The sequence below is a fragment of the Hippocampus bargibanti genome, linkage group LG03 (genome assembly GCF_051943395.1).
Source record: "Hippocampus bargibanti isolate YZ-2025 linkage group LG03, ASM5194339v1, whole genome shotgun sequence".
NCBI classification, from domain to species: Eukaryota; Metazoa; Chordata; class Actinopteri; order Syngnathiformes; family Syngnathidae; genus Hippocampus; species Hippocampus bargibanti.
In genome coordinates this window covers 18013214-18085302 of record NC_142736.1, presented here as the reverse complement: position 1 = coordinate 18085302, position 72089 = coordinate 18013214, and the positions used below count along the sequence as shown (strand labels likewise).

The following is a 72089-nucleotide window of genomic DNA, read 5'->3' as shown; positions in this document are numbered from 1 at the left end:
CAATGGTGCATGTGCATGCACCAGTCCACAAAGTCGTTGGTCAGTCCCCTGTACTCCCGATCGTCTCCCTCTGTAATGAGGCCGACAATAGCTGAGTCGTCAGAGAACTTCTGAAGGTGGCAGTTTGGGGTGTTGTAGTTTAAGTCAGAGGTGTCTTCATCAGGTGAGACATCAGCGCCACTGGTCTGTCGCTGTTGAGCACCTTTGGGTTGGTAATCTTGGGCACTGGGACCAGGCACAACGTTTTCCACAGCTGTGGAACTCTGCCCACCTTCAGGCTCAGGTTGAACATGTGCTGGACAATGACACACAGCTAGTCGGAGCATGTCTTAAGGAGTCGGGTACTGATGTTGTCCGGACTTGCTGCCTTCCTCACTTCCATCCTCCTCAGTTGGTTCCTTACCTGCACAGTTGTGACAGACAGGCAGGAACCAGAAAGCAGAGTGGCAGCTGAAGGTGTGGCAATGGTTGGGAGGGCAGTTGTTGGTTGCGGGAAGCTGGTCGTGAGAGGGGGCAGGGAGGGGAAGTCCACTGAGAGTTGCGGCAGGTGCAGCTACAGGTGGAGTTGACGGTGGGCCGGGGGCGACAAGCTTCTTGTCAAACCGACTGAAAAAGCGGTTGAGTTCACCTGGCCAGTCTTTGTCTTTTTCGTTCAATGTCACTGGGCTTTTGTGGCCTGAGATGTTTTTCAGGCTCTTCCAGACACCAGCGACATTGCTGGCTTGCAGCTGCTCCTCCATTTTCATCCTGTAGGCCTTCTTCCCCTCTCTGAATTTTCTCCTCAGTTGGATCTGTACGGCCTTCAGTTCCTCTCTGTTGCCCGACACAAAAGCCCTTTTCTTTTCCTTCAGGAGGGCTTTTATGTTGGGATTAATCCACGGTTTGTTGTTGGAAAAACACCGCACAGCCCTGGTGGGTACGCTGTTTTTTTCACAAAAGTTTATGTAGTCGGTGATGGGGTCGGTGAGTGAATCAATGTCCTCCCCATGAATCTCAGTGAAGACCTCCCACCTGGTTGTGTCAAAGCAGTCCCACAGAGCTTCTTCAGCTTCTGTGGACCATCTTCTGACCATGCGGGTCACAGCTGGTTGCCTCTGGACAAGGGGTTTGTACACAGGCTGGAGATACACCATATTGTGGTCTGCTCTTCCGAGAGAGGGGAGAGGGGATGTTTGTACGCATCCTTGGCAGTTGAATAGAATAATCTTATTAGTTAACATTATGCTAAAATACAAGAAAATGAACAATTCATTTTTGTCATTTCTTAACTTACTAATCATTTTGACTTGCAGACTTGAAGTCTTTCAAGCGGTCACGGCAGGTTGTAAATACTAAAAACCGAAATTTGCAAAACAATAAAGATTAGTTATGAGTGAAAATGACCAGGAAAATGAATGAATGTTTATCAAAGCAATTGTAGCAGTGATATTCTGTATTGATTTACTCACCTACGAGTGTTTGGGATGTTTTAAGATGCGCATTAATTTACAGGATGTACTTTTCATCAATGAAAAAAAACTTGATTTAAGATTATTTCTGGTGGATACAAATTTCTTCCATTATATTGTGTTTGTGATTTGTTATTTTAGAAAGAGCAAGCATGTTATTGTTTTAATGAATTTGATACTGTTGGGCATCTTTTTGACGTCCATTCTCAAATTCCATTAGACAAATCCAAAGTTATTTGCCAGTTATTTGAGAATTAAAGTTATTGTTTGTTTGTTTTGTTTTATTGAATACCAATTGACACGTGGTCAGGTATTTATTTGCAGTTTTACTTTTATTCGAATTATATTAACCCCAAATAATCCCTAAGTATGATTCATGTATTTTCTGCCCATCACACAGTTATCCAAAAATGTGTACGGCCACCATATAAAATACTTCATTTTTATTTCCTTTTGTTTTCTTTTCAAATTCCAGGGCACCCCCCCACCCCCGCCCAGAACCCCCTCCCCCAATCAATTTACAAGTAATTAAAGTGCATTAAACATTAACTGCCAACGAGCCTGATATCACACAACATTAAAATAAAAATAAACAAGTGCCCTGCATGTCACAACCTACTAGAAGCAGATACATGTATGTTTTTGGGTCGATTTTATCATTCCACGTTGTGAAAGTGTTTCTAATGTTGTTGCATAGCAGTTTGCAAGAATGCATCAGCACTTTGATATTGGCCCGAGAGAAGTGGGCGGAATCTGGCTGTATTCTTATCAACAAAAACAATTCAGTAATAATTAACTGTGGGCGTGGTTGCTCTTTGTCAAGGGCTTGCACCAGACACTTTAGACAGAAGGTGGCAGTGTTACTTGAGAAAACACTTGTTCGTTTGAATTCGCCTCATTCATAATGTCCTCACGTGAAAAGAAAATCACTTTACAGCATGCTATTTGTCCGCATGTCACGCTGATATGCATCAAGTGTATTCTCTGGTTCCAAAGCCCAAGTCATGAGAGAGCTGCTACCCCAACGATGAACATGTACAATATCCATATTCATTCACTATTATGGATTCAGTGGATGGGGGATGGTGCACTGAAAACATTATTTGTTGACTGATAAGAATGAATGTTGTCTCCCAGCCGTTCAAAGGTGACTATTTCAGGAATTCACTGGTCACAACTTCCCAATTGTTCTTGTTCGCAAGAAATGTCAGAAATGATATACTGACACATATTGACTTAAATCTGGCCTTTGGATAAAAGATTTAACAGTGTTCTATTGAGGTTGGTGTGATCCAGTTTAGTGATTGCGACTTGCAGAATACTTGGTCTCCATCTTGTCATTGGAAGCGTCTCTTATTCTGTGTGTGTGTGTGTGTGTGTGTGTGTGTGTGTGTGTGTGTGTGTGTGTGTGTGTGTGTGTGTGTGTGTGTGTGTGTGTGTGTGTGTGTGTGTGTGTGTGTGTGCGTACGTGCGTGCGTGTGTGTGCGTGTGTGCGTGCGTGCGTGCGTGCGTGCGTGCGTGTGTGTGTGTGTGTGTGTGTGCGTGCGTGTCTGTGCTTTCACTTGTGTGTAAGCAGATCCACTGGAAATGTTTGACATTACTGTACTCAGTCCCTCCCCTTTGTGTCAGGCATTGCAGCCCTATAGGAAGTATAGGGCTGCTTTATAAAATATACTTGAGTAGATAAAATGTACTTTGTGTCCACTTTGCATGCTAAAATTGGAACTGATTAAGACTGTCAGTATGATATCTTTTGTGAAGTATACTTGTGTGAAGTTTATAAAATGTACTCATTAAAAAGTATACTTAAAGTATACTGTCTCTTGAATAAACATTTATTTTTGTTCAGGGAGAGCTTTTAGTTCAGTATCTATAGCTATTTAAACAGTCATGTTTACTCTCCTTTAGTGACTTTTACAACATGTTGAAGTTATGTATTCCGGCCTGAGACAATTTACTCAAAACACCGTAAACAAATTCTACCTCTTTTTACAGAACTCACCTCCACCACAAAAACAGGGAAGGAAACAGGCCAAACCAGAATAACCAGTTGAGTTGCTTTGCTCACAGTTACACAAGCAAAAGTCAGCCGCTTTTATGACTCAAACGCAACAGCGTTGCGCTTCGGACCCAGGTCCTTAAAATTGTCCTTATCGCACGCTTATCTCTTGGTGTAATTGCTATCTTGGCAGTAGGAACTGTGTAGATGAGTGCTTTTGGTGTACTTCAACTTGTTGAATAGCAGGATCCTATACGCTGTGCGAAAAGTGTGCAGCGTTCAAGGTTCAGGAAGATAAGGAGAGGTGAACGGCTGACGCGTAGCTCGTGTTATGTTACCCAAAAGGCTCGTATCAGATTACTGTTGGCAGCAGGTAGGGTGAAACCAGAGCTGTATTTTGATCGCCGTGCCTCCAGCAAGCAGGAACCGGCGACTGGAAAAAAGAAGCTAGAGAGCCTAGCCCTGCGCTTCTTTTGTTTTGAACTGGAAGAAGAGCGTTACCATGGGTAAGAAGACACAACGCAGCCTGTGGCTTCTGCTGTGTTTGTCTGGACTCGTTCACCGTTCGGCTGCTCTGGTTTTTTGGACCGCTGTGGTGGAAATCAACTATGTCATCAGCCCCAACAAGACTGTGGACAAAGACTGTGAGTGTGGAGTGTTTGGACGCAACTCTCCGCTGGGCCAAGCCGCGGGTGTCGTCGTGATTCCCAGGGGGGACCCCAAAGGCTGTGGCCCAGATCCCGTGTACAACGTCAGCAGCTTCCCCTGGATTGCGCTCACAAAAAGGGGAAACTGCACTTTCAGCCAAAAGATCAATGCCGCCAAACGTCAAGGAGCGGCCGCCGTGGTGGTGTACAACGTGGATGGCAGCGGCAACGGCACGGCTCACATGGCGCACTCAGACGCTCTGGAAATTATCTCCATCATGATCGGCAACATTCAAGGCATGGAGATCGCCGGCTTGGTGCAGAACGGAACCCAAGTGCGGATGATCATCGACGCGGGCAGCCCCCACGGCCCCTGGATGGACACCTACTGGCTTTACTTCATGTCCATCGCCTTCTTCATCGTGACAGCTGCCTCGGTGGCCTACTTCTTGTTTATCTCGGCCAACCGCCTCTATAACATGCGCATGCACCGGCGAGCGGAGAGGAGGCTAAAATCTGAGGCCAGGAAGGCCATTGGGCGCCTGCAAGTGCGCACACTGAAGCGAGACGACGAAGAGACAATGAGCGAATCTCACATGTGCGCCGTGTGCATTGAGTCGTACAAGGCGGGTGAGGTGGTGACTGTGCTGACGTGTGACCACATTTTCCATAAAACCTGCATCGAACCATGGCTGCTGGAGAAAAGGACCTGTCCCATGTGCAAATGTGACATCCTCAAGGCTCTGGGAGTGGAGGCGGACGAGAAGGACAGCATTTCTCAAGCTTTGCCACAAGAGATCACCGTCGTCACAGTGACGGGTGGGGAAGCCATGTACGAGGTCCCGCTCACTGACCCACTGAACTTTGACCCCGAGGGACAGCAGACTCACTACGACAACGGGGCCTTTGAGGGCGAAGCTGCTCGAGGACAATGACATCACCGCGACAAAGGGAAAATTCAGTAAAATGATCGGGTTAAAAATCAATACGCTTTGTTATTGGATGAATGCACGTGATCATTGGAATGCAGTGAACCCCCTGCAAATCTGCAAATAAGTGACTTCCTCACTATAAAAGGTTTGTAAATATCGATAGCTGCCACAAGATGGTGGCAAAGCTCTATTAATGTCGAATGGAAATTCCTCAGACATCAACTCACTTCAACACACGTCCTTGACACTGTTACTGCTATGGCCTGACCACCTTTTCAGCGAGCAATGGAGGGTCACTCCCCTAATAATTGGTACATTCGCAAATATGCAGGGCTTCACTGTAACCTCGCAGATTCACTTAACACTGCTGCACCTTGTGTAATTAGCTGGGATGCCGATTCAGGGTGTGCTCACAAAGTCCAGGAAAAATGAGTAAGCTGAGTCATGTCGAGGCGAGCGCAGGTTCAGTTTCGCCTCGATCACATCACAAGCGAGTCACGATTGTCAAACAAGGAAGTATGACACAAAACTGGCTCTCTTTGCTGGCCAAAATCTGCCTTCCAAATGTAACCTTTTGAAGAATAAGAACAAGAAATATACGGCATGTGTGACGCTTATTCTTGTTCTTATTTACTATTAACATGGCAACCACACGTTGGGTTGTCAAGCTGGATTTGCCACCGCAAGCCGGTGAACACACCCTTGGCTACGTGACACATTGCACCGTGTTGAGTGGGCCACATCACCCCAGGGGCTTCGTTCTGGGCCTCCTTATGAATACGAACCACAGATAACGTTTTCATGTTAGCGCATATCAACTACATGTTCTTCCTTGTTGATTCTGTTCAGCTTGGATTTAGAAGTGGGCAGTCCCACTGTAATAAACGCCAGCAATAAATGTCCAAAGTAGATTTGACATCTGTGATAATGGTTATTGTGTATTTGCTTGTTGGGGAGGGGTTATCCTTTAAGTGTACTTCTTTTGAAAAATACACTGCACACACTGAGATTTGTTATCATGTCGGTGACACTTGTTTATATTGCAATTCATTCCAAAGTGCGTTTGTGAATATACACAAACGCACTTTGGAATGAATTGAATCCCCGACTGTATCTTTCAACAATTTCTCATCTGGCTACTTTTTGGGACAGGGTAGAGATAAATGCAACAAATGTGATTAAAGGCATCCTCCCACGGTGGAAAGAAAGCTGATATCAGTTTACCCTTGGGTTTGTGTTGTGAGCATCGTGCTCTTTCCATATTTTTGTATTCTGAATCACGTTGTTAGAGATTTTAGAAGTCTTAAATCATTCTGTAACAATGACTGTCATTTCTTGTATGAAATCACATTGATGCGTATCGTAATGCAATAAATCCCTCAAAATGAGGCTGATGAATAAATGAGTTGGAGAATTTGTGTGTGTGTGTGTGTGTGTGTGTGTGTGTGTGTGTGTGTGTGTGTGTGTGTGTGTGTGTGTGTGCGTGCGTGTGTGTGTGTGTGTGTGAGCGCTTGTGTGTTTGCCGTATGTTTAAGCAGCCCCACAACATTAGGTACACTATGACAACATGGAATGATAAAATCGACCAAATAAGAAAAAACATACACATCTATCACCGCTTATATTATTTTGGGTTGTTCGTTTGTTTTTCGGCAGGTGAAGTACTGTATTTGTAAATTAATTGGGGAGTGATGTGGGGGGCTGCCCTGGAATCTAAAAAGAAAACAATATGAAATAAAAATGAAGTACTTTATATGATGGCCGTACACGTTTTGGATAACCGTGTGATGGGTAGAAAATACATATATCATACATACTTATTGTTATTTGGGGTTAATATGATTCAAGTAAAAGTAAAAGTGCAAATAAATACCCGAACACGTGCCAATTGGCATTAAGTAAAACAAAACAAGGAATAAAAAACTAACTCTCAAATAACTGCCAAATAACATCTGATTTGTCTCGTGGAATGTGAGAGTGAACATCAAACAAATGCCCAAAAGTATCAGATTCATTAAAACAATGAAACGTTTGCTCTTTCTAAAATAACAAAGCAAAGCACAATATCATGGAAGAAATATGTAGCCACTACAAATGATATTACATCAACTTTTTTTTGTTTTCATTCATGAAAAGTAGATCCTGTAAATTACAATGACTCTTTCACTGCCATTTCCAAATTTATTCGAGAATTTAAAATTATGATGTGGAGCGCCATTCCAGAATGTGTTCGGGTTTTGGTTTTTCGTGCCGGTAAAGCGGTGTTCAGACCTCTGGCAATATTTTCCCTCCCAAGATGGGGCAGCATTTGCCTCTTGTACAGACGCCTCCATTTCAAGCTGAGATAACTCCAGACCCATATGTGACGGGTGTCACAACAGTGACTGTCTTCATCTCCACGATGCTGCTGTATTAATGAAGACGAGACGCGTGGATGTGTCTTTTTATTTCTTTTATTTCTGCAACACAGTATGGCAGAAGGGATGGGTGAAGTCGCATGGGTTTCGTCTTGTGATTAACCTGAATCTCCTCGAGATTGTTCTCAAATGCAAAACATTGTAGATAACAAAACAGAATTAACAACGTGTGATCGTATAGTGGTTATTTACAGAAAAAGAGAATACAACACAAGTTCACTGTTATTTACAAGATGTCCCTGAACGCATCATGGGCGGAGACTCAGCAGAACACGCGGTGCGCTTGTAATGGCTGGCGCACAGTTCAACCAGCCACGGACACTCACGGGCAAATGAGACACGACACAAGAAACTAAATATTGTTCAATAAAAACGAAATGAAACAATTATTACCTGCAACACAGTATGGCAGAAGGGATGGGTGAAGTCGCATGGGTTTCGTCTTGTGATTAACTGCGATAGAAAAGCGCATATTCCTAAATTCCACTCGACAAAACGTGAAGTAAATAATGACACAAAAAGTAATCTGAACTCGAAATGAATAAGGGAACTAATTAGATAACACTAGACAGTAAAAAAGGGGAAACAAAATAAGATATTGTCATGAAAATGCGCGTTAATCAAGACCAACAGAAAATTGCGACTCACCCTGAATCTCCTCGAGATTGTTCTGGAAACTATGGGCGGGACATAGTGCCACACTGTGCGCCGTTGCGTCACTTCCTTCATAATTTAATAATCTAAGTGCACAACTCCGTTACATACACCCCCCTTAAATTATGCAGAAGTGAGGCAACATACACACGGAAGACAACAGAAAGACCAACAGGCACAATAGACAAGGTTATCGGGCAAGGATGTACGAGGAAGTCAATCATAGGAATTCTTCTTTCAGAAGTGTGAAGGAATAGGGTGGTTCAAAACCCATCCTATCACAGACTAGTAGAAATGCCATTTACATTTCACAAAACAGCACATAACTACACCCGTTACTGAGAAGCCATAAAGATAATGGCGACAATTGGCACACAGCACAAACCCCCAAAAAAAAAATCAAATGGTCATATTAAACCCACATTAATGTTGGCATCCCGACTCTCTGATAGGACATTTCACATATCAGCCTGTCAGGGGGTTTAACTGTCCTACCACATCTCGTGAAATTGATGGGGCCCTGTGTGTCTTGTGGTTGTGTGCAAATTACCGCCTCAAGTTCAGTCTCATCTGGGGGTGAGTTAGGGGTCGAACGTGCTATGTCAAACACCGGGTCTGTGGAAAGTTCAGTCTGTGTGTGGATATCATGGCCTGCTGACAGACTTCTCTCACTGACATCCCCTCGACATGCATCGGCGGAATCATGCTCTGAAGAGAAGTGCTCATGTTCCTCTGTCTGAGCTGGAGAATGCATGACCCAGTTCTCAGTGCGCAGCTGAGTGTCCTCCTGATCATCAGGGACTGAGCTTTTGTCACTCCCACAATGTGCGTCCATCTCTGACCCCTCTGAACACGAACCAGGCTCCACCGGCCCAGAGAATGTCAAGAAGTCAACCGGGAGCAGTAAGTTCCTGTGTACGACCTTCTCTCTGCCTGTGGCATCATCTCGGATCCTGTACACATTGATCAACGGCTTCACAGACACCACGTCATAAGGGGTTGACTCCCAACGATCCGCAACCTTCCGCTTGCCCTTCTCGCCTCGATTGGCTAGTAGCACCTTGTCACCAACAGCCAATGGCGACCCCTTGACTTTGCGGTTGTAGATCTGGGCGTGGCGGGTCTGTTCCTTGGCTGCATGCTGTTGAGCAATTTGCACGGCTTCAGAAAGGTCTCTCTTCAAGGTGCTCACAAACTCATTGTGACTGACAACATTGGCGTTCTCCAAGACATGATGGAACATGATGTCAATGGGCAAGCGAGGGACACGTCCAAACATCAAATAGAATGGCGCAAAGCCCGTCGTCTCATGTACTGTGCAGTTGTAGCAGAAAGTCAACATATTCAACATTTGTGGCCATTTGGACCTAGACTTTGGGGGAAGTGTTCTGATCATCCCTCCAAGGGTCCGGTTGAATCTTTCTGCGATGCCATTACCCATGGGATGATACGGTGTTGTGTGGGACTTATGCACCCCTGCCATCTCAAGAAGATCCTTGATGAGTCTACTCTCAAAGTTGGCTCCCTGATCCGAATGGATCCTTTTGGGGAACCCATAAATGCAGAAGAACTTGTCCCACAGGCAGCGGGCAACTTGCTTTGCTGATTGGTTCCTGCAGGGGAAGGCGAGAGCCAACTTTGAGAAGTGGTCGGTGACGACGAGGACATCGGTGGTTTTCTTGTCGCCAGACTCTGCTGTCCAAAAATCAATGCATACCAGTTCCATTGGAGCCGAAGTGCGGATGTTCTCCAGGGGTGCCCGGGCGTCTGGCTCGGGGGTCTTACCCAAGATGCACCTCTGGCACTGCCTTACATGTTTTGTAATGTCTTTCTCCATCCCTGTCCAAAAGAACCGTTCACTAGCCAAGGAGAGTGTCCGAGAACAGCCCTGATGACCAGCCGCGTCATGCACACCATGTAGGACTTGGTGTTTCAGAGACCCAGGTATGACGAACTGAAAGACTCTTCTGTTCATGTGGCGATCTTTCCTTACTCTGTAAAGAGTCCCGTCACGAACTTTCAGCTTCTTCCAGTGCCTCAGCAACAAAAGAACACAGCTCGTCTCAGCTGCTCTTTCATGTTTGGTAGGTCTCATATGTCGCTGCACATAGAACATGACTCGGCTGACTGTTGAATCTTGGTGCTGCAGGTCACGTAACTGACTATGGGGAATGACAATGGAAGGGTCTTCTTCAGGTAGCTGTAGTGACAATGGGGTTGCTCCAGGGAGTCGAGAGGTCCCGCCAGTCTGATGGACGTCTAAAACTGCAGACACCTCCTGCGCATCAATTGCACTTCCAGAAGACTGATCAGGAGCTTCTCCCTGGGAAACTTCTCCATCATGATCACCAGCCATGTGGACAGCCTGACAGTTGGTGGTGAAACGGAAAGCATCCTGTACAGTCTCATTCACGACCCCTTGGACTCCATTGAGTAGGTATTGGTAGGGTTCTTTCACCAGGCGATGGCTCACGCAAGACTGAACGAAGGGTTCTCGACTCAGTGCATCAGCCACTATGTTCTTGGGCCCTGGGACGTACTTCAAGTCAAAGTCATATGCTGCCAGCTTCGACACCCACCTCTGCTCGCAGGCATCTAGTTTGGGCTTCGTCAGGATATATGTCAAGGGGTTGTTGTCAGACCATGCAGTAAAATGTCTGCCTTTTAGCCAGTGGGAAAACTTGTCACATACGGCCCACTTTAAAGCAAGAAATTCGAGCCGATGTGCAGGGTAGTTCAATTGGGCTCGTGACAGCGTTTTACTCGCAAATGCCACTGGTCTCGCAACCTTGTCATCAGGCTGAAGCTGGGAGAGGACAGCTCCAATGCCGTCAAACGATGCATCGACTGCCAGGATGAAAGGTTTCTCAAAGTCAGGGTGGGCCAACGTTACACTGTTTGACAGATCGTGCTTCAGAGTCTCGAAGGCAGTTTGACATTCAGTGGTCCAGTCCGCCGGTGTCAACTTCACATGACTTGATGCATCCGATGTGGGTTTCGACCTGCGTCTGGCCTTACCACGGGTTTTCTGGCCTGAAAGGAGCTTGAAAAGGGGCTTGGCCTTGATGGAGCAGTCCTCAATGAAGTGCTGATAATACAACACCATTCCCAAGAAAGATCTAATTTTCTTCTGCGAGGGAGTGAGGCCATCACTGTCCATTAGGTCTGGTACCTGTACACTGTTTATCGCTTCCACCTTTTCAGGGTCTGTCCGTACCCCTGACTCTGAGACAACATGGCCAAGGAACTTCACAGATCTCCGAAGAAAGTGACACTTCTTCGGAGCAAGCCTCAGATTATGGTTCTTCAAGCGGGAGAAAACCATCTCCAATCGCTCAAGCGCAATCTCTTCTGTCGGACCAAAGACCATGAGATCGTCAAGATAGCACAGGAGGCTGGTGAAGTTCTTGTCCCCGAAAATGGAAAGCATCATCCGCATGAATGTAGCCGGGCTGTTCGAAAGGCCTTGTGGCATCCGGTTATATTCATGTAGGCCAAATGGGGACGAGAAGGCGGTGTACTTCTTATGGTCCTCAAACAGGGGCACATTATAAAATCCCGAGGTGAGGTCCATGGTGGAGAAGAAGACATTTCCTCCAAGTGCGGCAAGAGCGTCAGCCTGATGGGGCAATGGGTGAGCATCGCGCTGTGTCCTCGCATTTAGCCATCTGAAATCCGTGCAGATGCGCAACTCCCCATTCTTCTTCCACACTAAGACCAATGGAGATGCATATTCACTCGTGGATTTCCGAATAATGCCTTTTTCTTCCATCTCATTGAGAGTCATTCTCAGCTTTTCATATTGACTTGGTGGCACTCTTCGATAAGGCAGGCGGAATGGTCTCTCATCCACGAGGTGTATCTTGTGCACAAATTCAGAGGCCTCTCCACAGTCCATCCTGTTCCGTGAAAATACTGCTTCATATCTCTCAATGAGTTGGAAAAGTCTGTCCCTCCACGTATCGGAGACAGCACATGCATCCAAGTCCAGATCATGTAGTCCAAGCTTGTCCAGTGCTATTTTGATGTCTTCTTTGGACCTTGGCCTTGCGGTGGCATTCTGAACAGATTGGGACATAATTTGGATGTTGTCAGGTTCAGACAAGTCTTCTGTCGCAATGCAGGGAAATACATCTGCCAGCTTTGTGTTTCTTCTCAACACCACTTTTTCAGTCGAGGGGTTGATGACCCTCACTGGGAGCCATCCATCGCCCCACATCGGTGTGATAATCCGGCCAACCAGAATCTTCCTGGATCTGCACCTTGCTTGAGTTGGTTCAACTATGACCGTGCTGCCAACTGACATTGGTGCGCAGGCGGGAAGCTTAGCCCAAACAAGATGTTCACTCTCTGGTTGCAACATCACACATTGCTGCAACTTCAGCGTGCCAACTTTGTCAGGAATCGTTCCACCCCTCCATTTCTCTGTGTTGGAAAGCAGTGAGAAAAAGTGGTGGGAGTCATCATCAATCGAACTACCGGGCTCTGACATGAGCCGCCAATAGCCTTCAGTCTTCCGCATCAGGTGAAGGATTTTCTTAATGGCATTGCTGCCAAGAATTATGTCGTCGGTTTGTCCAGGCACCACAAACATGGGCACAGCTAGCTTGCAATTGTACACGACTATTTCCAAATCACATATGGCCGAAGGCGTCACCTGATGACCACCACATCCTACAATGACAACGTCATCTGCAGAGTAACGTTTGATGTTAGGGTTGCACACTAACAATCGTGCCATAGCCGACTCACTCAATGTGCAACCAGTAGAGCCGCTGTCAATCATTGCGGTCAGGGAAATGCCTGCGACAGTGGCAGTGGTGTAGAACAAGCTATCTGACTTCAGGACCTTGTGTGTGCCTTGGAAGATAACAGTCTTCTCCGTGGGGACACTGGAAGTGAGGGACTCTAATATCGAATCAAGATCATCTGTCGAACTGTTGGGAGGGTCATGAACTTCATCCGCATCATACTCCCTTGGATGCGGAGACATTAGTTTCCCGACAGTAGTGATCTTGTGGGCTGCACTTGTGTGGGGCAGTTGCGTCTGGAGTGATCAGGTGAAAAGCACAGAAAACAAAGTCTTTTTTTCGCGGCAGTGAATAAGCGCAGAATGGTCAGCGCTAGCACAGACAGCACATGGTAGCTTATTCAAACCGTCCACCATTGGAAGCCTTGACTTGCGTCTACCAGAGGCAGAGGGATTGTTAGCTCCTTGCAGCAAAACTCTTTCCAGCATGGAAATGACACGCTCAAGATTTGCGGAGTCGGGTGGCCTGGCTGAGTGGGATATTTTATCGTTGTCCTGACATGCTGTATTCTGAAGCATTTCACTTTTATTTACATGAATGGGTTGACTGTTCGCCGCAGCTGGAGTGGCAGTCCTGGGACTCATTTCTGTCTGGTACTCATCCAGGATGGCTTGGACCTCAACTGCCGACCATTTATCCACTGTTTTTGACCTAAATGTCATGGAAAGATCTTTGGATGGACAATTTTTAATAAACATCCGTGTTACGTCGAGGGAAGAACAGTCGAAATCTCTGCCCTGTTCTTTGAGACGATTGGTGGCAACTTCAGCTGCGTTGTTAAGCCTCAACCAGTAGTCATATGGGGCCTCCTTATCCCTGGGCAGCGTGGTGTAAAAGTCTGCTAGAGGGAGAGGTGAACAAGGGGCAGTAGAAAAATGCTTGCGAAGAAGGCTATAGATGGCATTTGGGTTCTGGGTTACATCAACTCCACTGTTTCTTGTGCTAACCTTGACAACATCTTTAGCTCTACCGCTGATGTTCATGAGGATTTCCTCTGCCTGATGCTCAGGAGCTACTTTTGCTCTCCTTATGTAGTTCCTCATTAGGTCTTCCCACTCATCTACATTCATTTGATCAGTGTGGTCACCCTTGAAAGTCGGGGGTTCGCGAACTTTCCTGTGCGGTAGTATCAGAACTTGTGATGAGTCAAGACTTTGTGTTGTTGTGTCAATGGGCGTGTCATGTGGGAATGAGGTGTTATGCATGGGGACGTTATGTGTTGGGCTGAGATGTGCAACAATGCTGTCTGCCAGCTGCTGGCCAATGTGTCTAATTATGTCACTCATCTGACCAACTACGTCAGGTGACTGGGGTAAGGGATCTGTCACTGGTGTGTCAGGAGTCTGTGCGCTCGTCTGAGATGTACTACACTGGGTCTGGGAAGGAACTCTGTCCCCACTAACATAAGTGGCCTCAGCTAGAACCTGCCCATTCCCCTCTACTACATCACTCTGGATGGGACTCCACACCTGTAACATGGTCGGGATGCCTCTACCTCTACCAATACACTTATTAAAAGGTGTGCTAAATGTCTCTTGGAAGGAGCTCATTCTCAAACTTCACAAAAAAAACTTACAGGAAAAAAAAAAAACACAACAATTGCAAAACAGCAGCTCAGACAATCAACACACAATTTAAAGAACGGGGTCGACACACCGTCCACCGAGTGATGGGATGAAGACACTGTGCAGCATCGCGGTCCCGGTCCGAAGTGGAGAGTCACTTGTGATCGACGGGTCACGGCACCAATGTGACGGGTGTCACAACAGTGACTGTCTTCATCTCCACGATGCTGCTGTATTAATGAAGACGAGACGCGTGGATGTGTCTTTTTATTTCTTTTATTTCTGCAACACAGTATGGCAGAAGGGATGGGTGAAGTCGCATGGGTTTCGTCTTGTGATTAACCTGAATCTCCTCGAGATTGTTCTCAAATGCAAAACATTGTAGATAACAAAACAGAATTAACAACGTGTGATCGTATAGTGGTTATTTACAGAAAAAGAGAATACAACACAAGTTCACTGTTATTTACAAGATGTCCCTGAACGCATCATGGGCGGAGACTCAGCAGAACACGCGGTGCGCTTGTAATGGCTGGCGCACAGTTCAACCAGCCACGGACACTCACGGGCAAATGAGACACGACACAAGAAACTAAATATTGTTCAATAAAAACGAAATGAAACAATTATTACCTGCAACACAGTATGGCAGAAGGGATGGGTGAAGTCGCATGGGTTTCGTCTTGTGATTAACTGCGATAGAAAAGCGCATATTCCTAAATTCCACTCGACAAAACGTGAAGTAAATAATGACACAAAAAGTAATCTGAACTCGAAATGAATAAGGGAACTAATTAGATAACACTAGACAGTAAAAAAGGGGAAACAAAATAAGATATTGTCATGAAAATGCGCGTTAATCAAGACCAACAGAAAATTGCGACTCACCCTGAATCTCCTCGAGATTGTTCTGGAAACTATGGGCGGGACATAGTGCCACACTGTGCGCCGTTGCGTCACTTCCTTCATAATTTAATAATCTAAGTGCACAACTCCGTTACACATATAATTTAGGAATTATTATTTTTTCTGATGAAAGAAGGTTTCTTACACTGCATTGAATGTTTATGTTGTCCTAAAACTAAATGTTCTCTGCGTCCTACCATTTGAGTGAAAATAACAAAACCCTGGCACTGCAGTGTACACATTTTTGCACATCGTCTGTCAGTGAATGAGTTAATGCACACTTTAACACATCCAAAGAACTCAAATGTAAGTAAATGAATACAGTATGACTCTGCTACAAGCTTGATAAACATTCATTCATTATCCTGGTCATTTACACTCATAACTAATCTTTATAGTTTTGCAAAGGCCGTTTTTTTATGATTGACAACATGACTGCGATTGATAAGTGTGTTGAGGTGCACCTGATGGGCTGAATTGGTGTGCGTTTAGAGCCCAGGTGAATACTGTATCATATCCTAGCAATAGGAGAAAGCTGCCTTGTAAAAGTCCAGTATGCTGCTGTGATCTCAGCATTCACAGGTCAAATGTTATTGCAGCATCACAGCGAGACAGAGAATAAATACTGATCTAACTAGGCTGGGTGGGAATGGCTGGCAAGCCCGAGTTTAGAGGCACACTCTGCTCACTGGTGGCACTCCTCTGATTTATTGCAGTTGTTACTGTGAAAATTGACTCAGAGGGTTTTCATTTAACAGCATACTATACAGTCGGAGCCTGTACACTCGAAACTGCATTTGACCTTCAATCCCTGATAGGCATCAAAAAATCGAATAAAGCAAAAGTCGTTTGACTTGACTTCAGTCCGATACGCCGCATATTAGAAAATAAGCATGTTTCTGGGGTGGAACTGACTGCAGGAGACGTTATTTCAGTGCTAATCCTGACTGTTTTGTCCTTTACTGCCATCTGCTGGACCATAGCTTCCTTCAGTCAGGCAGACTTAAAAAAAATCTAAAAGAGAGAACATTTACAATACAATCCAATAAATATTGATTGATATCAATATGTATTTATCAACAGCTGAATATGTAACAAAGCGCTTAATATGGACAACTATCATATGCAGCAGAGAATACATTCCCCTCTATTATTGCACGTTGCAGTGATCTTTTTTTTCAATCAAACAAAAACAAAACGATGTTGTCGCGGAGCAATACTTTACTGTCAATTTGTTGTGAGTACACACGCATGATGGAGTCCCTTTTCCAGTCAAAGTCGTTTTACCATCACCTCAGAGAACATTACATCCTCTGACATAATTTTCCTGAAAGGGAACCTCACTTATTACTGAAACGGCTGTTTTTTCTCACCACGACCAACCATCACGTTGTCACTCAAACCCAAGATTGTGTCTGCTGCTGCATTCAGCCTCAGCTCGGGGAAGGAGGTCTTTAGAAGGACATCACAGTGGCCAGTCTTGTTGGAGTCTCTGTTGTTCCAGAATGCCTGAGTAATTATCCTAATGAAGGAGGAAAATTGAATTACGGAAGACCAGCAAGAAACAAATGAATCCATTTAGTGATTATATGCAACATCAAACATTGTTTCCTTTTTTTGGCCTCCACCTCAGATGATTAATTCAAATAGCACAACATACTTGCCCATTGTGACTGTTTCTGGTTTCACTGATGAATCGTAAATATGGAGTGTACTACTGTGATGATTATTACGTACAGTGTTTTTAAGAAATGGAGGCCCAAGTCTGTATATTGTGGCAATTTCTGCAATGCGCAATGTGAGAGGTAGCAGGGGGCGGCATTTCTGCAAGCTAAAAAGGAAAACAAAATGCTTAGGTTTTTTTGCCATGCAAATGATTGCCATTTGAGGGGCGGTTGCAGCCCTTGTGTATCCAAAGGCATTCTCAAAGGCATCTTTATCCATCCATCCATCCATCCATCCATCCATCCATCCATCTATCCATCCATCCATCCATCCATCCATCCATCCATCCATCCATCCATCCATCTATATATCTATCTATTTACTTATTTACGTAGGCATGTATTTATTTATTTATGTGATTGTTTGTTTGTTTTTATTTATTTATTGGTTAAGCCTGCACTGACTAATGAGACCAAATAAAGGTAATGGTCCAACAAAGCATTGTGTTCAAATTTGTCCTTTACGAGTTCAGAAAGGTACGAGATAATTAAATAACGTCAACATCTTGTTTATACAGTATTGTGGTACAGCAAGTGTCAGTGCAAGGATGCAGCTTGTTCATTTAGTGACCTCGTCAGTTTTCAAATTGCATGACAACATGCCAGTGGCTACATGAATCATAAAATTCTGATTACACTGTACAGTATATCCAATGAAAGTTGGAAAAATGAATGATACTCCATTAAGGTCTATGAAGCTATTTAAGGGAAAGAAATATTCTGTCACAGTACAAATTAAAGATCACCTAAACTGTAATGGTCTTTTGTATCTTTGCAAACACATTTTAGAGCAAACAGAATTAAATGCTCCATCGTGATTGATGCTGCTATGCAGAAATTGTAATTTTATTCCAAGGAGTTAACAGCAGCATAAAAATATTTCAAGAATGGGAGTAATAAAACCGTATTCATTGCTCTCTTCACAAAATAATAATACCAGTTATGCTACATAACGGAGTGAAGATGTCTATTCAATATATTGATGACTAAAAGATGGAATGTATTTATGTAAGAGCAGGATGTGGAACTTCTCTGAGTTTAACTGTTTTCTCAGTATTGAGTGAGCAGCATCCTGGAGCAGCCTTGTACCAATCAAATCTAATTTTGCCCAAATAAATCCAGGTTATTGGACTCCTGTGTGGGTTTCCTCTTTAACAAATCTGTTTGTTTCTATTCCATCAAAATGGTATGTCAGCACTCTCCTTTCTTCAAGATTGAGTTTCGTGCAATCATATTGTGGAAAACTACCCAAGTGCCTCGCTTTGAATGTTGATAGCCCGAACCATGGCTGTAACAGAAATGTCCCCCAAGGAAACAAAATACCTCTCAGCACACTTTGACAGCTCCAATCACTGACCATCCCCCTTGCTGTTGCCTGTGATGATATTCATCCAATAGTTCCAAATGGGACCTTTATTTTTGTTTATATCGCTTGTAAGGAAGTGCAGACATTTTTTCGAGATGGCGCGTCCATTTATTTCTTTTTTTTTGTGTTGAGTAGTTAACACAAACTTGGATTATTAAAAAAAAATATCTATGGTACTTTGTGGAAATCTGCTAACTTAATTCTCAAACAAGGCAAAATATCAGCAACGGCAGGCAGAAAATATTGCAAGATTAAAGCATGTATTTTTTTAATCCTCTGTAAAAATAAAAGAATGGATGTTAAATATAATATTATTATGACATAGAAGCCACAGATTTTATGCATGTATGATACTGCTCATTTATTTCGCATAAGTCTGTAGAATAAAATGTGGAAATGTTCCCTTTATGTGTCGTACTGGCCAAACTGGTCATCTTTTGAGCCGTATTGGATTGGATTGAATTGGATTGGATTTGCCTTTATTAGTCTTGCAGTGGAGAAATGTACATTTCACAGCAGCAAAGTTATTAACTCCCGGTGTGTCCCGTTGCCTCCAACCGTCATTAATAAATGACCCATTTGCTTAATTACAAACAGCCTACAGGACAAAGGGCAAGCAGAAAGAACAAAAGAAATACATAGATGAGTATACATCGCAGTAAGTGATAAGAAAGCCCTTCGGCGTTAGCAGCCAAGAGGCTCGGGGGCTCGTGTCACATTGAATTTCCCCCTGACTCGTTTTGCTGGCACGTGGATTGCTGGTTTGCATTTAATATGAGCGTGACATAACAGAAGCTTCGGGTTGTTGTCTCTGCGTCATTGTGCTGAACTAGGGCCCCAAAAGTCACTCAGTTGCAGTGACCATCTGTCATGACTGCCATTTGTCCACAAGCTGTGACGGCCATTTGCTTCCCAATTAATGTCACATGGAGGTTTGTCCTAATTATTGCACTACAACAAGGTTGACTGCTAGGACGTGGCTCTACTATTCTAGTTGAGTGAACGCTGGCACGTGTGGTGCCGCCGCTCACCCACAGAAAAACGTATCGTATGACTGTAAAGTGACCTTCAGTTTTGAAAGGCACTTATAAATGAAATGTGTAATAATAATAATAATAATAATTATTATTATTATTATTACAGTAAAGTCTCATTATATCGATATTCAAGGGAGTCCGAAAAAATATCGATATAACCGGGACTATCGATATATCCGACCCTGTTTGCATGTAATTTTCTCCGTGCGTGCATAGAAATAGTATCGATATAACCGGGACTATCGATATATCCGATATCGATATAACAAGACTTTACTGTATATATATATATATATATATATATATATATATATATATATATATTTTTTTTTTTTATTTTTTTTTCCAACATTATTCATAATGGCAACTTGTGTGGGGGCTTGAGTTTTTTTTTCGTGGTGAGAAAAAAATACCACCAGGAAAAAGTGAAAATGTTTTTGACACACATTTGAAAAAAATTGATTGTTTCTCACTGTCCCAGAGTTGTCAAATTGTCAAATTAAATTTAAACTATGTATTCTCTTTTGTTGGAAATGACAAAATATGTTGTTATCAGAGTAGAATAGGAGGCTTTGTCTCCCCTTTCTAAAATGTGCCGGCCTGACTTACATCCCACTGGAGCTTCCTTTGTATGGAGGCGAGCCGGTGTATGTGTCTCAGAAGACGACTTTGCATGGGAAGGACGGCATGAGGAGCTATCAAAAAGACAGGACCCTGGCTTTAGGTGGGGTCACCGACCAGGTCACGTGACTCAAAGAAAACAAAGAGGAACTTGACTCAAAGGCAAGGGATTGCGACTCAAGACAGACAGAAAAGCAGATTCATTTGGCAAGAGTTTTTTTGTGTACAAAATCCTTAAAATGCAGACGTGTTTTTTTTTTTCAGAGAGCTCCTGGCTATTTCGGGGATTTGTGGTCGAGGTGAGAATAATATGCCACTCGGGAAATAGCACTTACATTTTCCACACGTCTTTTTACTTATGGGCTTGATTACTGTATTTTACACTGAGGGGCATGCATATGGAAAGGTTATTTTTCAAGATCAGGAAATAGAAGTGGTGTATCATGGGGGCTATGTTAGAAACCCACACATGACATGGAGAGATCATAAAAAACATGTTTAAATCCTTGCACATTTCTCTGTCAAAATGAAGTCATTACTCTTGGCCAAAATAGACAACAGTACACCACAAATCTTCAAAATATATATTTGGGGGCGTGACCACTACCCAGCTGCGATAAGGTAACATCATACATAGAACACAAATGTTATATCGGACAAGTGGACATGAAGAAAAACATATCCACTGCACTCTCAACCATGTCTCTGTTATGTCATGAGTGGGTGATTTGCGACATGTGTCACGCTGGAAGAAAACAAACGTCTCATGAAGGAGGGTCAGACAAATGTGCGCCCCCACTCTGCAGGCACACACCAAAGGGTCAGCTTGTATCCTGACAATGTCCAGATATGATTGTGGAGGTTTCTTGAAGTAAATTTGAAGTCTCAGATACTCATCACGGCTAAAATGGTCTGGCAACACCTATGGTATCAACCTTAAACATTTTGATCGCTCTCCGCAAACCTTTAAGAGTTGAGTTAATCCATGATACCTCTTGGTGTCTTTTAGTATCAAACCCCCTTGCGGTCAGAAGGAAAAGGTTGATTTGATGGCTTGTTGTCACACAATCGACTCAATATGTTTTCAACTGAGCAATGGATCGACCTGGAATTTATCACAGTCGCTTGTCGTGTTCATATACTCGCGCCATGCACTGCTAATTGAGATTTAATGAGAGCAGGGGCAGAGCCATGATGTAGCTCGTAGGGCATTGGTGTCAAAGTCAAGGCCCGGGGGTCAAATCTGTCCTGCGACATCATTTTATTCGGTCCGTGAAAGGAAATCAAACTGGTGAAATTCCATGATGCTTGCTAAAGTCCTAACCAAAATTTCACATTGTCCCATGTAAACAACAATAACAGTCATTATTCTTGATTTCAGATTTGAAAACTAGTCATTCATTAAGTTGTTGTGGGTTCTATATGTAATATGTGGAGGCGATGAAACCATCTAATGACTTCCCCAAATTCATAATACAATGTGGCTCGCAGCAAAACAATGAGTTTGGCACCCTTATAGTAGGAGTTTATTTTATAAAAGTCTGACTGACTGTGGATGGCATTACAAAGAACGATGCACAGATCTACCATTCACTAAGATGTTTTGTCACCCTGTCAATGCAACTGAAAAAGTTCTGGCTACACCCCCAAATGACAGTATCTGTATGTAATCGTCACTTTAAGAATGTCCAATAAAAGCAGATATTGAATAGCGACTTGCAATTTTTCCAATGGTTTCTTCTGAATCTTTGTATAAAACAAAGATTAATTTCTTATGAATGAGCGTTTAGCAATTTTGATTGTGAAAATTTTGTTGACAAAGAAGTGAATGAGTTGTTTCCGACAAATCGGTTAAAGCCACTTGGTTGCATCTCTTCCAAACGGATGTTTCCACGAGCTATTAGAGCAAAAGCAATCCCCACCAGGTGCTTAGGAGAACGTGATAGCATCTCAGTTTGACCACACAAAACACCGGTGATGAACCACCCACACAAATACATTTCCCCTCCCTCCCTTGACCCTCCTGCGTGAATAAAAGTAATTTACTGCCCCCTGAACACACCGGTGCCTCGCAGTTTCTGCACGGCAAGTTCAACTTAATCAGCGCCGAAAGCTTGCTTGTGACAGCAGCTTGATCACAGAGGAATGGCGTGGAATACGAGATTGGAAAGATGTCACCTCACAGTGGGAGGAGAAGGACACGCTCCTTTTCGACGACATGCATGAATACACACGCATGACTTTACTTTGCACCCACACACGCACCCAACTGAAAAAGTAGTCCTGGATCTGCATGGTGTGTTGCATTGCTTCATTTGGATCCCAGCAGGCAAAGGATAATATTTTTCACCACTGAATTGGGAACAAAGAGTCCAGTCACACTCTTTCTCTTCATTTGCATTTATTTCTTGTCATCATAATTCCTTATTTGTCTGGATTCAGTTCCATGCTGGAAAACATACAAGCATATGTGCTCATTTCGCGCCGTGCGGATATGGAAAACCTTTACCTCAGGGATTCATCTACACCGTGCATGTGTGTGCCACTGGCTCACGATAAATGAGCCAGTGTGCATGACTGGTCATGTGATGTGATGTGATGTGTGAGGCCGGTAACTGCAGGCTCAGATGGGATGTTTTCCTTGTGATTTGGCCAACACGTCATCTGCCTCTGTTTTATATTTCCTTGCCCTTACAGTCGTATATTGTTGATGTATATGTGTCAGATGAGGGTTGAAATGAGACCGTCACAACCGAATAATGCGACTCATCTGGTGGAAAACTGCAAACAGCAGCAAGAAAGCCCAAATATAGTCACAGCTAAGGCTAGTGGCCTGCTGGTCTGTGCATTATTCCGACAAAAAATAATCTGGATTGTATTCTGAAAGACCCAGATGGGTAGCTGTGGATTTTGAGCAGATTGGCATTGTTTTAACCACTGTTTCCTTTGTTATTTTGAACCAACCGATCAGGTTAAACACTGGATATTGATCACAGGTATCAAAGGCAAGGCCCGGGGGGAAAATCTGGCCCGCAACATCATTTTATTTGGCCATGTGCCATGATGCTTGCTGGAGTCCAAATCAAATTTTCAAATTGTCGAATGTAAACAACAGAAACAGTCATTATTTTTGACTTCAGATTTTAAAACTATTTATTTATTAACTCATTCACTGCGATTCCCTAATTTATTCGGGAATTGAAAACGTGGAGAGCCATTCCTGAATTTGTTTGGGTTTTGGTTTTTCTTGCAGGTGGGTGCCAATAAAGCACTGGTCAGAACGCTGGCAATGTTTTTCCCTCCCACGAGGGGCAGCATTTGCCTTTTGAACAGCCAGCCTCATTTCAAGCTCAGATAACTCCAGACCCATATAACTTAAGAATTAACTCTTATTTTCTGATGTAAGAAGAGAGTTTAAGATTTCTGACTCTGCATTGAATGTCTATGTAGTCCTAAAACTTAACAACACATTTTTGCACATTGTCTGGCAGTGAATTAGTTTATTTGGTGCTTGTTCTGTATGTAGTATTCCCCAAATAACTACAATGTGGCCCGCGGCAAAAAATGACTGACACCCCTGATATAAATGGTTTCAATAGCGGAAACTGGTCAGAATTTAGTGGTCTTTCCTTGAAAACTATCAGTAGTGGAGGAATGAAATGAAAGGAACTTGGAGACTGGGATTCAGGTTAGAATCCCATTCAGGGTATACGGCCCATCCAAATTAAATGGGTAGCTTGTACTGTATTAGGAAGGGTGAACCGTGCTAAACATATCGTGTGTGACTTGCTGGGTGAAATCCTCAATCTGATGCATTTTGGTATAAATAACCCAGCACATTGGCTCTATCTCTTTTGGACCTAGCGCTGGGTTCACTCTTTCACCCGATTTTGTTGACTTTTGACAAAGCAGTTTTAAGAGTGTATTTTTGTCATTTTGCCATCCAACTGCCCCACACTGCTAAGATACACGATATCATCACTAATTTAATCTATTTGTGAGACCCACAAAACCTTTTCAGGGAGAGCAGTTAATACAGTGGAAGGTCTATCTATAGCTTAAAAGGTGGATGAAAGGGTTAATGGAATTAATCGTAAAGCGGCACCTGTTTTTTTTTTTTCACAATTGAGTCTGAAAACTTGTTTATCTTCTTTTCCAAAGCCTCCCTTCAGACATAATGAAGCCCAAACGGAGAGAACATTTGAAGGGGAGACAACAACCGACCTACAAATCCTCGATCTGTCCGCTTTGTGATCCAAATAACTGATAAATGTACTTTGCCACACTCATTCCCTTTGGTAAATATTGACGTCGCTTTGGTTTGCAATGAGGTTGGGTCGGAGACGACTGAAATTAGTCATGCTCATGTTCATTATTGGCCGCTCATGTTTGTTTGCCGTATTTTCAAGTCAAAAAGTCAAAGTCAAGTCAAAGTCAGCTTTATTGTCAAATATGCTAATATGCATGACATACAGCACAGATGAAAGTCACTAGTCAAACATGCAAATGCGATTTGCTCATATCATGACATCTCCCTTTCTTAATTGAATTCTTTACTTTTAACAAATGTAATGAATTTAATTATGTCAGTAATTAGCAAATTTAAACTTGAATAAAGTCTTTCCAAATTTTGCAACAATAAATGAAACATTCACATCATTTTTTTCACCACATGATCACTTAGAAAAAAACATGTTAAATGGTTTCAATCAGTGATTTGATTGAACCATCGCCTTCACTAAGGCAAAATATACCCCCAACCCTTCTACCGTAGTGTTTTTCATCTGAGTGGAAAGTGTTGAAAGAGTGGAAGGTAATTCATCTGAAAGGTGAATGCTCATTATGAAGGTTTTTCTGTTATTTCTCATCAGTGTCGATCACTGTTTATCCATTGTGACATTGAAACACTCCAATTTTAATCCAATAGGGCAGTGGTTCGATCGAACCTTAGGGGTTCAGTGAGTCTGTCTCAGGGGTTCGGTGGATCGTCCACCGCAGAGGTCCATCCCTCAGTCTCGTCTGCAGTTCGTGGGCATAGTCATTGAAAGAAGGGTTCGGTGAATGAGCATATGAATCTGGTGGGGTTCGGTGCCTCCAAAAAGACTAAGAACCGCTGCAATAGGGTTTGATTAAAAGAAAAAAAACACTGATACCTCGTTGAAGTACAAAATGTTAAAAATGACAAAAATGAACATGGTGTTTCTCAGAGGACAGTAATGATATCCTCCTTTCATCACTTTGCAGCTGTGAAATGTAAATTTCTCCACTGTGAGACTAATAAAGGCATATCCAATCCAATCCAATCCAATCCAATATGCAAATCCCACGCCCTTCAATACAGGATAGAACTACTATACAAAGACAGCGTCATCAGGCCAAAAATGCTGACTGAATGGTCACTGCTCTGTCCCTGAATAGGATCAGTGGCAGAAAAAAACCAAATGAACTAAATGGATGTCTTTTCCCATGGTCACCCCAGGAGCAATAGTCAAATTCCCATTCCCCCAAGTTCATTGTTTCCTTTGCCTTCAATGGTTATTATTTGCTCACTTGTCTCCTCCTCATCAGTCATCTTAGTAGCTCGTGTCAGTTCCTCTCCTCCTTCTGTAGTGCGGCTCTAATTGAACATGAGGTCGGTGGTGGTACAAAATCTTCCAGCTGAGTAGAAGAGAAAGACTTTAATTCCAGCTCTCAGGATGGGACTGTGACGCACAATGGCCCTGCCATCCTCACTGCCCCCATAGATTCCCTGCTGAAAGCCTTCTCCTCAGGCAGCTTTTTAATAGGCCTTCCCGAAGCCGGCATGCGCACACACACACACATACACACATGATGACTATCAAGGCGCAAGTACACGTGCACCTTTGCAACAAAACGCTTGTACCCAGTCCGCACATTCAAAGTCATTGACCCCCCTGTGTGTATCTGTCACTTGCGCTGCAGCTCACGCTGCTTTGGGCTGTTGGAGGAGCTCCAAAGGCCAGATGACAGCCTTTTAACTCTCCATATTGTGCAGAGGTGGAGCCGCTAAGCAAAGGCTACTTCTTTGCACTGTCGCAATTGTAAGGAAAGTACTCAAGAGCAGACTTTAGGCGAGGTTCTTGACAATTCTCTCCCCTGTATTTTAAAATCACTGGATACACGCTGATTCATGAGGGAAAAAAAGGATGACAGCTGGGTGCTGTTCCTGATTTTTGAGTGTAGCTCAGTTAATTCAAGACACTAAATTTGAGGGCAGCTCATACACATGGAACTCATCATTTCGTGTTGAATTTAAACATTTGTGGCTTTGTTGGCCTGGGTTTTTTTTCCTCTCAAAAGTTACAGGAGAACATCAAAAGTTGATCAGAATGCATTCTGCGATGCTGGAAGAACATTTTATTTGGCCGCTGAAAAATAATGGAAGGAATCGGTTGCCAACCAATTTATGTTTTAACACGTCTATTAACTCTTTCAAAGCCGACAATGTATCTGCCATGCCGAGTGACGTGACAGCGCACATGGGAAATGGATCACATGCGGTCATTCATCACTGAACCTTTTGGAAACACGTATCGTCACCACACGCTTGCACACGAGAGCGCACACACACACACACACACACACACACGCACGCACGCACGCGCGCACACACACACACACACACACACACACACACACACACACACACACATATAACACACACATGCGCACAGACATGCGCACACACAAGCACGCATTACTTCATTTAAACACGGCATGACATGGGGCAAAGTGGTTCTTTGTGGTGCACACTCTCAAACCAGAGTTTTTGTATCAGCTTGTTTTTTTTTAAAGTACTTATTTGACAATCACAATAAAAATGACCATTATATATATATATATATATATATATATATATATATAATCTCATCTCATTTTCCGTACCGCTTATTCCTCATTAGGGTCGCGGGGGTTGCTGGAGCCTATCTCAGCTGTCTTCGGGCGGGGGACACCCTGAATTGGTTGCCAGCCGGTGTGCTAACCACTCATCTACCGGGCCGCCCTTATATATATATATATATATATATATATATATATATATATATATATATATATATATATATATATATATATATACAGTAAAGTCTCGTTATATCGATATCGGATATATCGATAGTCCCGGTTATATTGATACTATTTCTATGCACGCACGGAGAAAATTACATGCAAACAGGGCCGGATATATCGATAGTCCCGGTTATATCGATATTTTTTCGGACTCCCTTGAATATCGATATAACGAGACTTTACTGTATATATAATGGTCATTTTTATTGTGATTGTCAAATAAGTACTATATATATATATATATATATATATATATATATATATATATATATATATATATATATATATATATATATATATATATATATATATATATATATATATAGTATTTCTTGATTTTCTCATGTTCCTTCTTTCTGATGTTTCCATCACTCAGGACTGCTACATCCACGACAACGGCTTTCCTTTGCCCTTTATCTGTGACCACGATATCTGGTTGGTTGGCCATTACCATCTTGTCAGTCTGTATCTGGAAGTCCCACAGGATCTTTGCTCGGTCATTCTCTACTACCTTGGGAGGTGTTTCCCATTTTGACCTTGGGGTTTCCAGTCCATACTCCGCACAGATGTTTCGGTAGACTATGCCAGCCACCTGGTTATGGCGCTCCATGTAGGCTTTCCCTGCCAGCATCTTACACCCTGCAGTTATGTGTTGGATTGTCTCAGGTGCCTCTTTGCACAACCTACAACTTGGGTCTTGCCGGGTGTGGTATATCCCTGCCTCTATGGCTCTGGTGTTCAGGGCCTGCTCTTGAGCCGCCAGGATGAGTGCCTCTGTGCTGTCCTTTAGGCCAGCCCTCTCTAGCCACTGATAGGTCTTCTTGAGATCAGCCACTTCAGTTATGGTTCGGTGGTACATCCCGTGTAGGGACTTTTCCATGTTGTGGAGAGACAGGATATTGGCCGATAGTTGGAAGGAACTGCACCCTTTGAGGAATCCTTCATGATCAGGATTGTTCGCCCTTTGGTTAGCCATCCTGGGTGAGTCCCATCCATCAGTAACTGGTTCATTTGTGCTGCTAGGCCCTCGTGGAGTGCTGTGAGTTTCTTTAGCCAGTAGGTGTGGACCATATCTGGGCCTGGTGCCGTCCAGTTTTTCATACCTGAGACTCTTTCTTGTATGTCTGCCGCTGTGATGGTAACTGGGTTCTGTTCAGGGAGGTTGCTGTGCTCCTCTTTTAGAGTCACCAGCCGTTGTGCACTGCTGTTATGTGCGACCTCCTTCTCCCTTATGCCTTTCCAGTATCTTTCAGTTTCCAGCCTTGGAGGGTCTGCTCTGTGTTAGAACCCTGCCACTGAGCAGAAGGGATGGGTGAAGTCGCATGGGTTTCGTCTTGTGATTAACATAAGTCTCGTCCAAGGAGTTCTGAATAACTAAACCATTGTAGATAACAAAACAGAATGAACAACGTCTGGTCGTATAGTGGTTATTTACAGAAAAAGAGAATACAACACGGGCGGCCCGGTAGTCGAGTGGTTTGCACACCGGCTTCACAGTGCAGAGGTCGCGGGTTCGCGTCCCGGTCCGACCTCCCTGTGTGGAGTTTGCATGTTTTCCTCGGGCTCGCGTGAGGTTTCTTCGGGTCTTCCGCTTTCCTCCCACACTCCAAAAACAAGCATGGCAGGCAGATTGACCACTCCAAATTGTCCCTTGGTGTGATTGTGAGAGTGACTGTTGTACGTCTTTGTGTGCCCTGTGATTGCCCGAAGACATCTGAGATAGGCTCCAGCACCCCCCGCGACCCTAATGAGGAATACGGAAAATGGATGGATGTCATGCATATTAGCATATTTGACAATAAAGCTGACTTTACTTCACGAACCAGCGACCTCTGCAGTGTGAAGCCGGTGTGCTAACCACTGAACAACCGGGCTGCCGCATGACATACAGCACAAATGAAATTATTGTCCTCTCTGACCCAGCATGCAAGACACTTATAATGACAAACATAATAAACATGAAAACGCCAATTTGCCGGGAGAGGGGAGCCACTGCGTGTTCACGCGACGCCATATTGGGAAAAACAAAAAAACAAAAATAACAAATACGACAACACAAAGACACAGAGAGTCATTCATTCTTCAAGACTTGCTGTACCCTCTTTGTGTGAAAGAGGAGAGGATCAAAGCATCCATTTCAGCAGTGGATCAGGGACGTCATGGTGGAATGTGCACGTCTACTACAAGCTAAATGTTGAAAGCAAAGACGAAGCTGTAGCATCCATTGACGAAAAGACATTGTCTCACATCTCCTGTCCCACAAAAATCCGTGTTTGGCCATCACTGTAGGTCTTTATTACTCCAAAGGTAAGAAATGATATTGTGCCCAAAAATGCTGCTTCACAAAAGGTAACCCAAATATTGATCTCTTATTTTTTCCATTACATTTTTGACACGTTATAGGAATTAACTCAAATGCCATCATGTGTTCAGACGTGACGTGCAAAGCAAAACAGAGGCTCTCTTTTTCGTGCCACAAAAACAAACAAAAGTCCCCTTCCATTCAGACATGCCTGGAAATAAGTTCTGCGCTCATCTTCGCATTTGAGCTTTGGTTCATGTTTCCAGAACTATGTCTTGTTATTCTCAAGGCAGCCTTGGCAGGCGGCTCACGGCTACTGTCGATTTACGACTGGCGAACAAATAAACAAGCTGTATCATTAACTTAAAATGTGGCCAGTGCATGAATAATTTTGGGCTCAGCTTCTGTCTCTCTCTCTCTCTCTCTCTCTCTCTCTCTCTCTCTCTCTCTCTCTCTCTTTGTTTTTTTATGTTTGGCTTTTGCTGTGAGAACATTGAAAGCAACAAATGGACGTCTGTATACCGAGTAAATTTACATTTTAAATAACATCAGATGGCATAATCTGACCAAGAATGAAACACTATTGAAACACAACATCCTTATTCCACACATTGTCTGTCAGAATCAGAATCAGAAAACCTTTATTCGTCCCACAATGGGGAAATCTGCAAAATGTTGCATAATTATTTAATATGTTAACTATTATGAATTGGCACACAAATTGAACTGACATTGAACTACAGCGCAATTCAACAAGTTTCTTTCACCACACTCTCAGCTGAGCCTTCACCTCCTTCCGATGCCAGATGTGTAACACAAAAAAAACGGGTCATTTGTGAAACAACTAGCTCAGTGTTTGGCACAGTTTGGGTATTACCACTTGCAATCGTTTTCAAAGAACAGATGAAACCTGAACACAAAGTCAGTGGATGCTACGGGTGCGTGTTTGCTTTCAACATTTAGCTTGTAAAATGTGTAAAATGGTTGGAAATAGAAACGTCAGACGTGCACATTCCACCATGACGTCCCTGATCCACTGCTGAAAAGGCCGCATTGATCCTCTCCCCTTTCATCTAGAACTGCTTCATGTCACAAATAGGGTAGAGCAAGTGCTGAAGAATGAATGACTATCTGTGTCTTTGTGTTGTCATATTATTTGTTATTTAGTATTTGTTTTTCTGTTTTTTTTTTTTACTTCAAGATGGCGCCGCAAGAGTGACTGCCTTTCCAGCAGCTCCTGTATTTTGTTTTTCCACTTCTTTCTTTCCTTTCCTCTTCCTTTCATGACTTTGCTGCTGTGAAATGTAAATTTCTCCACTGCGAGACGAATAAAGGTACATCCAATCCAATCCAGTCCAAGTACTGACCCATAAAGAATACCCTTCTTCAATGAGTTGACAACTTTCAGTCACCCGCAAAAAAACAGACAAATATGGTCATGCAGATAGAAATTCCAAGGTGTGCTCCAAATGGACTCGTTCAAATTTTCAAAATGTTTGAAAATCAGATATTGAAATCAGATTCCTTACTTTTCTATAATCGCTAGAACCCTGTTATAAACAAAATTAGTCTGGATGTGGGTTTGTACTGCTGGCAGCAATACACATTCGGTCAGCCCAAGAAATCAAAACTTTGCTTGATATGTTTTTGCCCCGAATACTAATTCTGCCTGATGGAAAGAGTTCAACATCTTTCCATTCAGCTCTTCACATTTATTTGTGTCACTCACCTCTGTCACCTTGTGGTATGACTTTTCTATTTCCAACCAGTGACCTGCCTCTTCCTGTGTTCCCGGACAATATGTGCCGTAGTGATATAAAGAGACAGTGTTCAGTCAGGATGGGAAGAGAGACAGACATCTTATCCGCTCGGTGTGACACCTCTTTCCTATTGATCTGGGCGGAGTGAAGGGTACCAAGGCCACCTTTTTGTTTGTGTCTGCACAGAGAAAAACAAAACACAACAGGGACGCACAAGAGTTTGTTGCTGTTTCTATTGGCTATTGTGTGCTTATCTGATTGATAAGCAAGGTCATTTGGAGGATGCAACAGTGGCAGAAATCAAAGCGGCTGATGCTGCAGCCGGCTTGCAAAACGGTAAGTGTGTGTGCCAATGAGTGCAGGGCATGAGACCATCCATCGATCTGCAAGGGAAAATAATTTGCTGTGGGACTAAAAAGGGGGATGGGTGGGATCTTTATGTTGTCAGCTAGTGCCAGATCTCGGCAACTTTCAATGTCCCTGCTAACCGAGACAAAAAGAGCCAAGCGCTGACAATGGTGCAGTATAATCTGATTGGCGCACTTGTCTGTAAACAGCCAAGGACAATAATTCCAATTTTTTAGCACTCTAAAGAAGTCCCCCTCTCCATGAGTCGTCACCTTACCGTGGTGGAGGGGTTTGTGTGTCCCAATGATCCTAGGAGCTAGAACAGCCATGGGCAAACTACGGCCCGCGGGCCGCATACGGCCCGTTAGGCTTTTTAATCCGGCCCGCCGAACCTGCCCAAATTATAGTAAAAACAGTGTCTGAAACTCATGACAAAAAAATTAGCGGACAACAGGGCAGGTAACTGAAAAGCTGACTGCACCATTTTTCACAACTTGAAGCACAATGAGACATCTAATCACATTTAAAAAGATTGTCACAAAGTATAAAGTTTTTTTTTTAATCAAGAATGTAGCTACTACAAATGCTACCTTGCTTAATTTACAGTAAATGTGCATGGCTAGTTTTTGCTGCAGTAGTCGATTGTCATTGTGGTGACAATGCAACGTTTGCATTGCTTCCTACGAACCACTAAACCCTTTCATAAGTCTCACGTACACTTTACAGTCACGGTTTAATGTAAATTTACCTTTTGTAGCGTCACATATGTTGTTAGCTTCTTTTGAATCTTTCTTCTAGTCTGAGGTTCTGTGCATCTATTTTGGAAAATTATATGCAATTGCACAACTTTATAACGCTTGCGAAAGTCCGGAAGAAAGAAGCAGGCTTCTGATTGGCTGCCGTGCCGAGTATGCAAATTTCACTGCAGGTAGCCTATGTCTGTGTGCTCGGCGACGGTACACGTGTATTGTTTGCGCGTGAAGGCGAGGGCGTCAGTGAGGAGTTTGTTGAGCGGTCAGGACAAACCATCTATGATTTGGCGGAATTTAACACAAGTAGGTATTATTGAGCTTGAATATTTCATTGTGGAATAATATGTTTTGAATGTTCAAAGTGATTCAATTTTTCAATAAATGTTGATTTCTTTAACTTTGCCCCTTCAATGAAAACTTACTAAAAACAGACGCAATCTTGATAAATCACAGTGCATATGTTATTTTAATCTATTTCCATTTCCTCCTCCAAGTATCTGTGAAATAGTATGCAAACGCCATATTCCTTGAGTCAAATTTATTAACTGATCTGGGATATTTTTCACATTTGAAAGACTGTTAATAAATTGGGTTCTTACTGTGCTATGAGGTTTGTACACACTACATTTAAAGGACAACCGGCACCATTTTTTTTGTGTTTCCCACTGACATCAGAAAAACGTTTTATAGCATCTAAAATACCCAAAACAGGCAGACTGATATTTTTAGTTAAATGATAAACACCAATAAAAATGACTTCAAAATGAATCCAGAAATGGCCAGTTTCAGAAGGTCCCACCCCCTTGTTCGTGACGTCACGCCAAGACGTCTTGCCTTGCTCGAGAATCAAAACAATGGCTTCAGATTCGGAGAAGATGTTTTCTTGTTACTCATCCAGTTATGAATATGATTCAAATAGTTCTAAAGAGGAAAGCATAAATGTTTGCAATTGATTCAAGGAGTCCTCCCATATCAATTCAAGCCATCAATGACAGCAATGTAGCACCCAGAAAATGCAGAGATTGCGCCCAAGCTCCATTGGAAATGGGCTGATTTGTCAGCTGGGAATTTGTGTCAGCGAATATCAAATAGTTGTCTTGGTGCAACACACAACGATTCACCATGGCGTTATTTATGTGTTTTCCTTCTAATTTCGCCATCAACACGGATCAACACGAAGTTTTCAGACCAAACAAAGTACCCAAAATGCATTGTGTGTCGCTTTCTCGGTCAGGGGCGGTCCAAACGTGACGTCACATGGGGATCGTCATCAACTCGAAAACAAGACTTCGTGAATATTCAGTGCAAGTCTTAGAACGTAAACTATAGCTATATGCTGTGGAATCTTTGTAAAATACGCTCAGTCAAAGTCATTTGAAGTGATTTTATAAATTATGCCTTGTCCGGAGGCGTCGGTTGTCCTTTAATGCTTTAGGTTTAGTATTTCCGGCCTAAACACTCCCTCCAAATGCTCCTGGCCCGGCCCCTCTGTCAAATTTTAGAAACCAATGCGGCCCGCGAGTCAAAAAGTTTGCCCACCCCTGAGCTAGAATGTAGAATGTGGAAAGGGCGGCCGGGCGGCCGGACAGACAGACAGACAGACAGACAGACAGACAGACAGACAGACAGACAGACAGACAGATAGATAGATAGATAGATAGATAGATAGATAGATAGATAGATAGATAGATAGATAGATAGATAGATAGATAGATAGATAGATAGATAGATAGATTGGTATAAAACAATTCAGCTGTGTGTTCATATGTCAATTACTGAGCTAAGAAGGTCAATATAAATATGTGAATGTACCTGAATATTCATTACTGAGCAGAATACAAATCTTTAACAACCTCATGATCAATCAGGCTTTTGATGCAAGACTGCATGAGCCTACGCCTTATCCAAGACTGCATGAGCCTACACCTTGTTCGTCTACTTTATCAACCGGTCAAGAGTCATGGATTTGTCATTATCTCAATGTATGATTTGGTGTCTAGAAAATTTTCTATGAACCAGATTAAACTGCGCTTTCCTTTAGATTTCATAATTTAAAAGATTTTGCAGCCGCCTTCATAACGTGCTTGAGAAATGGTTTCATCCCGATTAAGAAGTACAACGCCTGTTTCCCCCTCTTTTTAGAGTCGACGTAACCTGAAATAAGCTGGTTTTGGAAGCGGTGGTCGTGGCTCATTTAAATAAGCACTGAGCAGGGATTTGTTACCATCACAATGAGATTGTGTTGCGATGAACCGGATCCATTGGAACAAAGTTTTTCTGTTTTTTTGGAAGAAAAAAGAAAACACAAAAGGAATCATTTATAGTTTCACTCGTAGTGGCAGAACTGCATCACCACACTGTCAAATTAAGACTCATCTTTGACCTGCTGCACACGGACATGGGTGCCCAAAAGTGACCGAAATGGACAATTTTGAAATAAAAATTCAGTTGCTGACTCAGGTTGCACACCAGGAAATTGGGCCCCACGCATGCTGTATAAACCAAACTGCTCCAACTCCAAAAATGTGTGAAAGTTTTAAGAACTATAACAACTATACACATTATAATAATTATAGAATTCTACAATTGATATGTAGTTTCCTTTTCTTTTAATTAATTTTTTTAATGAAGCATGTGGCATATTTGTAGTTGCAGCGGACTTTATAATTCACCCTAAACTGTAATTAACGAGGTCTTGTGAAGGCTATTGCGCCTAGTGATGAAATCTTTTTGTCGTTATTACAGAGTTCTGTTCATCCTGACGCACTATTTGCCCTGAGGCGGACCTGTGTGTGCATGTTTGTGTTTGACAATGAAGGGGTTCTCCCAGACTCTGGGCCCTGCAGGTAATTAAGGCTCATCTGCTGAAACATGCATATTGTCTTCATCCTTGAGGGTTTGCGCTTGTGTGCGTGCCTGTGTGTGTGTGTGTGTGTGTGTGTGTGTGTGTGTGTGTGTGTGTGTGTGTGTGTGTGTGTGTGTGTGTGTGTGTGTGTGTGTGTGTGTGTGTGTGTGTGTGTGTGTGCGTGTGTGTGTGTGCGTGCGTGTGTGTTTAGGGTGTGGCCCAGCATGCGTGTCCGGGAAGATGTGATTTCACAATGACAAAGCACCGTAATAGTAGGCTAGGCTTTAGCCATGAATTACTAAGGATAATCCATCGGTTCACCAACAAAGCTCCCAGAACACCCACACTCGAAAGGTTCTAAACGCTTCACAGTGGGTGAGAGTAGAAGGAATAAAAACAGATATAAAGAGAATCAAGTTTTTTTTCCTAAAGGAGCTTTCATCTTAACAGTGCTCATAATCCTTCACCTGAATATGTAATGTGCTTTTAGCATGCTTGCTTGAAGTGTGCTTTTTTAATACACGACTTCCATGGTTTTCAAAAATTCACACTTTTCAGCAAATGAAATCTTAGCGATGAACGCCTCTGCACGCCAGTGCTGGAGCCCTGGCTCTGCATTTTAAAGAACTACTTCGGACAGATTGTCATCTTACTTTCTTCAGATGACGCTTTATCTGTATTTTTCACACTGATCCGTCTTTTGCAGGATTGATGGCACGCTGGATGACAGTCAGTACATTCCCAAATGTACTGACCATCGTTTCTCAGCATATGTCTGATTTGGTTCCAGTAATAGGCAATGTCTACAGGCTACATTTACGCAAAAGGAAATTTGAATCAATCTTTAAATGGAGTGGATAAAACTGCACCCTGTGAATTGAGTCGCCCCATTTTGATTTCCCTCAGCAGCATATCGTATTGATGCAACTGTGACATAGTTCAGATTCTGCCGGTGACTCGTGAATTTGTTTCTGGTTAACTTTTTCATTTTCACATTGGGTAATGCAAACAGAAAACTTTTTGCCGCTTTTTGTTTAAGCCTTGGAAATTGAAAAATGGAAAACAAGTCTTTATCTCATCTCTTATCATGAGTTTGCAAACAAGACAAGGACTCGTTGACGTCAGCAGACTGTTCCCTTCTTCATTTGAAACGTGTTCCCAGGGCTTTAGTCCTTTATGGCAGCCTCTTTCAGTTTGTGTTTCTTTTAGGGTTTGGGGTCTAAGACCTTCCACTTATCCATCTGGCTCCCCTTGAGACTGTCCCTCCGCATTTTTAAGGAGGTTCACATGAGTATTGGTACTACATCGGTTTTGGCCATTATCTCTTTTGGTATAATTCCCTAATGGTTTAAACATGCTGCAGCGCATCCCTTCCTCAAGAAACTGAGCCTTGATCAAGGTGTGTTGTCAAATTTTAGGCCCATTTCCAACATGCCCTTCATTTCCAAAATTCTGGGGCATATGCAGTTCATATCTTTCTTGGATGAACATGATGTTTTGGAGAACTTCCAGTCAGGTTTCATGATGATGGATAACACAGAGTGAGCCATGTTGTGAGTTTTTAATTACATCCTCCTGACACTGGAGACAATTTGTGCCTGGTTTTATTGTATTTTAACTGCAGGATTTGATACAGTGCATCACAGTATTCTGTTGTTTCATTTGCTTGCCCTGATGACCATTGGTGGTAGCACCCTAAAGTGGTTTCCTTATCCTGGCTGGCGATTTCAACCATGCCAACCCTAAAAGCGTGTTTCCACAACTCCATGGACACATTTACTTTCCGACTAGAGGTAACAACATTCTGGACAATGTTTTCACCACACACAAAGAAGCCCACAAAGCCCACCCCCTCCCCCACCTAGGAGCTTCGGACCACTTCACTATCATGTTAATGCCCGCATACAGGCCACTTGTCAAAGTTGTCAAACCAGTCAAGAAGCAGCAAGGGTCTGGCCTGATGGGTCGTCAGAAGCACTCAAAGACTGTTTCTCCAACACCAACTGGAACATGTTCAGACAAGCGGCCACCTACAACACCACAGACCTCCAAGAGTACACAGACTCTGTTACCTCCTACATGAAGAAGTGCATGGATGACGTGACTGTCACCAGATCTGTCACCATCTGGGCCAACCAGAAGCCATGGCTGATGGCTGAAGTCCACAGGCTCTTTTGGGCTCGGAACGCTACCTACAAAGCTGGCGATGAGCTGGGCCTGAGCACAGCCAGGGCCAACCTGTCACGCGGCATCAGGATGGCCAAGAGACAGCACTCCAGGAGGATCGCCAGCCACTTCAGAGAGAGCAGAGACACCAGGAACCTGTGGCGTGAGATACAGACCATCACAGACTACAAGCCCTCTCCACAGACCTGCGAGAACTCTACCACTCTGCTGAACCAGCTGAATGACTTCTTCACCCACTTCGAGGCAGGCAACAGCACTCCAGCACAGAAGACCCCACCATCTCCCGGCAGGTGCTGACACTGTCCCAGGACAGCGTGAGGCGATCCCTCAGAGGGACCAACGCATGCAAAGCCCCGGGTCCCGAGAGCATTCCTGGCCATGTCATGCGAGACTGCGCAGAGGAGCTCACAGATTTCTTCATGGACATCTTCAACACTTCTCTGAGCCAGGCTGTTGTGCCCACATGCCTCAAAGCCACCACCATCATCCCGGTCCCAAAGAAGTCCCCCAGCTGCCACAACGACTACCGCCCAGTCCCACTAACTCCAATCCTCATGAAGTGCTTTGAGAGGCTGGTTATGAACCACATCAAGGCTGCCCCCCCACCCCCAACCATGACCTTTTCCAGTTTGCACATCGGCCCAACCGCTCGACCGATGAAGCCATCACCCAGCTCCACCCTCTTCATAAAGATTGCGGATGACTGTGGTGGGCCTTATGAACAACGATGAGGAGACAGCCTACAGGGATGAGGTCAGCCGCCTGGCCACGTGGTGCAAGGACAACAATCTCTGTCTGAATGTGGAGAAGACGAAGGAGATAGTTGTGGATTTCAGGAGAGTGCGCCCCCAGCATGCTCCACTCACCATTGACGGTGCTGCAGTGGAGAGAGTGAGCAGCACAAAGTTCCTGGGAGTGCACATACCCGAAGACCTACCCTGGAGCCACAACACGTCATCACTGGCCAAGAAATCCCACCAGCTCACGCCGGGCGTGCCTGTGCGGGTCTTTGCAAGTCTCTTCTAGTCTGTGAGTCCGAGATGAGTCTGATTCTCTCTGTCCCACGACAGCTGCTTTTATACCATTTTCAAGCGTGTGATATGTGTCAGGGTGAGACGCACATCAAGCAGATCAAGAAATTGAAAGACATTAAAGCTGCGGTGCGCACCGGTGACGCCACAGGGCTCCCCTCCTGGATCCGAAGTCGGTGAAAACCATGAAGGAAAAAGAAATAACAGCGACACGGAGAGGCCAGGCGCAATGACGAGGCCAGGCACGATGACGGTCGATCACCGGGCATGGCAGGCGTCGGTGGGGAGGTTGCCGAGGAAGTTTCGGTGGTGCCTGAAGTTGTTGTACGGGAGCACGCGCAACGTGTGCTCTACGACTGCCAGTTGGAGTCGATCAATGGAAACGTTCCTCGCGGCCGTAGAGTCGATTCCGGAAGGTCTTCTCACGGCGGAGGCGTTCACCTTGGGTCGGTCTAGTCGGGGAATCGATGACTGAGTGTGAGGACGAAGGAGCGTGGGGTTGGTCATGCTGCCGGGCACGGACAGGCCGGTCATCGGCGACGGTGGCATTGATTGCGCTGCCATGGCGATCTGCAGGACGCTGAGGGAGCACGCTTACGTCGGCGGCGGAGTCGGCCATGAAGCGTCTTCCCGAAGTCCGATCGTGGACATAAGTGATGTCCGACGATGTCCGATCGTGGACATATACGATGTCCGATCGTGGACATAAACGATGCAGCTAGTTGCAGAGTCCCCAGGCGAATTGGACGGTGTCGGCCATCAGGGTGCGGCAGGTTTCACGGTGGGGTCGGGGCGCCCACGGGTGGTGGCGGCCCATCGGGAGCTCGGCTTGAGGGGTCTTGCTGTGAAGATGCCGGGTTCACGGGCGGCTGGGAAATCTGGTTCTTTCCATTTGGAGAGTTGATTGGGCTGAGGAGGAGTAGAGAAAAAAATCCTCCTGGCTAACTCGCCAATAAAGAGTTTGATGGTTCTCTTTATTTGTAAGTAGGTTCGTTGTCAGATCTCCTAGGCAGGTGACGCACAGAGCTTGATCGTGGCGTTGAGTCGAGCAAGTCGTGCCGTGTTGTCCGTCCGATGCCCGGACTGTAATCGCGTTAAAGCAGCGGTAGAAGTTGGCAAACCCCAAAAATCGCTGGAGTTGTTTGCGCTTTTTGGGGGTTGGCCATTCTACCACCGCTTTGGTATTGGCGGGATCGGCCCGAAGTTGCCCCTGCTCCACGATGAACCTTAGAAAAGACAGAGAATGGATGTGGAACTCGGACTTCTCTGCCTTCACCGAGAGCCGGTTTTGCAGGAGCCACGCCATGACTCGTCGGACATGCTGCCAATGTTGTTCTGCGGATTTGGAGAAAATGAGGATGTCGTCCAGATAGACAAAGACAAACACAGATGAAAAGGTTTCTTCAGCCGTCATCTGTACTTCTTTGAAGGTGTCGGACGTTTCGCTTCTTATCCAAGAAAATTTGTCAGCAAACTAAAGTCTTTACTGGGAGTTTAGGCCCCATATATATATATATATATATATTCCTACTGTCCAGACATGGTGATGCCGGACTCTGCTATGATCGATCCCTGCTCTCAGGTTGGGGGGAGCAGAGGACTACTCCCTGCAGCTCTACTGATTATTCCTATTTTTCTGACTAACGACTGGCCTGATTGCCCCATTTCCTCCGGTATCACCTCATCAGTATTACTAATCCTATTTTCCCTAATACTGATGAGGTGATACCGGTGGAAGTGGGGCAATCAGCGTCGGATAAGTCCCGCCGCAAGGGAGGTGTCAATGTTTGTGCGCAGGGCCTCTTGTTCTGGGTGAGAGATGTGATAGAGTCGGGAGTCTGGTAGTGGAGCCCCGGGCTGTAGGTCTATGGCGCAGTCATACAGTTGGTGAGGTGGCAGGAATTGCGCGCGGTCTTTGCTGAACGCCTCCCGCAGATTGTGGTAACATCGCGCCACGCCCTCAAGATAAATCTCCTCGGGCGAGCCGCCACAGGAGAGGTCATGCCCTGGCGTAGCCGACTGTAGACAGTTAGCGTAACAGTGGGGGCTTCAACCCTATATGGTGGGGCCCTCCCAAGAGATGGAAGGGTCATGGGTGCTGAGCCAGGGGAGGCCGAGCACGAGCGGAACGCTGCGGGAGGGCATGAGAAGGAAACGGCGATGCTCGAAGTGGTTGCCCGACAGACGGAGTTTGAGAGGTGCGGTGATGTGGGTAACCCTGGCTAAGAGTCTGCCGTCCAGGTCGAGAATCTCTTTGGGACCGTTAGCTTCTCAATGCCACAGCCCAACAACGACGCCCGTTGGGGGTCGATAAAGCACCCGTCTGCCCCCGAATCCACTAACGCCCGTATCGAATTGGACGGGCCAATCAATTCACCATCCAACTCCAACCGCATAACGGGCTCCGTCCTCGATGACTCCGACGGGGACCGCTGTCGCTGTTTGGAATGGGATTCGCAGGCGCCGGGGGTCTTTGGTCTTGGCCTTGAGTATAATGTTCTCCCGGGTTAGCGCCATCGCTTCCGCCTCCCATTTGCATCGGCTCCCCTCCTGACGTCGGGCCCGCTCGCAGCTGTTGGGTGAAGACGTACGCCACCGGATCCCAGGTTCGCCTTCCCGCTGAGCGCCTTGATCACGCTTCCTCTCCCGGAGACGATTGTCAAGGCAGAGGACGACGCTGATCAGTTCGTTGAGAGTTGTGCCCACATCGCGGGTCACCTACTCGTCCTTGAGAGCAGCGGTGAGTCCGCGCCGGAACACTCCTTTCAGCGCCCGATCGTTGTAGCCGCTCCGGACGGCCAGGATGCCGAAGGTGATGGAATATTCGGCGGCCGAACGCGTACCTTGCGTGCAGTCCAGGAGAAGACCCTCTGCCTCGCACTCTGTTACCGGGTCGTGGAACACCTGGCGGAGCTCAGTCACGAAGTCTGGGTACGACGCATAGAGTCTGGGTTGGGACTCCTGGACCGCCAACACCCAGGACGCCGCCTGTTCCGCGAGTAGGCTCGTGATAAATTCAACCTTGGCCGCGTTGCTGGCGTATGCGGAGGGTTGTTGGTCGAACACCAACGAGCACTGCATGAGAAATTGGGCGCAGCGCCCGAGCTCACCTCCGTCACGTGCTGGCTGTGGTAAGGGGAGACCCCACATCTAATGTCTCAACCTCTACGAAGCATTGACATCGTACCGCGGACCTCCGCGATATCTTGTTCCAGCTGGCTCAAACTCTCCTCCTGAAGAATTAATGCGGACATGAACTTGTCTCCATCGGCGGGATCCATTGTGGCCGGTGTAATCTGTCACGTCTACACGAGGAGTGGCAACATATCTCGTTGGACAAAAAGGGGAGCTGGATTCAGAACACTCGATAGAGACAGTATGGCTAAAAAAAAAGCTTTACTGAGACACGCAGGGGGAAAAACAGAAAGTAACAACACAGAACAGCAAGGCAGCAACTACTGAGCAGGACCAACCTTGCGAACGCTGAGGCGAAAAGTGATGAGTGAGGAACTACACCGGCGAATACTGAGCCTAACCGGGTGACTTTTATAGTCAGAAGGCACAATCAACGGGATGGGATCAGGTGTGCCAGCCCGGAGGAGCAGGGAGGGGAGATTGAACCACACACTTTATTTAAGACTTCATCAACATCGGAGGGATAATACTACTGGGCCTCAATCGGCAGTACATATGCACCTAAAAGCTAGCAACCACTCGTTTGACGACAATGAGGTTAAAATCTTAGCGAAAGAACATAGATGGTTTGAAAGAGGAGTAAAAGAAGCAATTTTCATAAAACAGCTAAATCCTTTACTTAACAGATATGGGGGTGTGAGGTTCAATTTGGATCCTAAGTACAACAGCCTGTTTTGGCAACATAGGATTAGTAATGCTGATGAGGTGATCCCGGAGGAAGTGGGGCAATCAGGCCAGTCATTAGTCAGGACAATAGGACCAATCAGTGGAGCCGCAGGGAGTAGTCCTCTGCTCCCCCCAACCTGAGAGCAGGGACCTATCAGAGCAATGTCCGGCACCCCCATGTTTGGACAGTAGGGATATATATATATATATATATATATATATATATATATATATATATATATATATATATATATATATCGTTATATCGATATTCAAGGGAGTCCGAAAAAATATCGATATAACCGGGACTATCGATATATCCGACCCTGTTTGCATGTAATTTTCTCAGTGCGTGCATAGAAATAGTATCGATATAACCGGGACTATCGATATATCCGATATCGATATAACGAGACTTTACTGTATATATATAGGGCCTATACTACCAGTAAGACTTTAGTTCGCTGAAGAAGCATTCTTGGATAAGAAGCGAAACGTCCGACACCTTCAAAGAGCTTACACAGACGTAAAGGTAACACGATAATCATGTTTTTTTAATTTTTTTTTTCTCTTATATAAAGAATACTGACATGACATTTTAAACAAAACATGTTAACTGTTGCCAATCAAATGGTGAATAGGCTGCTCTGTAGAGTTCATGTTTGTAAATCTGATTGTGATGACATCAGTGCCTCACCAGCCATGAACCTCACTGCACGTCACTGGTATTATTATACTTGGATACCATCAAGAGGCAACTACATCAACGACCATCACAAAGGTAAATAATACGACTTTATTATACTGTACAGTTTGTTTCTTTATTTACAATCCAATAGCACATCTATTATACACAAAATAATGTATATTATGTGTAGTTTTAAAGGACAACCGATGTCCCGGACAAGTTGTGTGCATAATTTGTAAAATGGCTTCAAATGACTTCTACTGAGCGTATTTTAATAAGATTCCACAGAATATATCTATATTTTACGTTTTAAGACTCGCGCTGAATATTCAGGATGTCTTGTTGTTGAGTTGGTGACAAGTCCGTACGTGACGTCACGAAAGGAACGCCCCTCACCGAAAAAAGACGCATTGTAGCGGTCCTTCCATCACGTCAATGTATTTTGCTGTACTTGTTTGGTCTGGGGACCTCGTGATGCACCCAAAAGCCGCCAGAAGAGGGCGTCCAAGCTCCATATAAGGAATTTATCAGCCTGTGGAAATGGAGGTGGCCACAGGAGGTCGCCATTTTGTGCCTCTTTTTCGTTGAGACGTCTCCCCTCAATGTTGCCTCATAATGGCACGGAATAAATTCTTTAATCTATTGCAAACATGTATGCTTTCCTCTTCAGAACTATTTGAATCATATTCATAACTGGATGTGTAACAAGAAAGCATATTCTCCGAATCTGAAGCCATTGTTTTCATTCTGCAACAATGCAAGACGTCTTGGCGTGACGTCATGAACTGGGGGCGGGACTTTCTGAAAATGCCCAATTCGCAGCTCAATTTTTTGCAGATTTTGGACACTTTGTCATTTTTATTGGTGTTTTGCATTTGAATAAAGATATCATACTGCGTGTTTTGGGTATTTTAGATGCTATAAAACGTTTTTCTGATATCAGTTAAGAAACAAAAAAGTGACGTCAGTCGTTCTTTAAGGCTTATTTAGTAGAAAAGTATGTCTTATGGGGACCTGGGAATGGATTATTCGAATTTTTAATGGTTTCTTATGGGAAATAAATGTTCGGCACATGAACTTTTCGCCTTACACATGCTTTCTGGGAACAAATTAAGTTCGTAAGCTGAGGTATCACTGTACAGCAGGGGTCGGGAACCTTTTTGACTAAGAGAGCCATAAAAGTAAAATATTTAGAAATGTTTTTCAGCGAGAGCCACACGCGCGCACATACAAATGCTCGCGTGCGCGCACATACAAATGCTCGCATGCGCGCACATACAAATGCTCGCGTGCGCGCACACACACACGCGCACGCGGGGCCACTTTTCAACAAAATATCAGAATGTATTATTTAAAATAACTTTGTGATAGTACTCACCGTTAGCATGAATGGTTTTCCGTTCCTCATGATTGGTAAAAATCCAGGCAAACGATCGGAATGAAATTCAATTTGCCGGTTCAGAGGCGAAGTTACTGCGAGCTAGCCTGCACACGGCTCATAAGCTTCCACACTTGCTATCTGCAATCTACTTATCGCAGAAGTATGTTGATGCTAACGTTAACATGGGGCTTGTTAAAATGTCACTGACATTCGACTGTTTCGTCGATGGTATTGTTTCATTGCAAATTAGAATCAGAACATTTTCTCTCCTCTAATGCTCCGGTGCGTTCAGGCTGAAGTGCACAATTTGGGCTCATTTAAAGGGGCGTTTACCTGGTTCAACATGACGGCCACTATCATCCAATCAAAATGGCGCTTTCGGCCATTCTAGGTCTGTGTCATCCAATCAAAATTGCGCTTTCTGCCAACTGCAGCCCCAACAGGAAATGAACGCCAAAAAAAACGACAATCTGTACGTAGTTTTATCGGCGAGCCATATGCAATCATCAAAAGAGCCATATATGGCTCGCGAGCCATAGGTTCCCGACCCCTGCTGTACAGTGTTTCTTTTCATGCAAGAATGCGGTTGATTACATAGCGTGGCTGAATTGAAATAAATTGAACGAATTGGAAAAAAGTCCCTCGCTGTGCCGTGTTGCTTTAGTCCGTTGAGCTGTTTTGCTTCCAGGTCAGCCACATTGCAAATGTTTGTGCTTGCTTGTGAAGCCCCATCGGTACCTCCATCCCTCATCGAGTAACAACATTTCTCTTGATAAGTTTTCAAAGTTCGGCTTCTGTTGCTGGTTACACGTGCTTGCCTGGCACATGAAGCCATTGTTTTTTTTTTTTTTTTTTTTTTTTTTCAATATAAAAAAAATTACTTGCTGCTGCATGTCATTTATTTCTTCAAAGAAACCATTGCCTGGACAATGTCAGGCTTGACGACATCAGTACCACCACTTGTATTTGCTCTCTAAGCACCTCTTCATGAGTGAGTCCGTCTAATTGCTGGTCTCACTCCTGGGCTTAAAATAAAGGATCGGAAGAAGTACTGATAGATAGCTATTAGTTTAATCACCATTCTTACATTTATAAATAGGGATGGTGGTGAAAGTTCAGAGACCGACCAGAGCACTCACAGTATTTAGCACAGTATACATTTTGTGTGCATCGTTGAACTGTGATGTGGATGGATGGATGGATGAATGGGTAGATGGATGGAGAGGTTTGTTTGTGGTTGTAGATTTCCTTCTTGCAAAAGTTGCACGCAACTTGCTTTTCCATTTAGTGTATCCAGATGAAAGACCAAGCTTTTAAAATATTTGTTTAAACAGTCATTGTCATTTCATAGTAGTCCAATATATATTTAATTTATAAAAAAGTTGTGCCTTAATATGATTTACTTTGGACCTTTACTCTCTGTGGAGCAGATGGACAAAGCCTGAGTGGAATAAAAAAATCTAGGAATTAATATTGGAGTGTCCTAATAGGTGCAATCAAACCATAGAACAAATGCGCTGATTTTTTTCCCCCAATTGCAAAGTCCGCTTTAAGAGATGTATGTGGCTCTTGCTCCCTACCCTTTTTGTCAGTACGAGCATAAGAAAGCAAACCAAGCTCCCTTCTCTCTGATCTTGATAATAATCATAAGACATTTCATTTCATATTCAAATTGGTGATTGCAGATTAAATGGTGAGAAATGTCGTCACCAGGTATTTTTGCGAGATATGACATCGCAAAAATACCTCAGCTCAAGAACTTAATTGGTTCCCAGAAAGTATGTGTAAGGCAAAAAGTTCATCTGCCAAACATGTATTTCCTATAAGAAACCATTAAAAATTAGAATAATCCGTTCTCAGGTCTCCATAAAACATAATTTTCAACTAAATAAGCCTTAAAACCACACAAAATATACCTTATTTTATGTATAGTAAATGTGCTATTGGATTGTTTTAAAGAAATAAAATGTACTATGTAATAAAGTCGTTTTATTTACTTTTGTGATGGTCGATGTAGTTGCCTCTAGATGATTTCCGAGTGAAGTTGCCGTGCTTTCTTGGCGATAATACCCTCACTCACACTGTCCCATGCTATCTGCTTTTCGTTAATCCAAATCAACAAAAGCTTTTCAACCTCTTCTATTTCCTCAGACCGTTGCTTAGACAACACCGTTAGCCACATGTAGCAATGGTCGACTTAGCATACTGGGACGCTAAGTCACACAAACGCACACATTGTTCGTGTTTTTGATTATCTCCTTCTTCTGCTCGACCATAATTTTCTTTTTTGTCCTCTTCGGCTTAACACTAGCCTGTGGTGGGGTCTTTTTCGGTTCCACAATAGCAAAGGTACTCCACTCGATAACAAACCACATCTGCACTCAAAGAAAGTGGGTGTGGAAAACTAGTCCGCCAGCCACCGTAGCGCTGTTCGACCATGTGGTTCATCTGCCGAAAACTCGTCCGCCAGCCACCTTGGCGCTGTATGGTTTGGTTCGTCGGCCGAAAACTAGTTCGTTAGCCAAGACTATATGCTCGCGAATTTAATGTTCGTGAGGCGAAACGTTCGTGAGCTAAAGCGTTCGTAAGCCGAGGTGTCACTGTAGATAGAAACCCCCACGCATGCAGCAGGTTGCATGGTGTACTGAATCCATGCTGCAGTACTTGTCCTATCCCTTGCCTATGAAAAGTTGAAACATTCACTTACTAACGTCCACTTCAGTCAATCCCACGTTCAAATGACAACAACAATGTCTTTTTTGGGGGTGACGGGTCCTGTGCTGGTAATGAGTGTGGCCTGGCACTTGGACAAATAAATGAAACGGCTACAGAATCACTGACTGTGTTTGATTCACTTTCACTAATTGAAAGAGACCATCTGATAAATTGAGAGGATGGGATGTACATCAGAATAGCAAGAGGCACTTCTTTGTTGTTCCCCATTGCCAAGCAAATCACACCCCAGCCTGTGTTGGAACATTCAGAGGGGGTGTGTTTCCTGTGTGTGCGTAAGGGTGTGTATGTGTGTCAGAGAGAGGAGGAGGGGGTCTGGGGTTGCTAGGATGTGTGCACATGCGGCCCCACTGAAAGCAAACGAAGGAGCACTTGTGTCAGCATTCGAGCGGGAGCGATGAGGCAAAAGCGACACCACTCTTCTTTCTGATTAGTGGGAGCACACCCCTTTCTTTCCATGAATTTGACCTAACACACACAGTTAATGCAATAGTGGTTGTGAACTGCAAATTTCTCCTATTACAGGCTTTCTGATTCTGATTCAAAATCAAGGGTGTGTTGACTATAATCCCATTTTAACCCTCAAATTATGTTAAGGGGTCAATTTAATTTTACCCGTTTCCATTTTTGTGTTGATTAAACCACTGGATATTCTATCCTTTTCCTTTCTTCAAAACCGTTCGAAAATATCCCAAAGGGATGGAAAATATGTTGTCTCTCTTTTCAAGGATGTTTATAACGTCTCAGAAATATTTGTTGCTGATGTCACCTATTTGACTGTTTTGTGTGGATTTTTACATACGGGTAAAAATGACACACAACATAATCAACGTGATTTTTTTTGGGACATAATATCAAGTGTTTGAAATGTTCCGTTGTCCCGAGACAGTTTGGGGTATAGTCTGGGGTATAGTCCCGCACAAAGTCAACTTGGATGGGCTCCAGTATCTCATCCACCCCTCCCCCGCAATCCTGTACGGGATATGCGCCGTTGAAAATGGATGGATGTGTTCAATCACATTATATACAGTATATACATACGTGTACATGGATGGAGAAATGGAAGGATGGAGGGATGGATTGAAAGATTGAGGGAAGGTGGAATGGAGGGATGGATGGATGGATAGACGGATAGACAGACTATCTATCGATCAGACTACGCACTATACATACATACACAATCATGCATATTAGCATATTTGACAATAAAGCTGACTGACAATGCCGCGAAAAGCAGCGATACTGTAGAAAGTACAATAGCGCCCTAAAAAGGTGTAAATTTTCACCTCCGTGCCACAAAATTGTCGCAAAACACTGTTTTAGTCCAAATAAAGCTTTTCAATCGCCTCGCCACAACATGGTTCTAAAATGTCACATGAAAGCACATTTTTTTTGCGGTGAAGAATGGAGGATATGTTCCAAGAAGTAGCAGTATTTTGTGCTTTAGAAATAAGGTTGACTTGGGGACTGTATATTGTCGATCCTATCTTTACAGGAGCAGAGCATATGATGGTTATCACTTTATATCGAATTAACCACACTGAAACACTTGAGAATTTCATTCCATTATCTCCCCTTTCTCCTTTGTTGTCAACATTTTATCTGTCCCCAGCTGTACTTTCACGTCGTATCATTTTCTGGATTTTTATTTAAATGTATGCATGTGTTGGTGTGTATGCATTCCTCCACAGCTCATTAGTGGCTTAGATCTTTTGCTCTGAGCAGTAGTTAGTCCAGATGTTTGGTATCTGCAGGAACATTCTATTTTGGAAACTTTCCCACATGCTTTCTGGTGTGGTTGAATCTGCGCTTGCCCCGAACTTCAAAACAACCCCGCTCTAAAAATAGTCTGAAGCGAGGCGTAATCATTCAAAGGACTCTTGATGGCTCTGATGGGGCAATGTGCATTCGGGACGTCCATCAAGCACTCTTGTAACAACGTGCATATAGAAGCCGAAGCCTCAACTTCAGAACTTTGAGGCAGTAGTTGTGACCGATCTTACCAAACATTAGCAAACCACACTTCAACAATTTATTTCTGTGCAGTAATGTTTTATTTCAACTACACATGCCGTGTTAAAAAAAAAAAATAAACAAAAAATATGAAACAAAGACCGTTACAATTTACACTTTCACAGTACACTTGAAAACATTATCTACACACTCAAATATTCTGGAGATCCAATATATACACCTGGCTTTGCATCGCCATTTTGCACAGCATTTCAATCTAAATGGCATTACCAAAACATTTTTTCCTGCATTTCAAAAGAGCTTCAACTAAATTTTCCAAGGCTTCAATTTCGATTGCAACTGAAGAAGGAATTCATCTTGCAATGTACAAGGCAGTGAAGCAGTGTATGTTGGATGAATGTCAGGTTGCATGTGATGTAAAAAAAGAGCCCAAATACTGCTTTGATGACAAGCAGGAAGTCTTTACATACAATCATTACTTGTAAACAAAAAGTGGCTTTGGGCTAAAGAGGCATCTGATATTTAGGTTAGGTGTCACGCATGTAGATTGTGAAATGAAATAATTCTTCTGGTTATCCCTATAAAAACTCAATAGAATTTGATTTGAATGGTAACGCCTTTTGCTTGACCAACATTTTAATACACTGGCTGCGGGCAGGATGCGCTGAATTGAGCCGACTGGTCCACAGTGCAAGGTCTGAACAGCGTACATCCTACTGTCAAAAATACATTCACTGCATGGCACCTGTGTGGTGAATTAATACAATGCCCATTCTTTTAAAACGTTAACACAGGACCCAGTCACAAGTGGACTGTCCGTCACTTATGACCAGGTAGTTCATTTTCAACACATTTTGGCCTATGAAATGATTTGTATGGTAAATGACAATTACATACTAAGAATCATTGATATCGCCAATAATATACTTTTACTGTGGGCGATAATTAGGAGAATAAGGCACAAAATGCACAGATTCATGTCCGCTTGCCGAAAAATATGCTTAGTCCTTATTTATAGGATTTAAGTACTGTATATACACAAATTTGTCATTCCCAGCATGACTTCTCTGGACACATTGGTAAATGTTGTGTTGATTGTACACTAGCCACTCACATGGAAGCTGTATTGATAACACGGGCATTGGAACCAACACTGAAGGTAAAAATAAGCTCTTAAAGTCACATATTATTTCAAGGTCAGTCTAATGTCACCAAAATTGTGGTTGTTGGAGAAAAAAATGTTTGTTTCACTATTGAAAAAAATGTCCCAGTTCACTTGCCACAGGGCTCATCTGTGTTAAGAAGTCCTTTGAATGAGAAATATTCATTCATGCTACATAAAGGAAAAGCTTCTTTAAGATTCCAACAAGCTGAGATTAGAATTCAGATAATTGATCAGCCTTTGCCGTTGCGTTTGGTTTTTGAAATGGTGCCTAATGGTTACTGTTTGAATTAAAACAAAAGATGTGCATACCCACATTTGGGTCATCCCACTCTGGTACAGCACTATATGCATCGAACACACATGGCAATGTCTAAAACCAATAGCAGCAAATGTATTGAGGATATCCCAGTGAGTTACGAGTCCCTGTTCGAGTAGACAACTCAGTGTGACCGTTTTAAGTTGTTCAACCATATTACCTTGAAAAAAAATGACGCAAAAATGGTTGAGGCTTAGTTTAAAATTAGGTCAGAGAAGACCAAACAACACATTTTTGAGAGACAGTGACTTGGGTCTTAGATAGATTTTAAGGTGCATTGTCTTAATGGCACCGCTCTTGCCGTGTGAAGGCTTAACACGTGTTCAGCCCGCACAGATGCCAACATATATGATCAAAACATCATTTGTATGTTTGCTGCCCTGTGTTGTTGTTATAGTTGAACCTAACGATTACTAATGTTAGATTGACACTCTGCCTTGCATAAAGCAAGCCTATCGCTATGTTCAGTTCACATTAGTGGGAAGACAGTGCTCAAAGGCAGTGAAAAATGAGACCCATTCTTCAAGTATTCCACTGTTTCCAACCTGGTACCTCACACTCAGACGGACATTGTGGTGACACTTGTATCCTAATCTGTGTACCTTGTGAAAACGGGTGACACCCCAGCACCGATGTCCACCGTATGACAAGCAGGATGGAAATCAAGAAAATGAAAAATATCGGAGGAATATCTTTGGCCGCACGTGTGATTTTTTTGTTTTTGTTTTCCCTTTTATTTGAAGAGTGAGTGCATATCACTTAAAGGGGAACACACCTCAGGTTGATACGCGGGAACACACCTCAGGTTGATACGCAGAAACACACTGGGTCAACCGACTCCATAGCCGAGCTGTCCGGGCTGTAAGCTATAACTGTCAAGGCAGAGAGTTCACGGCATCGTGTTGGTGCTTTTCTAATAACTGTACTTATTGACCACTCGCATCTGTGGAGTCTGTGGTGAAAAGCCATTAGGTTTTGGGGGCACATCTGGCTTAAGGGATGGGGTCCTTTTAAGTCCTGTACGAGGGAGTGAGCCATGCCCACTGTAGCTGCTTTGCCTGGATAAAGAAGGAGGGTTGGGCGAGTGCATTCCGCCCCCCATCATTCCAACATGGGAATCGAGTCTGGAGGGGGGTGTCGGGGGCATATATCCCCCTCGGTTCATACTGTGCTGACGAGACACAGCTACCCCCATAGTCACCCCGTTGGTTGAGGTGGACAAAGAGTGCCTGTGAGAAGCACTTCTTTGGAGTTGGTAGCCACCTCTGGGTCTCTCCAAAGTTCCTCCCATGCTCAGGCTGCTCGTTGGCGTGGTGGGACTGGTTGACAAGGGGACGTCCACCCGCTTGGTGGGGCTATGCCTCGGCAGGGAGGAGGAAGGAGAGTACAAGGAGGCCTCGCGACTTGGCACCCTCGGGGGTAGTTCTGTCAGTTCCTCCATGGGCTCCAGTGTGAGGTGTTGTCGAGAGCGGTGACCCGATCCCTCGTGAAGAATGGCCTTCGGATTGGCCACAGAGTCATTGAGATGTTTTAAAAGGTCGTTTAATGTATTCCTCGCGTCCACCGACCGCTTCTGGTCTTTTCTGCTTCCTTTAGTTTCCGGATTATTCAGCTTCTTCTCAGAAGAATGTGGAAGAGCATCATCTCCACTGTCCAGATATAGGTGGTGGTCATGTGTGGCATTGGGCAGGACGACGGCACTGGGGATGTGGGAGTGACCCAGGGCCAAGTGAGGATGGTGGGAGTTGGATTTAGGAGGACCGGGTGAAGGAAGGAGAAATTGAGAACTCTTGGACCCCGAGTTGGATTCTTTGCTGGGGCCACTAATCTTCCTGTGATCCCTCTCCCACTGGTTTTTGATGGGCTGCAGGCCCTTCTGCTGGAGGACAGGAGTTGACTCGGGTGTTGGTAGAGCAGACAACTCAGGGGGCGCACAGCCATCCCGCAGGATCATGGTCTTGGTGTCGCCGTTGGGTGTCTTCAGGTCTTTACTCATCAGGTTGGTGTACAGTTTAGGAGAATCCACACTAGTCTGGTACTCCTGTGGACAAGAAAAAATACACAGTATGAATAGTTGAAAAGAACATTGACGTGTTTTCAATCTTCCTTTTACAAATTAGTGCTTTGAGATTCGGATCATGACCGAATGCAGTTTTAAGTTAAAACACTGAGAGCATGTTTTCACATCGAGTGAATGCAAATTCCACGAATTGGTTCCCACCATTTACTCCAAAATGCAGCAAAATCGGCATAAAAGTATATTTTGCAGTGGAGGAGAGGGTTTTTAAAAACATATTCACGACAAAATAGAAGATAATTAAACCATTCTTTATCAGACTGCATCACGTCAATGGTCATTGTTTTGCTTCTTTGTTGTGCCCACCTTGGATTGCTCGGGCCAGTCTGAGACACACAGATAAATGGATATATTGGATTGGAATAGCATTTATTAGTCTGTATTGTTCACTAAGATGCCCCAGCTCCTCTCGGTACTAATATTAGTTGTTGTTAGCAAAGGACAAAGAATATGAAAATCAGTATTGTTATATTGTGTAACTGTCCAAATGTGTCACTGTGCCATTTATATTCATTCAGTTGTTTAAATGGTTGGTAGCTCCACAACCTATAGGTTTGGTATCCAATGGAATCCAATTTTGTATAATTGCTTATGTTACGAGTACAAAGCAACAACCAGTCTGAAATGAATAAGAAACAATGCTCGGGAGAGGGAGACGGGATGGGGGAAAGACTGACTGATATAAAATGTATTATTATTATTATTATTAGTATTTACCATCAGCATTTATCATACGCATGAAACTAATAGACTTTATGCTATGCATGAAACTAATAGACTAAAAGTAAAGTGATGTGGCTCCTTTTATGTATACTTTGACAGTAAAATTCAACTTGGACTGGCAATAAACCTTTTTGGTTTACTTTCGGAAAATGGTTCATTCTTTTCCCAAGTGTTGTATGGTGTGGCGTTAATTGAGTTCACTGCCCCTATAAGTCATTCATCTCCAGTTAATACAGGTTCATCCGAAAGACAGCTTGTATCTCGAAAAACCCGCAAGTCACGTTAATTTGTACCACAGCGCTTTATCTGAAGGTTATGGATGTACCTTTACAGGACTGTCAAAGAGGCCATTGAGTTTAACGAAGCTTCCGGCAGAGTCCGAGCAGGATGGAGCCGATTCCGCATCCTTGTGGACTCGTCGTTGCTTTCGCATGAATGATTCCCGATTGCAGAAGACAATCAGGCCGGCAAGTAAGGCACCCGTGAGAAAAGCACCAAACACGCAGGTGATTAGGATGTTCATGTGGACCATCTGGCTGGTTTCACTGGTTTGGATATCCCACACACCTACAAACAAACAATAAGGACGGGTTAATCTCCTGCTGCGATTAAATCGAGTGGGTCAGTGAAGCATTCTCCCTCCTAACTTCACCCCCCATTTGTCCAGCAGACATGTGCATGTCGGTGCTCGGACACAACCGTGCATGAGTTCCTTCTCTCAGATCTCCCCTCAAACAGTTTACCAAGTCATTTGCAACTCGATCATATGAAGAAGACATGATTATTGGTAGTGATTGTTAGGCATCCATAGTGGAGGTTTGTTAATTCAAGAAATGATTGGTTTCCTGGATCCACCTGCCCATCCAAGGGTTAGATCATCTGACAGCTGAATTCATCCTTTCGACCAAGAAATCAATCAGCAGGAAGTTGGTCAAAGGAGCAATAGGATGTTTTTGTTTCACTGTCTGAAATAGTCGATGCTCTCCAGGAGCTTTGTTAGTAACCACAGACATTGAAAGCGTTAGTTCACCCACTGTGCGGCCACCATCGGGTTGTGGCAGTGGGGGCCCAGCAGCCTATCATCTACCAGCCAGGGTAAACTATGATTGGAAATAATGTTAGCTTCTCTATTCTGCAAATAGAATCAACGTCAGATTGAGGAAAAAGAACATGGAAGGATCATAAAAGAAGAAAGGCTTAGAAAAATAGTGAGATCTAGAATAAAAAAAATGAAACAAACAGAGCACTGTAATCTATTCTAGATAGCTGCCACAGTGTGAAGTGTTTGCACAAGTGAGCCACGGCGTGCATTGTCAGTGGCCGGCAGCTATCAGATCAATGCAGCATGCTGGCTGGCTCCCTGCGGGCCTTACCCTCATGCCCCCCTGGGAGAGAGTCTAAAGAATGAGAGGTGGTTGGGTCATCCTGCAGCACAAAGCCTGAGCCGTAGAGCTCTGGACGGGGCCCAGAGCTGGGGCTTTGAGTGGGAATGAGTACTGGGGGAGGAATGGGCCCACTGGGCAGGACAGTGACTGGTGCTGATGAAAACTCCATGTCTGTGGTGACAAACAAATTGTTAACAAATGGTTTGTAAAGCATACTGTCATCATCCCAGTTAGTAGGCATGGGCGATGGAAATTTGAAAAGTTAGTTGGAGTCAATCATTTTTTTTGTTCCTAACATTGGAGGGACAAAAGAGAGAGAATACAGAGTTTCAAAGAGGAGCTGGTTCAGAACAGAGGGATGCCTGGTGGGTGAGCATGCCAGGGGAAGTGAACAGGACAGGACGTGATGAGTGACAAGTGAGGCAGTCATGTGACCTGGAAAATGGGGTTTGTTTGTAACAGTTACAATGAAGCAGGTGGCATTCACGGGGGTGTTTTGCTGGTAAAAACATGACAATGAATGAGTGGTGCCAAGTCAGGGCTAGAGATGCTGAACTCAAGGGAAAGTCAACCATTTGAGTAAAAGATCAAACTAACCAGAGGTGGGGTCACCAAATGATTTGTAATCTGGTGCTGAAGTAGTGCCCAAAAATGCTAAAAGAATTAAAAAGCACAATACATTATTATCAGGGAATTCAGAAGTTTTAAATAATACCCCTTTGAGTACGACTGAATAAAATCTACAAAGCACTCACTGAGTTCATTATCTTTCTCAAGTAGGTCCTCTGGTTCTGATCAATACTGAGGTTCAGCTTGGGTCATGGTCAGTTGGTACATTTGGCAAGGCCGATATTTCAAAAGAAAATCAGTCATGGCTGTTACTTATTAGAACTAAGGCATCCACCATTTGCACCATCTCAGCATGACCCTTGAATGTAAAGGTCCATGATTGCAGCATTAGTTACAAGTGGCCATGTACTCGCCATATGCAGACGTGTCTGTTAATACCAAGCGCAGACTTGCAATTATGTGTGGACAAGTTACAGGTGTGAATACTGATGTGAGTGTGCAGATGAGTTTGTACTGTTTGCTCAGGTGTGTGTGTGTGTGTGTGTGTGTGTGCGTGCGTGCGTGTGTGTGTGTGTGTGTGCGCGAGTGTCAGCGTACGTATGTGTCAGAGGATAGATGAAGTGGTATGAAGATGACTCTTACCCTGGCAGTCTCCCAGGTGGCCAGTGTTTCCTAATTCAATATCCTGCTCATAGCCCGTCCTGAAAACGAGACAAATGAGAATTTCTATCATCTCAACTTTAATTAAGACATCTTGTGATAAATGTGGAGCATGAACTCACAAAAGACCAGCCTCTATCCTCTCACATGCTCCTTGTGGTCTCCATCCACAATAGGGATCACGTAAGGCAATGCAAGACCTAGTTCAAAACACAAACACACACGCACGCACACACGCACACACAGAAATAACAGAAACGTTTAATCATTCAGCAAAGACCAGAGTAATCATTTCCAGTTTGTTGAAAATTAACCCTCGTAACGAGGGCGTTGTTGTTTTCTTTCCATTTATGACCTGTACTGGACAAAACTAAACAGCAAAGGTGCAAAACTGCAAAATGCGTTGCTATTAAAATGTGCATTAGGCTTTTTCTTACTTGTGGCAGGAAGAATGCCTTTCACAGCGACTCAGGGGAATTCGGATGACGCAGCTTGAAAAAGCTACGTACAGGCTATGTGCGTCTTTGTCTACGTGCAGTGACAGGACGCGCTTATCATCGTCGTGGTTAGACAAGCATCTGGAAAAGGGAAAAAGGGTAATCAAAGGTGCATCAGATTAGTGTCTACCCTTTCAGAAAAGATTTAATCTGGCGGATACGATTTTCTCTCACATCTTAAAAGGCCTTTAACATTTGGCATATGAAAATGATGATGTGAAAATCCACCCCAAAAAAACATTGAGAAAAAAAAACAAGCATCACATGCACAGAAATCTGACAGACGCGGCCACCCGCATAAGGAAACTCCAGTTAATAGTTGCTGACTCCTCAGCCGTGAGGCAAAAGGAGAAGAGAAGAGAAAGCTAGACCAAAACAAAAGCAGACAAAGCGGGTGAAAAGTGCATGCTGCCTTACTTGGCTTTGTTGAAAACGTCTATCTCCTCCAGAAGCAGACTGTCGTTCAGGGACATGGCCGTGGTCTTTGCCAAAACCTTCAGGACAACTCCTGACTCAGAACCGATGAAAACCACTGTGTAGTTCTTGTGTGGGCCCGCTTCGTTGTCCACCGCAAGTGCAGTCAGCCTGTACCTAGAATGCATGTATTTTGCAGCTAATTGTCCAACGATAAAGAAATAAAAGTGACATGGCGATGATATGCAAAGACATAATGTCAATGCGTCTCCACTGCGTGACTAATAAAGGTATATCCAATCCATCCAATCCAATGCGAAGTGTTAGTTGGCCATATCAGCGAGTGCTTAAAGTATTTGTACCCAGTGTCAGTCTGAAAAATAAGTTATCAGTGTATCTGAACGGTTTAATATGGTTAACAAAAACAACAACGACAACTCTTTTACCAAAAATTATAAACTGAAGAAAAATCTCACGTCTTTTAACACAATCTAAAGAGATATCTTATTTGGTGTGCGTAGAGTTCTCAGCGACTGTTACCAAAATGACCAAAGTAAGGCCAACGCGTTTATTATAATACAGATATTACAATCAGTTTTTTAAAGGATATTTACCTAACACGTGTCTTGGTGTACCAGGGCTCATCGCCAATGGAAGGCACAGCTGTGTCCATTAAAGGGTGGGACTTGATGAACTGCAGAGTTTCATCCGGGAACTCAATGGAGCTCTTAAAGGATGCAGCTGGACTGTGACCTGCGCAGCACCCAGGTCTAAAATGGAGGGTTCACATGTCCAGAGGGCAAAAGGTCAAAAAGCAGCTCATGTGATCATTGCTTACCAGGGGGCTAATCATCATGTGCAGTGAAGCAGATAGAAGGGAAATGAAAGGGTTGGTGAGCAGGTGCTTGTTAGATCACAAAAAGGGCCTTAGTCGGAAACATTAAATATGCATAATATGCATGGTTATACTTCATCAATGATGCACCAGGGAAATGGGGTGCTTTGTGATTTTTTTTTTGTCTTTGGACACAGGACATGCCTCAAAATAGCCAATACTGTATATGGGATGACAGGCTCAAACTGCATCATGGTATAATTATGCCACGTTTAATAATTTAATCATCAGCAGATGGTGAATGTACGCACTCCGTCGAGGCGAAGAACCTGATCTTTTAATTGTATAACATATTTGATTTCACCGGACCAATAGAAGAAAGGATTCAGAAAAGGTCACGTTCGTTGTTTATTCCATCTCATTTTCAATGTTACGCTGATATTTTCAGAGGGTTTGTAAAGTCTTTATTACCTAGGCTTAGGGAGCTTCTCCTCTGGAAACGCCGTCCATATGGAGTCGGCAGTCTTCTGCTCTTTAAAACGACCATGGAAGACCTTTTCAATGTCAACCATGGAAAAAGCACATACTGCTGACCCTGGAATACTGCGAAGAAGCAAAAGTGATAAAATGGCCATATTTTAGTTCCTGCCATACTTGAAATTAGATCATCCATCAGCCCTAAACACTGAAAGCCCACCTGTTCATCTGTGTGGTGAATACGCCTACCACGGACGGTACGCCGTTGATGTTGATGATGTCAGTGATTGATTGAAGCACGTCGAAGTAGAAGAAGGAGTCCCCTGGCACAGAGCAGTTCAGTCTTGCCTTAACAAAAGATGTCCAATGTTTCTCAAGAACCCGCTGAGACCCGCCAATGTCATTTTTGCAGATCCGGGCAACTCGAGAGTAGACCACCTAAAAGGAAGGTGAGTTTAAGCAGGGATAGAAGCGGGAGGAAGTGGAATTCAGCTGAGTGAATGTTGCTAAAAACACTTTCAGTGCACTAAATAATGCATCTCTCCATTCTGTTGCAGCTCAACGCGGCCAGCAAAAATATACACTTTTATTTGGGCCTTACCAATTTAGGTGGAAATTGCTCACTCTGACTGAGTCCACAGATTTAAAAGCACAACAAATGGCTAGTCTGATGGAACCAAGTCATGTGTATTAGACTTTTTTAATGCGGCACACTATAGTGTGTCATTCCTGCTGTTTTTTTCGCCACTTGGTTATTATGCTGTGACATCCTTGTTAATACGTCTGTGTTAATGCAACTGATCTTAAAATTGAACACAACAACAATTGTTGAAGCAATGTATAAATTGTGTATAAATGGCTCTACAATTCCAAATTGCATGCACAACTCATCACCATAACCCTCCCATTCACAGCCACACTTGGGCAACATTGGGGTCGTACAACATACTGTCAAAAAAATACATGCATGGCTCGAGGAGCCCACGATGAGAAGAAAGTGGCCTTCAGTGCTGGAACTGGGAGTCAGTATGGAACTGGGAGTCGCGGATGACAGCAAATCTCTTTTGTTATTGGACGCTACAGCTTCTTGTTGCTTTCTAACTTAGTATTAAGGAGACATTTGCACATTTTCAGCTACATTCACTTAACTTCAAAAAGCACACATCATGGTAAGAGTTGTAACAGAATTTGTTTGACCCTGTGGTGGCAGTCACACTCCCAAAAAATAACAACACTAATTCGTTTTGGCGTGACTCCTACACAAAGTCCAGTCCAAAATGTGTCCCTCTGTCACACCCTTGCCATCATTTGCAGCGACAACCTATTCACAGATAATCGAGGGATTCCGATCACCCCCATTAAAGTTGAAGTGTGTCTCCAGTAATAACACAATCACACAATTTTATCAGGAGGAAAGTGATGGCCGGGCAAGTTCAGCCACAATAGCTGAGGATGGGCCTTGGTCAAATCTGACGTTGGCATCGAACATAGAACATCCTAATGCACACACATTAGCTTGTAGAGAGTGAGAGAGAGCAACACTGACCGTGCATTCTCTCAGAGACAAATCAGAGACACTGTGTAATGGTTTTACATCAGGCAAACACTCCCAGTAAATCCAGACTGTTGAAAATTCAGGTTTATTCTAATGTGGTGTGCTGTAATCGCATGAGTGGGCACTGCCACTTGGGCCCTTTGTGTCATAAAGGAATGAAGTGGAGGAGCTTTCGGCCTTTTTTGGACACAGCATCTGTTTGGGAAATGCAGTGTACTAAAACAGCGCCTTTAGACTGTTCTTACCTTGCCCAGATTGCTGTGCTCCACTGCAATCTCTCGGTAGAAAAAGTACACATAATTCCCATACTCGGCTGCGTGCAGGAAATGAGGTTCTGAGGGAGAAACAGAAGCAGCGAGTTGAGAGAGTATTTTTGCAATGTCACCATCAGTGTGGATGTTGAATATTTCAGGGATTTGTACAAGGCTGTATATGACTGGGGGTGACCTAGATTGCCTGAGAGGGAGCAGGCCAAATCCCCCAAGGAGTTAGGCAAGACAGGAGAGCTCTCCATCACAAACTCGAACGACTCTGACGCACACCATGTCGTGCCGTGGGATCGCCAGAAAGGAGGAAAGTGAAGATGCACTGAAAGAGCGGTCACTTACCTTTAAGCCACTTGGAGTCGTATTTGATGGTCCTCAAGGCGGATCCATCACCCATACTGCGATAAATGACAGAATCACTGGCCTGAAAGTCAGCCACCGTGGCGGAATACAGTTTCCCCTCTACAAGACAAACAAGAAACAGTCAACAACAGCTGGCGCACAACTCGCTTCTTGATATGTTTTATTTTATATATTGATTTGTATCTATTTATTTTTTATTTAAGAGCTTTAATTTACCCAACTTGCTTTGGCTGCAGGCACATTTGTACCACAGCAAAAACTCAGCAGTGATAATGGGAATGGAACTTAGAACACATTATCTCTGATGCAGAAAGACAATTGAGTTCCTGCGTGTAGGCGGTGGTGCGTTTGACCCTCACCTGCAAAAAGGGCAACGTTGGTTTGCTTGGAGTCAAATGGGCACCGTGCCAGCCCATTGATCTCCTCACCATCCAACTCGAGGTTATCCAGCTGAAGGAAGGAACAAGCGCACACATTCAACAAAGACGACAGAACAAATATGGACAAGAAATTGTCCAAACAGTCCAGTCAAATGCAGTGAATAACCCACATTACAGTGGTACCTTTGAGTTCATGAGTTCCTAGTGGCTTCCTTCTTATTTTTAACAGTGTTGTTTTCCAAAATTTTGGGGGCACATCGTACAGTTGCGAAATTGCTAAATGAATTAAACCATTTTTGTAACTTTTTAAGCGTTTAAATGCTCAATCTTATTCATTCTCGTGTGGGTGTCTCGGCCACCTGGGTGCAATATCATACAAACAGAATGATATACGTACATGGAACTGCTCAGCAGTAATATTCGGTGGCCATCACATTTAATAAACAATATATGACAGTGAATGTTGCTATATTATCTGTGTACATGTGTTGCGCCACCATAATTATGTGTTGAAATGGTCATTTATAAGTTGGTCTGGTTGTTTATTCCATGCCACAATTAATTTGAGTGTACAGTATTTGCACCAGCATCAAGGTCCAAACCGTAATGGTGGACTAACCTTGGATTGTTTAAAGTGGACCAAACAATACAGGCGTTTATACACCTCTAGACATGATCTCATCTTTTTCTATGGTTTTCTTGATAATAATCAAAATAAGTTCTTATATCTATAACTTTGGCACAATACCACCAAAAACCATGCATTTAGTCGTTCCATGTTTCCTCAATAAAACAACTTTTGTGGTAACATGGATTGAAATGAACAAGACAACCGTTGAGACCTTCAAGTTCCTGGGAATCACAGTCTCCCAGGACATGAAGTGGGAGGTCAACACTAACTCTATTCTGAGAAAGGCTCAACAGAGAATGTACTTCCTGAGGCTGCTAAGGAAGCATGGCCTGCCACAGGAGGTGCTGCAACATTTCTACACGGCTGTCATCGAATCCATTCTGTGTTCTTCCATCACTGTTTGGTTCGGGCCGCCACAAAAATGGACAAAATCCGACTTCAACGGACAGTTAGGACCACCTTAGCCACTCTCGAGGACTTGCACACTGCAAGAATCCAAACTAGGGCGCGGAAAATCCTACTGGACCCTTCGCACCCTGCCCACCACATTTTCCAGCTACTCAGCTCAGGCAGGTGCTACAGACATTTAAACAGCTTCTTCCCCCAAGCCATTAACTCTTTGAACAGTAGCCCAAATGGAACTTTATAGTGCCTCTTTGCAATTTTTTAATGTGATACTAGTGCAGCGTGTTCGACCGAAAACAAATGCCTTGTGTGTTCTACATAATTGGCAATAAAGATGATTCTGATGATGAATAAAAAGAGGTGTTCGGATATTTTATTTCCATGGGTGTAGATGTGTTTGCATTAGATCTAGGCTAGTGGACTGAAAGGTTAAGCTGCAAGGTTGTTTTGAAGACATGGTGTGTAATTGCCTTTATTTAATGTTTAGTCACCCGTATCGCAAGGCATAATTGACTTTTTACTGGAAACTGACCCTGTAGTATCTGCACATGGGGTTAAAGCCATTGGTGCCACAGATGAAGACCAGATCGTCATTTCTGGGAACCAGCACTTTGATGAAGTTATGGCACTCATCCTATAAACACACAGGGAGCACATTGATTTTCTTTTTCCTTTTAGTAATTTAGAAGCACCAAAGAAACTTTTGAGGGGCTGGATTGGAGTGATACTTACTCTGTGTTTTCCCTTGACGGCACACATCTCTCTGTCTGCCTGGCCTGATCGCCATGTCAGCTTCTGTGGAATCAAAATATGAAGCATGAACACAAATCTTTCTGCATGCTAAATGCATGTGCACAAATAGGAATGCACACATGCACACTCACGTCTCTTCTTTCAGCGCTCTCCTTTTACAATCAAGCCAAGTTTGTGATGAATAGGTGTGTGTGTGTGTGTGTGTGTGTGTGTGTGTGTGTGTGTGTGTGTGTGTGTGTGTGTGTGTGTGTGTGTGTGTGTGTGTGTGTGTGTGTGCAAGCGCGTTTAAATAAGTAGCTTGTGGCGAGAATCTTACCCGATAAGGGATGATCTCATTCCTGTAGGATTCTCTCAAGCTTACAAGGTAGACTTGATCCCTGTGGCCAGCAGCGTAACATACGCAATTTCAGTGATACAACAAAATAAATAATGCATTTAAAAGATGACCAAATATAAAATTCAAAGACTTATCCCGGGCTTTTTTTAAAAGACTCCAAAGCTAATGGGCTAATAATTTGCACGGGATGTGCTCTAATATTAGCAGTGCCATCGCATATTTGTTTTTAATAGTGAATAATAATAATAATAATAATAATAATAATAATAATAATAATAATAATACATTTCATTTATAAGCGCCTTTTAAAACTCTCAAGCACCCATGAGCTCTTTCACATTGTTTTACCAATTTTTTTTGACTGTTTAGAGTTGCACTCATGATTGGAAAATCACATCTGTTGTTTAAGATAACTCGCTTGTATCCTAAAACACAACATTTGGTTTTGTGGTAACATGAGATCTTGAGTTTAGACAGTCCTTCTCAACCGGCGATGAAAAGATAAATCATCAAATTGCTTATTTTTCGTGTAAACAAGAATACAAGCATAATTAATCGGCATTGAAGACTGCTTTTTGTTCAACGGACTTTAAAACCTGAATATCTTCTGTATTTTGCGTGCCATCACTTCTTGTTTTGATGACGTGCCAGTTATGACAAACGTGCACCACCCAACTGGGAACAATAATAGCCTTCACTTTCAGCCAACATTATGTGAACACTCAACTGGCAATGTGATTTACCTGACCCAGTAATACATATGGTTGTGACTGCAGTCGTGGGGTGTGGCAAAGTTGGGGAGGGCAGTTCTACTGTAGATGTCAAGGTGATTTCTTGCTACAATACTAGTGGTTGGTGGTAAGATTAATCTCAGTGCTCGTAAATACTAAAACAACACGTACAGATGCCAAGAAATCTTTGACGCAGCATCAGCCTGGGTTGATATATGCTTTTGCAGGATCAATATCGACCATATACATGAGATGGCGGCCTACAAGCCAACGATCCAATAACACTAAGAGCTTTCCCTGCCCTGTTTACCTGCCAAGATATATGTTCGTGAACTGTTGTAGGGAGATGTGTGAAGGAGAATCTGCACGTTCAGTATACCTGCCAGCGATGAAGAGCGTGTCTTGTATCTTGGTCATCAGCTGAAAGTCAAGGCGATGCTGTGACTCATTACCAGAGGGCCTGCCTCTGAACACAGGGTATCTCCGTGAAACTGCAAAGCAAACCGTGCACACACATTGCTTGTTATCTTCAATCTAACTGATGATTTTGGCATGTTGTGCGTGCACAAATCTGGTTCAATGTGTCTCTGAATGTAATGCTTGTGTTGAGGCCCACAAATACCATATTTACAAACAAGGTATGTAAAATCAGTGCCTAACCAACATTTGGAATGCTTAAAAAGTCTAAGCAATACAATACAATACATTCTGGTTGACATAGATCTTACACAACAGCTGAAGTTGTAGTTGAAGTTGTAACAAAGTGCTTAATAAAACAAACCCAGCACATTATATATATATATATATATACAGTAAAGTCTCGTTATATCGATATCGGATATATCGATAGTCCCGGTTATATCGATACTATTTCTATGCACGCACGGAGAAAATTACATGCGCGCAGGGTTGGATATATCGATAGTCCCGGTTATATATATTTATATATTTTTTCAGACTCCCTTGAATATCGATATAACGAGACTTTACTGTATATATACACACACACACACACACACACACACACACACACACACACACACACGCATATATATATATATATATATATATATATATATATATATATATATATATATATATATATATGATTGTTCTACCTTGATTAGTGCTGCGATATATAGAGTGCCATTCTTTTTACTGCACTTAGAATGAATTAAATTCGATTTGATGAAGGTTATTATTCTGAGTGCTAAAAATGTTTAGTTATTAGTTGTTTTTGAGCATTATTGCTAGATATTACAGATTGATATTACAGGTTGTTGGTTTAATGAACTTTATAGGTGTATCCAGTCAAACCTCAGTTTATCAAACGTCTGTTATCGACCAAATCGGATTCTAACCAGAAAATTTAAGATTTTTACACCGCGTATTATGACTGAAATGACCAAACGCAGGAAACCCGAATCGGCCACTCGACCCCCAATCAGGTTGCGGACACAGGGAAGTGACGTTTCCTCGTCCACACAAGTTAGTGATGGTTCCTCCTGTACGCTCGTTGTGAGCAGATGTGTTTGTTGTGATTTACGCAAATCTGACAGTTTTTTGGTGTTGTTTAGGCATAGTGTATGATCCCTTAATCCACGGCTAATAGAATAGTTTTGGATTTTGAACAAATCACTTTTTGAACAACCTTCTCAAATGGATTATGGTCTAAAACACTATATTCTAATGGAAAAAAATAATGCAGCAATAGGAGGTAATATACAGGAGGCTTTTGCATTTTTAGTGACGCTGAGGTCATTATAATCGCGACCCATCTCTGCTGAGATTGTGTGTCTGTGTGTGCGGCCGTGTGAACTCACAGTGGGCGTCAACGACATCCAGGGGTGCAATGTCCTCAGGGAAGCTGACTGCGAGGAGAGTGTGTGAGGCTGTTAGCAGCAGCAGCAGCTCACTGAGCAAAAGTGTGGCTCTGTGGCCCATGGCTGCTCACATACACTTCCTGTGTCACACTATGGGAGATGTTACCTGTAGACATGCACAAAAAAATCTTCTGTGACTCAAATTTGGAGACACACATCATGTACACAATCTATTCTTGGTTTAAAAAAAGGGAGGGGGGGGGGGTAGAGCTACCTCCTCTTAAAGGGGGGTGGGGTAGTACTACCTCCTCTTGAAATGAATCTTATCAAAATATCAGAAACAATCTTATGGATGACAGTGCACCTGTAAAAAGCATATTGTTAAATCAATATCGATAAGTTTATTTAAGTTTGGTCATAGCCTTGTCTAATCGGAAAATATTGCTTAGCACCATCTTGTGACATCTTTGGGAAATTACAAACGCTTGACTATTAATAGCAAGTGTCTGATGCTTACAATGCATATTTGCACATTTTCTTTTTACTTTGTTTTGTTGTGTCTTGATGCCTTGACCTTGAGTCTGGAAATACATGAGATTGATTGGGTGTATTTGCTAAACCTACTATTGTATTTGGTGGCTGTGAGCAAGACACATATTGCCTTCTCTTGAGCATCAGTGGGTGGCAGAGCAGGAAATATCCCCATTCTACCTTCCTCTGCATCTGCTAACGAACAGAAGGTCAGCCAAAAGTCCGGCTTGGTGTCTCAGTGTGTGTTGGGGAAACGGAAGTCCACTCTGCTAGAAGCACGGCAGGCCCCGCTGACTCTGGACATCTGTGGCCTGATTGGTCTGTCTGGGGCCAAGCTCATCTCTGATCAGCTCATTGCAACTTCATCACCATCAGCAGCGCGCGATCTCATGCGCCCTTAGCTGACTTCTATTAGCGCTCTGTTAGCTCTTACTGCTGCAGTCTCTTCTTGGGGCCAAATCGCTTTATTGCACTGCAGTGATTCACTCCATTTTAGTGTTATGAGGACAAAGCCACGCTCACTTGTTTTGACATTAGGAGTAATTACAGTGGGTGTACATTTTCCTTGTTTTTTCCCCCACTACATCCTAATGTAGATATACTGTAGTACGCCAGATGGATATGATGTATTGTAGGTAGAATTCAAGTGTACGAAATGTATTGACACAAGCTTTAAAGGCAGTCACTGGCTCTAAATGATTAGTGTATATTTCAAATATTTATAAGGCAAACAAATTATTCATGTGGGCAAAGCCTGAACGGATATAAACAATTTACTCGAAGACGTCACACAGGCAAAGGCATAGATTAGTTGGAAGCATGCTGGGGTACACACACTGGGAGCACATACATCATCATCCTTTCACATTATGTCTCTCAAAGACTGACGCATGTGCACACGCACAAATAGTAATGATTCATTTTTCTATTAGCCCCAAAGCCCACCTGCTCCAGTCTGTCAAAGCCAGTCCATTAGTGCTTTAATTGATCCAACCAGGAAGCAGGGCCAACCATATCACTTTTCACTACAGTCATGTGGAAACCTCTCTAAATTTGCCAACTTTGTAATTAAATTCAGGGCCCAAGTAGAAAACCTATGAAAAAGTAGACCAACAAAGCATCTGCCTGCCATCTTTTTTTCTCGTGTGCACCCGGGGTTTGAGTTATCTTGACTAAATCACTCAAATTGCCTCGAATACTCCATGTTGATGTTAAGCGACCACATTTTTCCAAGCCCTAATAATCCAATTTCAGTTTGGTAACTTATAGTGTGTCACCTGGGAAACATTGAAGTGAGGCTAAAACGGAACGCTCCATAAGTGTGTTTTAGTCATTCACAATGTGTAATGGTGGCAATTCTGTGCTCGGTGGGAGGCTGTGGCCTTCCAAACAGCAAAGTCATTATGAGTAATGCTGGACCTGAAATAGGCTGCGCTTCATCTCCATTAGTCCACTTAACAGTTAAATGGAGAGTTTGATGTTTTTGAAAAAAACTAGGGAGATTGTCTGGGGTCAAATAGCCTGGTGTATATTGAACACACACATGATGCAGATCCATTTTCTTTATACGTGGATGTCATCAAATCCTGATGATGGCTGGCAAATCAAGAGAGATGAAACAATTCCATCTAAATGAGAAGTGATGACCAATCTGACCTCACTTCACAGCATAGGCCCTGGCGTTCCTTAAAAGCATCTCGTCTTCTATCTCGCAGATGTGCTCGCCAATAAATGTGCACATGCCAAATCCCGAGACACGAATACATACCGAATGCACAAGTGGAAGCAGAGGTAGGGCACAAAAAGTAACTACAGTAAGATACATAGTATATCATTTTTGTGGAGCTATGATACAAGAAGCTTTACAGCACAGCCAAGCTTGGGGGTGCTAACAGGTTACAGCAAACAAACATTCACCAAATGTATTGCCCTGAAACTCCAAATTAACGATATCTCAGCACCTTTATAACCGGACTTTACTGTAGAGGCAATTGCTTTCATTTAAAGTAAAACAGAAACAGAAGACACTCAGAGGTCAGCGATCTAAAATTACTTCCAAAGCTCCAGTGAGCCCAGCATGTTTTCTATTGACCATTACTTTGCATTCTCTGATTCCTGCCCTCCAGTTAGAGTGTGTGGTGTGCATGTACATATAGGCCTCAAACAAGCCCAGAGACGCTGGACTTGTCACGCAACTCACTGCTTTCAGCTTTGCCTCACTCTACCTCTGTTATTACAGGCCTTTCAAATGCGCCACAACCTCACACTTCCCCCCCGCTGATATTGTTGGCTCAAACTCACGAAGTTTAACATGGGGGCTGGGATGGGCTATGGTGGATTTGGTGGAGGGGTCTCTAGCCCAATTCTGGTAGTTAAAAACTAAGGATTTAGTGTTATGATCCTAAAATGACAGATTAACACACATTTTCTCTGTGTGCTGCACTTTTTGCTGGCATATGTCAGCCGCCACCTCTCTTCGACCGCACCGTTGTTCCTGCTTTGCACATTGGTGCTCATAATAAAGACAGCAAACAATAGTGGCATGTGATGTTTCATGCCTCCGTTCTAAATGTGAGAAGCACAGAAAATCCCAGAAGGAAATAATCGCGCACCACTTTTGGAAACAGGAGTCGTTTCCAAGTCCACTCACAGCCTCGTAGTGAACTTATCCTCGGTCATCAAAGTGAGGACTGGTACAAACAGGGCACGCCAAGTGTCTACCATAGCTATGCTAAGCTTCACAATATTGTCCCTCGAGACCATTAAATGTTTCGTAAACACTTTCCAAAGCTTTTTGCAATTAATAATCCCTGTGAAGAATTGGCAGTATTTAAGATAGGCATTAAAATATACCTCAGTCAACTGGGTGCCGCGCTGCACAATTGTAGCTGCATCCGAACGTGGTTTCTCATTGGCCGAATGCTTTGCCACAAACACTTAAATCACAAACAGTTTTTACTTGTGGCAGCAAAAGAATGTGCCACTTTGTTGAGGTTTATTGCCAACTTCAAAACATCAACAATAGGCTCAGGGAAACATCTTTGGCCAAGAGTTTGGAATGAAGATACTGCAAGACATCCTAGAGTCCTAGACCTAGAGCAACACCTCGGTGGCTTTATTGGGGGGCAGATCTGTGTAGCAGCATAAATATGGAAGGTGTCTGGATGTAGCTGCACACGAGAATTGGCCAGATGATCACATTATTGCCCCAGGAGTAATTATTATGTATATATTCACTCCAGTCTCATTGACTCTGGCCTAAGCTATTACAACAACCTGGATTCACTTTTGAATGATTTGGATGTGCAATTTTGAAGGACTATGCCCCCATAAAGTAACCCTAACCCTTTCCTCATGAACCATTGCAAGAGGAAGAGTGAACCAGGCAAAATGTTGCATACGGCAGTGGCATGCATAAAAGGGCCTAGTTGCAGGTGTGACCAGGAAACAAAGGGGGGCTTTGGCCACACCAATACAATGGGGCGCACCCGCGGTCACTGACCCTATCTATGGTCAGCGGAGCACATTTGGGAGCTACCAAAAGGGACTTTGAAGGAACAAAGCAAACCATATAAACATGTTGACTGGTGGAACTTTTATCACCCAGTCCTTTCAACACTGAATGATTCTAATTTCAGGCTGGGGTTTAGATCATCGATGAGGTTGTTAACATAGAACTTTAGTGTTTAATGGTTGTTGTTCCCGGTTTCATCTGGCTATCGTGGATGTTAACTGTGGTCGTTCTGGTCACAAAATTCTGACCCAGTGCCCAGTCAGGTGAATTGGGCCACACCAACGAGATGCTATTGGCTTTGGCCAATATCAAGTTCGTAATTGTCTATACGGTGGTAAGATGTTTCTGGGAGGGAATTATTGTAACAGAAAAAAATACTACTTTGAACACTAATATTTTCCACATTTCAGGGAACCAGTTCAAACACTTTTTGGCTCATATCCTAGACTTAAGTCCTACAAATGGCAGATTTTCGCAGATAATTAAGCACTCTACACCAATCCTTTAATCTACTAAAAAATACGACCAAATATGGCCTACTATTCTTTCTACATTAATTCATTTAATGCAATGGTAATGTTCCTACTTTGGGAGGGGTTATTTTCTCAATTACTTTTATGCACAGATCTATGCATCAGTTCAGCCACAAATGCTTGTATTGTCCAGTCTGGGGTGTAAAGGCATTCAAAGTTCCATCCGTGATAAATCTTTTCACAAGCCTTTAGTGTCCACATGTGGGACTGGATACAAAAGACAACAAAAAGGAGGGGACACATGAGGAGAGACAACAGTGATGGAGCTTTTGTATTCACAGGCAGCGATAGAGAAATGCAAGGCTTTTAATTAAAGAGAAATAAATGATCAAAGAGATAACAGTAACGCTACCAAGCAGAAGACGTTAGTGTTTCATTGGCCACTTCAATGATTTAATAAGGAAACAACTACGCAAAAAGCGAATGAATTGGACACTGTGAAATTGTTAAAACACTCAAAGTCCCTTTAAAGACACAACGCCGTATTTATACTCCGGCAGAGAAGTAACGGATAAAGAGGCCAATTTTTGGATGAATCTTAGAAATTTATATGAGCACAAAAATGACGCAGAACAGACTTGTTTTAAATGTCTGAGCAACCTACCTTAAAATCATGAACGGAGCAATCCGCCCGCCCGAATATTCCTCTGGTAATCCATTTAGATAAGAAAAAAGACCCACTGTTTACGATTCTTCTAATATTAAATTCCCTTCGGACACACTTTAACGTTTTAAATCCAGTTTCTCGGCTCCGTTCGCTTCATCTAATCATTTTTGGGGGCTCTTTCGTCCTGGTTCCGGGGCCCCTTTCGATGTGACGACTGATGCTCAAAGGAGATCCGCGACCACCACACTCTTCTGTGGAAGTAACTCGGCTGTTGTCCTCTCCCTCACACACCCACGCAACAGCACATCCAATAACTTTGGATGCAATCGTAATCAGAACTATAAAATGAAAGAGGGTCAAAGCACCAACTAACCGTTGTACGCGATCTCAACTGGCAAAGCTCATTGACTTCACAGCTCCGCTGTAATTTTGTCTACTAGTAATTCATTCAGCCTTTTAAACAAAGAAGGGAATCAGTGACATCAAAGACAATGCACCAGAGAAGTTAATATTCCTTTGAAAGGAGGTGCGTCCAAACGCAATAAAGCGGTTACAGTACAAAGCCACCCGTTAAAAAAGCAGCAGTTAAAATCTGGCACCGTGTATACACGCAAACATATATTCTGTACAGTAAAAATTGCACACCCATGCATATTTCACCTCCACACTCTCCACCGTTTACTAATTCGACTTTCACTCGGCGATAAAGTCAAGTAATAGACGCATGCATTTCGACTCCGGGACAAAGCCACCCGTTAAAAAGCAGCAGTTATAAGACATTCGTCACAGTGTATACACATACTCTCGAGAGTGAACAATTGCACATAAATGCATTATTTCACCTCCGCGTTCTCCCCCGTTTACAAATTCGACTTTCACTCAGCGATAAAGTGCAGTGATAGTAATAGGTGCATGCATTTCTGCAAAAACAACTCACCTCATCTGAATGCTTTATTGTTGTGTATCCACACGAAATAATCCCAGAGAAAAGGAGGCGAATATATCGCGCGTCACTCCAACTTCTCCTGGCTAGGAGAAAAACAAACGAAGACACGGTAAATGGTGTAATTTGACCCGAGCTCGGTCAATCCACGCAAGGATAGATCCACGGCCCGCCAATAAGGAGCGCTCTTGTTCCAGTCCCTCCCCCCACCATCCAGCTCTCCTCCTCGCTCGCGTTTGGAACTCTGCCTCGCTCCTGGTTTCCTTCCTCTCTTTCCAAGAGCCACAGAGGCTGAGAGGGAGAGCGAGGGGAAAAAACACCGAACCTCCCTCTTGTGTGACCCCACGTTGTTCCTCTCGTGTTAAAGCTACCCCTCCCCCCACCGCCCCTCAAACTTCAAGTCAGCAACTGCTCGTAGTTAAAACTAATTTCATTCTATTCTGAGGCTCATGCAAGTTGCTACTGCTTAGTTAAAATATCTTTTCGCAATGTTTGGATTTGAAGAGATAGGAGTAAACCC

The 72089-nt window shown here is 43.5% G+C and overlaps 2 protein-coding genes across 6 annotated transcripts; one reads left to right on the top strand and one right to left on the bottom strand.

The window, feature by feature from the left end:
* Positions 1 to 3544: 3544 nt before the first annotated feature.
* Positions 3545 to 6415, top strand: LOC148900554 (E3 ubiquitin-protein ligase RNF128-like). The gene has a single exon (XM_088992363.1). It carries the CDS (start codon positions 3950 to 3952, stop codon positions 5027 to 5029), a length of 1080 nt encoding a protein of 359 aa, XP_088848489.1. The 5' UTR covers positions 3545 to 3949; the 3' UTR covers positions 5030 to 6415.
* A 42726-nt stretch (positions 6416 to 49141) lies between these two features.
* sema6d (semaphorin 6D) lies at positions 49142 to 71741 on the bottom strand. Of its 5 annotated transcripts, none has more exons than XM_088992357.1 (20): positions 71564 to 71741; positions 65442 to 65607; positions 63998 to 64109; positions 62867 to 62927; positions 62530 to 62592; positions 62330 to 62431; positions 60741 to 60831; positions 60361 to 60480; positions 59998 to 60086; positions 58418 to 58635; positions 58192 to 58323; positions 57500 to 57655; positions 56889 to 57062; positions 56412 to 56552; positions 56097 to 56174; positions 55957 to 56015; positions 55342 to 55398; positions 54733 to 54915; positions 53685 to 53926; positions 49142 to 52600 (listed from the first exon to the last, which is right to left on the bottom strand). In XM_088992357.1, the coding sequence occupies exons 2-20, from the start codon at positions 65560 to 65562 to the stop codon at positions 51473 to 51475; spliced, it is 3327 nt and encodes a 1108-aa protein (XP_088848483.1). In that variant the 5' UTR covers positions 65563 to 65607; positions 71564 to 71741; the 3' UTR covers positions 49142 to 51472. The 5 variants fall into 5 exon arrangements, with proteins under 5 accessions (XP_088848483.1, XP_088848484.1, XP_088848486.1 ...); XM_088992358.1 differs by lacking the exon at positions 71564 to 71741 and adding an exon at positions 70624 to 71309; XM_088992360.1 differs by lacking the exon at positions 54733 to 54915 and having other exon boundaries at positions 71564 to 71740.
* Positions 71742 to 72089: the final 348 nt, after the last annotated feature.

What these genes read in the sequence shown, in the direction of transcription:
- LOC148900554 (XM_088992363.1), top strand. Translation starts at nt 3,950, where the DNA reads ATGGGTAAGAAGACACAACGCAGCCTGTGGCTTCTGCTGTGTTTGTCT.
- sema6d (XM_088992357.1), bottom strand. Translation starts at nt 65,562, where the DNA reads ATGGGCCACAGAGCCACACTTTTGCTCAGTGAGCTGCTGCTGCTGCTA. An exon ending in AGGCATTCTTCCTGCCACAA is followed by an intron (nt 56,175 to 56,411) that starts GTAAGAAAAAGC and finishes GTTTTGAACTAG; the next exon opens with GTCTTGCATTGCCTTACGTG. An exon ending in CCACCTGGGAGACTGCCAGG is followed by an intron (nt 55,399 to 55,956) that starts GTAAGAGTCATC and finishes TAATTCTTTTAG; the next exon opens with CATTTTTGGGCACTACTTCA.